The sequence below is a fragment of the Melozone crissalis genome, unplaced genomic scaffold, assembly GCF_028551555.1.
Source record: "Melozone crissalis strain CALT ecotype California unplaced genomic scaffold, PUWL_Pcris_2 ptg000120l_1, whole genome shotgun sequence".
In the NCBI taxonomy this organism is placed as follows: Eukaryota; Metazoa; Chordata; class Aves; order Passeriformes; family Passerellidae; genus Melozone; species Melozone crissalis.
The window spans coordinates 2,081,538-2,152,657 of NW_026535896.1; the positions used below are offsets into that span (position 1 = coordinate 2,081,538).

Sequence of the window (71,120 nt, forward strand, 5' to 3'; positions counted from 1 at the left end):
TTGGTTTAGAGTAGAAGCTCACTGTCTAACATAGGTGATAGGTATTGGGAAATTATTGTAAATAATGTACAGGTAGTTTTTAGTATAAAAAGATAACACCAGTGTGCCTCAGACTGACCTGCTAAACCGACCTCAGCAGGCCAGGGAAAGAATTTTATAAATAACAGAAAATAAACAACTTTGAAAACCAGAACAGAGAAATCCTGATTCCTTCTTCACTTGCTGGGCTGGGAAAAGAGATTCTCTGCCACATCTTGGGGTCAGCCAGGACCACAGAGACCCCTGAGAACTCATATTAATAAAGGACAACCCAGTCACTGAGGAAATTAATCAACACAGCTCCTCCTCTGGTTTTTCTCCTCCCTGGCTCTGGGAATCACTGGAAAACCTCTGCAGGTATCCAGGGCTGACAAAATGTTGTTAATAAGGGAGAAGAAGCTGAGGGTTGAGGTAGGCTGGTTTTTCAATCAAGTCAGTTCATCTTGCACACACACCATTAGAGACTGAAAGCAAACAAATTTCATAGTGCTTTTATAAAAGCTGTCAATAAAAGGACTGAAGCACTTCTCTTCCTACCTATATCACTTTTACCAGGTTTTAACATGGCAAAAAGGAGAGAAACTTTTATAAATATGGTGCTCTGGAACCTGGCACTGTCTCAGAAAAATTATTTGGTTTATTTTCCAGTAGATCCTCAGATCCCCAGCTTTATGTGCAACATGTAGGAAAGGTTTCATGAATAAAACTCACCAGTTGGATGCTATTAGTGTCTATTCTTAGCTTCCTGCACACAGGAATGACTAGTTAATTACTGAATTAATTCTTTCAAAAGAAAGCCAAGGCAGTTCTTTATTTTAGAATTTTATGGCTTATTTCCAGGTCACATGGAGCAGGTTTAAAGACTGTTGGTTTTGACAGTGAGGACACAGACCATGCTTAATTTTACCTTTACTTAATTTTAATTTTGCTTAATTTTACTTAATTTTACTTCAATTTTACTTAATTTTACTTAATTTTAATTAACAAATTTGTGCAGTTTAGACCCATTTCCCCTCCTGTGCAAAGCCCATCACCTGCTCAGAGCAAGTTTCAAGCTGGATATGGGCACGTGTGACAACCCACAGCACTGAGAGTCTCTGCTGGGCTCACCTGACTCTTTATTTATGAAATTGTTACAAATCAGCATTTTAAGGCAATTTTAAAGTTGCAACAACACATCTAGGGAAGTCAGCAAGAAAAGGCACATCAGATTCTGCATCTGCAGGAACCAGCACTGGCTCTCAGTTGACTAAAACCACTCATTCTACAATTTCACCATCAAAAAGCCCCTGATGGAGAACTTTCAGAGCTTTTTGAAGCTAAGGCATGGCAGCCTGAGGTTTTTTCCATAATCCTCTGTGATTCAGGAGTTACCATGGGTAGCCAGCAGCAGATTTCCTTGAAAGTTATGCCTCATTAAAGTGCAAACAGCACCTGCAGACATGTAATGAGCTGAAATTGGTGCAATTTTACTCCTGCTTTACACAGGGGTGGATTGCAAGGGGAGGCTGCATGTGTCAGGTTGCAAGAAAGATCCCTGGGAACACAAAATCAGTGTAAGGGGAAGTGAAATGAGAATTAAGCAGAGTCCAACTCTGCTCTGGTTCTCCCCCCAGTTGTGTAAGGAAGAATCTAATAGGATCTGAAAGGATCCCTGATTTTTCACAACAGCACAAAAGGAGTTTGGCCCCTTTTCTTTTTGCTGATGGAGCAGCGTGGCTTTTCCAGGGACAGGTTTTAAAGTTTTTTACTGCTGATTATCACTTTTGGACTGTGGCCTTCAATCTGTTTCCTGCTTCAATTTACTGAGAGCTCATCACCAAAAACAAACCCAAAGCAACAAAAAACCATGCCATAAAACAATCCACAGAGGAAAGGGTTGTGTCCATCCTGTTTTAAAGCTGGGTTTACTCGAATTAGTGCAGATTCGGACCAAATTATGGGTGGATTAATTAGAGACTCATTAAAGGTGATTGGCTGCAAAGTGGTGGGTGGTTTGTGAGGCTTTGGGAGCTGGGTACCTCATGTTTGGGGAGGGCAGAATGCCCTGACATTCCATAGATGGAGGATGCAGGAGCAGAGCATCCCAGTGCCCCAGTGTTGGGGAAGATGGAACAGGAAAGCCTTATCAATATGATTGTCTGGCAAAAGATTTTGAGAATATGGAAACTATAAGCGAGATTGAAATGAAAGCAAGCTTTGAGATACCTCAGTCACTGAACAACTGGAAAACAATGGTGTGGCTGGACTGAAGGTAATCCCCTTTTGATGGAACAACACCCTCTGCTTGCAGACAGCTCCAAGGGTCAGAGCAGACCCTACAGCTTGGCAGAAGGGGCCCAAAGAGGAGTTTTTAGGGTTTAAAATGTAACACAGTGTGGTAATCTAATGATTCTTATAGGCTGTATGGAAATGCTATAGGATTTGTATCTTGTACTAGATTGGTTAGTGAGAATCAGAATATTCAACACAGAAGAAGATTTATGGTATTGTGACGGGAACTCTGCTCTCTCACCCTTTTGCTCTCTCACCCTTTCACTCTCTCATCCTCTCTCCCCCTCTCTTCTCTCAGTCCTGCTCTGAGCTGTGTTTGGCAGCTCCCAGCAGGTCCCTGCACCCAGGCCCTTTGCAATAAACCCCAAATTCCAGCCCTGGCTGCAGAGATCTCTCGTGTCTGTTCTACCCCCCTGATGCTCCTCACCCCGGGGGATTCACAGCCGGATCATCCCGGTGCCCCGGGACAGCCCGTGCTGGGGGATGGTGTGAAAACCACGTTAATTTAACTCTCTTGTGAAAGTCTAATAAGTTTAATAAAGGATATCAGCAGACAAGGACTATAGTGTAAAGGTTATTACAGCCGAGTGCATCTTGGCACTCAGCTAACACTGCACTATCACTTTCGGGGATATTCTTTTAATATTTTTTTCTCTATAACAATCTGTTGCATATTTATAGACTCTTATGAATAGTAAACTTTTTTCTCAAACTAGTTTACATATTCTAAGAACTGTTTAGCATGGCTCCTCCTTGGGTTTGCCTTTTTAGAGCATGTGCATTCCTTGGCTGTGGTTTTAGTCCTTTTTTTATTACATCTAGTTTTTGGGTCTTGGTCCACACCGTCTTCAGATGGGGAGTGCTGATAGTTGGCAGATCTGTAGTAGTGTCTTTATCTGATGTTCAGTGGGTGTGATCCCATCCCAGCAGGCATTTTAACACAAGCAGCTGTTGCACTACCATGTCTAAGCTTAATTAACAACAGAAATAAAAACTATCTTTATAGTTACTTTAACATTATACATATAGAATCCGTTTTAATATTTGTGAAAAGCCAATATTATAACAATCTATAACAGTGGGATGGATGTGCAACCAGGGGCATACAATCCCCAGTCCCAGCCTCTGCCTGTCCTGGTGCCCCTCATTCCCTGGTGTCCTTCATTCCCCTGGTGCCCCACTCCTGATGGCACAAGGGGGGTCACTGGAGCCCCGTTCTCTGCCCGGTTCCTGGCACACCAACATTCCATCCCCTCTCTGCTGGGTGCTCCAGGCCCTGCTCAGCCTCTGCACTCACACCTTGTTACCCCATCGGGGGGCACTGGGGCCCCGTTCTTCCTGTGCTGGGGGACACCAGAACCCGAATGGGGCACAGCAGGGCCCCATTTGGCCCTCCTGGGATTCAGCAGGACCCCAATGGGCTTCACTAGAACCCTGTTTCTCCCTGTTGTGGTACAGCAGAACCCAATTTCCCCTGCTGGGATACAGCAGGATCCCATTTGTCCCCGTTGGGGTTCACTAGAACCCCATTTCCCCACACTGGATGCAGCAGGACCCCGCTGGGACACAGCAGGATCCCAATGGGGTTCACCAGGACCCCATTTCTCCCCACTGGGGTTCACTGGAACCCTGTTTGTCACTGTTGGGGTTCACTAGAACCCCATTTCCCCATGCTGGGTGCAACAGGACCCTGTTTTCCCCCACTTGGGGTTCACTAGGATCCTGTTTCTCCCCGTTGCAGTGCAGCAGGACCCTGTTTCCCCCCACTGGCATACAGCAGGACCACAATGGGGTTCACCAGGACCCCATTTCTTCTCGCTGGGATACAGCAGGACTCCATTTGTCCCTACAGAGAACCCCATTTCCTCAAGCTGGGTGCACCAGCACCCCGTTTCCCCCTGTTGGGATGGCACAAGACCCACTGGCATTCACTAACATCTGTTTCCCCTCATTGGGACGCAGCAGGACCCTGCGGGGGTTCACCACGGCCCCATTTCCCCACGTTGGGGTTCACTAGGACTCTGTTTCTCCCCACTGCAGTGCAGCAGAACCCCATTTCCTCCCGCTGGGTGCAGCAGGACCCCGCTGGGGCTCACCAGGACCCCGTTTCTCCACGTTGCCGTGCAGCAAAAACCCCGCTTCTCCTCGCGTTGGGGTCGCCCAGAGCCCCGTTTCCCGGGGCTGGGGTTCCCCGTTTCCCCTTTTCCCGGTGCTCTCTCTCCTCACTGGAGTTCCCCGTTCCCTGTTCCCCATTACCCGTTTCCCGTCCCTCTCTCTCTCCCCGCTGTTTCCCCGCTTCCCATTCCCCGTTCCCTGTTCCCGTTCTCTCTCTCCCTGCTGCGTTTCCCCGTTGCCGTTTCTCTCTCTCTCCATTTCCCCGTTCCCCCGCTGTTTCCCCGCTCCCGTTTCTCCCTCTCTCCCCGTTCCCCGTTCTCTCTCTCTCCGGGCGGGGTGCCGGGTTCCCCGTTCCCGTTTCTCTCTCTCCCCGTTCCCTGTTGTTTCCCCGTTCCCCGTTTCTCTCCCTCTCTCTCCCCGCGGGGTGCCGGGCTCCCGTATTCCCGCAGTTTCCCGTTTCCCCGTTATTTCCCCGTTATTTCCCCGTTCCCCTCTCTCTCCCCGCGGGGTGCCGGGCTCCCGTATTCCCGCAGTTTCCCGTTTCCCCGTTATTTCCCCGTTATTTCCCCGTTCCCCTCTCTCTCCCCGCGGGGTGCCGGGCTCCCGTATTCCCGCAGTTTCCCGTTTCCCCGTTATTTCCCCGTTGTTTCCCCGTTCCCCTCTCTCTCTCCCCGCGGGGTGCCGGCTCCGCCGTTGCCGCCGCCGGGCTCTGTGTGCGCATGCGCGGTGCCCCGCCCCCGCCGCCGCTCGCGGTGCATTGTGGGACACAAACAAAGTGCCCGGGCGGCGCGCGCGGGAGCTCGGACGGAGGCGCGCGCGCTGCCCCCTCCCCCCCGCGCCCCCCCTTCCCCCGCGTGCACGCGCAGCGCGCGCGCCCCTCACGCCCCCTCGCGCGGGGGGGTCGCGCGCCCCCCGCTCTTCCCCCCCCCCCCCCCCGCCCCCCCCCTCCCCCGGGTTTCCCGCGCGCCGCCTGAGGGGGAGGCGGCGGCCTCCGCCCCCCCCTCCCCGACACCATCCCGGTCATCCCGCTCGTCCCGCCGCCTCCCGGCCCCGCCGTCATGGCCCCCAGATAGCGGCCCGGCCTCACCGACCGCCCGCAGGTAACCGGGGAGCGCGGCCGGGCCTGGAGCGGGAGGGGGCCGGTCGGTGGCGCGGCGGCCGCTGGTGCCCCTGGGGGGCGGGGGGCGGGAGGGATCCGGCTCCGGCCCCTCTCCCTCCCTTTCAGACCCGTCCCGGCCCTTCCCGGCCCGTCCCTTTCCCCGTGTTTGCCGTGCGTGCCCCGGGGCTGCGCTCGCCCCCCCGGGGGATCCCATTGCGCGGTGCACCGCCGCGGTGTCCCCCTCCCGCGGGGCCGTGTCAGCCCCGCGCCTCGCCGAGCGTTCCCGGCCGGGGGTGTCTCCTGAGGGTGTCACCGTTCTCCGGGGGGGGTCCCTGTCCCTTGTGCCGGTGCTTGGGGGTGCCACCTCCCCCTGGGATGCCCCGCGTCCCAGTATTCGGGGTGTCCCGTGCCTCGTGTCCCGGTGTTCGGGGTTCTCTCCCCTCCAGGGGTGTCCCCGGCCCCGGAGCTGCGGGTGCGCACGGGAGCCTGCACTTCCGAGGGCTGTGGGGGGAACTTGTGTTGTTTCCTGCATCCCAACGGGATACCTGCTGCCTCCAGTGCCGGCTCGTGGGAGGAAATAGAGGGATTCCCACTAGCCGTGAGGCAGAGCCGCTGTCCCTTTGTTGTTGTTTGTTTTTTCCCTACCACAGCCCCTTCTGCACATTCCTCAGGGTCCATCTGCCAGGGTCTGCCTTGCTGCCTCTGTGTCCCCACACAGTGCTCATCTGCCAGTAACTGCTTCGTGTTTGTCTGCTCTCCTTCCATCTCTCCAGAGTCATTTTCCTATATAAACACAATCAGCAGATTCTGGGAGGGTATCATGTGTTTCTTGCTTGCCAAAAGCCTGTTGTCTCCTGTAACACACCCAGGGTGCCTCCCAAACTCTGCTGTACCTGTTTCCATGGGGTCAAGCACAGCCTGGTAAATGCCACACCTCAGGGGGCTGTAAAAGCTGCTGAAGTTTTCCCCACCCACAAAGACACATCCTCCTCCAGAGCCTGAGGGATGAGTCCTGCAGCCCATCTCGTGCTGTGCCCACTGCTGAGGGCTGTGTGTCCCCTCCTCCACACTCACCACTCATTTCCTGCCAAGGGCCTGCATCCTGTCCTGGCTGTGTGTGCACCCCCAGGGCAGGTGCAGGGTTTGCTGCAGGGCAGGTGCAGCCTTGCTGCAGGCAGGCATTCCTCGTCATGCTTCTGGAGGTTTCCACCCTGAGTCCTTTCACACCTTGGGTGTTCCCACAGATTCCTGTGCTTGCTCCCATCACCTCCTGCACATGGCATAGAGGTCAGCCCTTTCCCATCTCTGCTCTCGTCTTCTGTTTCATCTTCCATGGCTGAAACTTCTCCCTTTTCCTTCCTGGGCCCAGCTGATCCTGCAGTGGGACACTCTCAGCTTAACCCTTGGTTTTTGCTTTGACTTTGGGGTTTCCTTTGCTGAGTAAAATCAAGTAGTGTGTGTCCCTCCGAGGTATCAGCACATCCCATGAGTCTAAAATACCATCACTTTCTCTTTTTCTGGTCACATAAATAATTTTATATATTCCAGTGCCTGAAGAGTTTCCAGGCAAGCAGGAAAGTGACTTTTGACAAGGCCATGGAGTGACAAGATGAGGGGGAATGGCTTCAAATGACAGAGGGCAGGGATGGATGGGAGATTGGGAGGGAATTGTTCCCTGTGAAGGAGGTGAGGCCGTGGCACAGGGTGCCCAGAGCAGCTGTGGCTGCCCCATCCCTGGGACCATTCTGGGCCAGGTTGCACAGGGCTTGGAGCACTGTGCAAGGTGTCCCCTGGGCTAGTGGAAGGTGTCCCTGCCCATGGCAGGGGAGTTGGATGTGCTCTTTAAGGTCCTTTCCAACCCAAACCATTTTGTGATGTTTCTAGAATCATTGTTGTCCTCTGGGTTTGCCATACCCCCATGGGGAGTTTCTCAGTCACACCTTTGCCCTGCTTTATTTCTGTGCTTCTGCCTCATAGGAAGCTTTTCCTTTCCCTTTTTAAATTTTTTTTTTTATTTATTCTTGGGGTATATCCACCAGGTGTCCTCATGACAGCTCTTCCTGAGGTAGAGGTCACTCAGTTGAGCTGGTCCCTGGCTCTGAGCTGGACGTTTCCACAGATGAGGTGGTGGTTGTTTGTCACGTGTGGCACTGCTCTGTGGGCCCTGCAGGGGGATGTGAGTGGGAATGAGTCCTGTCACAGCGACTTGATGAGGTCTCAGGGTGAGAGAAGTGGACGAGAATCTTGTTTGATGATCAGAAGGCTGGATTTATTGATATATGATATATAATACATTATGACTATACTAAAAAGTATAAGGAGAGAAGTTGCAGAGGCTGCTAAGCTAAGAATAGAATAGAAAAGAATCTAAAAACAAGAGAGTTCTCTGTCACTGTGTTCTAGAGAGCTTGCCCTGTGATTGGCCCTTAATTGTACACATGGAACATGAACTAATCACAGGTGCATCTTACTGCATTTTACAGCAGCTGATAATCCTTGTTTACATTCTCTTTCTGGGGCTTCAGCTTCCCAGAAGACGAACAAGTCCCAAAGAAAGAATTTCTATGAAAAAATGTCTGCGACAAGTCCCGTCACAGAGCAGCACCCAGGAGTCTCGGGGATCGGGATCTCAATGTGTTTTCTCCTGCTGCAGCCTGATGTGTGCACGTGGTGCAGATCCCAGGTGTGATCAGCCTGGAGGCCTTGCCTGGCTTTCAGTGCAGCTGTTTGAGGAGGTGGGGCTGAGCCTGGGAGCTCCCACAGCTCTCCAGTGTAAATGCCTGCATTGATGTCCAGCTGTTTACTCCAGGAACCAGTTACAATGCTCTAAGTGCCTCTCCCTTGGGACTGCTCCTATTGAAACAGCTGGTTTTAATCCAGAGCTGGAATTGGTGCTGACACTCCAGGCAGTCTCTTTGCATGGGAAGGGAATTTCCAGCCCCACTTCAGTCTCCCAGGTGGATGGTGCATGGATGCTGAGGGAGGGAAACCTCATGCTTGGGAGGTTTTGTCCTGGTTTTGTTTACAGGGTGAGGGAATTCCTGTCCCTCTGACTGTGAGGTTTGAGGGGAGACACTGTCCTTACATATTCCTTCTGCAGTGTGTAAGAGCAGTCAGAGGGTGAAACTGAACCCTTGCCATGCTTTTTGCAACAGGAGGTTAACCATAAACTCTGGCCCTTTCCAAAGGGGTGCTTTCGTTGTGAGGTATTGGTGGAGAGTTGTGCTGCTCACAGGATCTACAGCAAAACAGCTTCTCCTGTCTGAGGCTGAGCAACCCTCCAGATGTTGGGTTTGGTTGGGTTTGGTTGTACCCCACGACCTGCTGGAAGGAGATTTTGTGTCTTTAAGGCCTTTCTGTGCATGGATGTGTGGTGTTTGTGTGGCCAGCAGCAAGCCTTGGCTCCTTCACACCCGTGTGGGGTATTTCACATCGGTGTTTCACTGGCCTCACCCATTCCATCTGCTAAACTTGGGCTTTGAGAACATCTGAGTGCGTTCCTAGGAGAACATCTGGTGATATCTGTAGCTTCACTCCTTTTAGGGGTTGTTTAAAGAAAAAGAAAAGAAAATCAACCTGTGAGAAAGCAAATGAAGCTGTGAGAAAGCAGTGGTGCTTTTGCTGGCATGTGACGAGGAAGGAGATGTCCCCTGACGTAGAAGGGATTGTCTGTTGACATTCTTCCCCCTCTCCCAGTTAGAAGTAGGTTATCCCTGCTCAAATTATGCAACTGTGCAGACAGCCAGACTTCAGGAATTCCAAATACTTCAATGTGTCAAGTGCTGACTTGGAAATGAAATGCCACGGTTGCAGAGCGTGTTCGCAGTCTGGCGCTTGCAATCCGACATCGAGCTTGGAACCGCGGGTGGCTGAGAAGGGGCAGCAACTTAATTGCTTGTTTCTTCCAAAAGTGTCGTGGGAGCCAAACTGGGTGGGAGAGCTGCCTCTACCTGTGACACTGTTTCCATATGGAAGCAGAAAAAAAACCTCCTGAAAACATTGATTTATGTAACAAATTGAAATGCTTCGTTCTGTGGCCGTGGTGTTGCAGTTTTCGGCATCTAGATCTAATTAAAGAGTCGTGTGCTTATTGCTAAGTAAACATAGGAGTCCTTCACTCTCCTTGCCTTGCAGAGCAAATTGATTTATCTAATGGTTTCACTGGATGAAAGCAGGTGTCTGGGACTGCTTTGTGCAAGGTGCTGAAATGAAATGGTGGTGGTAGGAAATGAGCTGCAAGCCTGATGAAATGGGGTGACAGGAAATGGAAACGCTCAGCATTTCATTCAATTCTTACATTCCATTTAATCAAGTGAAGGAAGTGACTTAAACTGGGCTTTATTTGTAAATAACGCGTTCTTAATGCCTTCCACTTCAGAGCTGGGGAAATCATCGTTTCACAGGAGCACATGGAGCAGAGGATGTGAACAATGGGATAATAAGTGCTGCAGAAAGTGTGTTGGGCTCAGCATGTGCTCTGTGACAGTGGCCAGCAGGAAATCATTAGGGGAGAGTGAAGCAGCAGCCCCAGGCAGCTCAGGCATCAGCCCCAGCTCGGGTTTGAGGTGGTCTGAGCCTGCTGGACCTGTCCTTGAGGGCACTGCTGAAACATTTCCAACAGTTTGTACCTGCAGCTTCCACAGAACACCCTGTGATCAATCCCTCAACCTGTGCAAAAATAATACCTGGCTTCTGGGGAGTTTTCTTGCTTCTTTTTAATCTGTAATCTCATTGAATCCCTCATACTTTTTGTATTTTGTTTTGCATCAGCACCTCATTTGTAATTTTACAAGTCTCAGTTTTCTCTCTTTGGGTTCTTTTCGTGTCCCAAGCTGCATTGTCCCATTCTGTTTAGTACACAGGCAGCTCTTCATCACTTGGGTTTTGTTTTCCTTTAAGCTCTGCTGTTGTTTTGAGGTGATTTGGCCACAATTTGTTTGCTTGCTTTACCCAAGAAGCCTGAATAAAGAGAGATGTGCTGTCTAATAAAGGGATACTTTGTAGCTCCTCTGTGATAATTTTATAAACATTTACTATGTGTAGTGTTTGACATTCCAAGTGCAAATGAACACAGTAATCAGAGTGAGAGATATTGTAGTGGAAATACAGATACTGAGGAAGATCTGAGTTTATAAATACAGTACAGATGGCCCTTGATAAGGCATTTTGTATTTGGATATTACCAAGAGAGCAGTATGGAAAAAACTGCAGTTGTGGTGGATTCTTGCCAGAGTTAAGTTGGAAGGCATGAAGATGCCATGTCCTGTGGAGACCTCAGAATCCCAGAAATGACTTTGGGATATCTGGTGGGTTAAGGGACACATTAGGGACAGATTGGCTCCTTTATTAGGGACACATATTGACAGTGTTGAAGCTCTGTGGTTCCTGCAGTTTTCTTTCAATATCTTGGGGTTTTTTTTTTAAAAAAACCCCTCTGTTTTGAAATACCTACTGTGAGAAGTTTCTGTAAAATATTAGTAAAGATGCTGGAGGTTTAAAAACAACCCACAAAACTCCTATGCCCAGCACAAACCGTGGATATGGCCATACAAGGGCAGACAGCTCCAGCCTGTGGAGTTGCTGCTCACCTGATAAGGTGCTTTGTGGATAAATACCAGCACTTGTAGCTTTTGGAGCCAAGAAGAACTCCTTTGAGGCATTTATCTGCATAAATGAGTCATTAGGAAAATAAAGGTACACGTAGTGCTGAAAGGGTGATGACACCACCACATTCCTGCCTTGCTTGAACTTGTTGGGGATTCTTTTGTAGCTGCTTCCGTTGGAAGGTGCTGCTGCTGTTGATGTGTCTGGGACACCCTGGCTGCTGGCACTGTCCCTGCTGGCTGGGTCAGCAGTGCCTGTTCCCTCCTTGGATCTCACAGCATCTGAGATTTTGCCTTGATCTCTCCCCTCTGCTCTTTGCTGAGCTTTTTCCTCAGTGCTGCTTCCAGCACTGGGGGTGTTTATGGGGCTGCTGTGCTTCAGGGAGAGTTCAGCTATGCATTGCCTTTCAGAAAAAAATATCATTTGTTAGAGTTAATGTGGATTTCATGAGGGTGTAATGCTTCCTGCAATAAAAGTGAGAGAGAAACGCTGTCATTTTGTGTAATAAACCTGAATATTTCAAACAACCAGTCAGCTGACAGGTAAGCTTTGTGCTCAACTAGTAAGAACCAGCACTTAGCCAAATTTGGTTGTGACAAAGCTTCTGTTTGTGCTGTGCCCTCCAGTCTCTTATTTCTGTCAAATAAGAAATAAGAAAGAGAAATAAGGGAGTGATTTCCAGGGATAGGGGGGAGCACATGGTTTGGGGGATAGTTGAAAGCAGGCACTCTGCACTTTGGCTGCTTTTCTGATTTTGCCTTGGAGGAAAAGAAAAAAAAATAATGTGTGGGGACCAACAGATGGGAGAGTTTTGTTATTTTTGTTATTTTTGTCTTTTTGACTCTTTCAGGGATCCAGAGGAGTAGTGCTACCAAAACAATCTTGAGCCATGCTGCTTTGCTGTGCCATTTTTTTCTTGAGATTTCTTCCACATGCCATCACCAGAAAGGGCTTGGAAATTCTTGGTTTTGTGACTAATTTGAGAGGCTGGCTTGAGTAGTTTTCTTCATGGATGTTTTTCCTGACTTCTTGTTGATGCATTTGCAGAGCTTCTGAAAGTGAAGGCTCAAATGCTGTGGGTAGCCATGGTAAAAGAAGAAAAAATAGATTTCTGGAATTAGTTTTAAATTAGCAGGTTGCTGCAGTTGCTGCCACGTGCAAATGAAAGTAATATATGGACATTTTTTGGCAATTTGCAGTGCTTAGAAAATTTAATATTCAGTTGGGGGTTTTTGTACTGTTGTTAAAGAGCAAGGACTGTAAAACTGCAGCCTTGCTTTTTATTGCACAGAGTGGGAAATGATCATCTAACAGCTTCTCTACACTAAGAAATTTGGGAAAAACTTCACCTGAATTTGCATGGAGCAAAAGGATAAAAAAGTTCCTGAGATCCCATAAAAATTATGCATGAGCAGTGCCGTGGAAAGCGTGGTTAAATGTGAATGTGTGCCTTAGGGCTGTAACACATCAGCCCATTCACTGTGAGCTGATCTCATTCTGAGGCACTTCCCTGCAGAAGGACATGATGAGGATTCAGTTCACTTGTTGCTTTTATTCTACCAAAAAAACCCCAAAAAACAAAAAAAAATGGAGATTTGTTTCGTATGTTGATAGCACATTTAGTAGTTTGATCATGTGTTTTTTGGGGAATTGGTGAAAACCAAAAGTATGGGGTAGTGAATCTGCTGTGAGATATCCCAAAACACTCTGCGTAGTGAAGTTCACACATTAATTTTTATTATGAGGTAATTCAGTGTGGAACAAGACTTTTCACAGCTCCTGCTCATATTGTTAAACAAGCCTCAGTTTTAAGGGCTGTCAGAAAATTGCTTTTATTTTCCACATACAGAAAAGCACTGTAAGGAATGCTAACGTGAGATTCCTTCAGTGCAGAGGCTGGGGAAGGTGGCATTTATCTGGTTTGCTTATTCAACCATGTGAAAGCTATATTAGGCACATCAACTTTCTGCATTACACTGCTTCAAAAAAGCAACAAGTTAAATCTGGGCCCTTTGAAGTAGTGAATAGTAACATTCTGTTCTCCAGAAGTGATGACTTCAAATGATCGCACCAAAACTCCGAAAGCTGTCAGGGCTGAGGAAAACAAGACAATTCTCCCCAGATAAATCTTATTTCAGTGTATCACTGTTGCATCAGACGTGGGTTTTGTTGGAGCCAGCAAACTTCAGTTATGCAGAAAGGCAGAGAGGCTTAAAAAAGGACGTAGATCTTCTTTCTCTATCTGGAAATGATCTCAGGAAACATCTTACTGTTGCAGAAAAATGTGTCTGTGGCGTCAGATCAGTTCCAGCAGCAGGCACTACTGTCCTGCCCTGATTATTGTAATCTGTGCTTTTAATTAGATGCTGGGATTAGGAGCTGTTGTGCTGCTCAGTGCCCTCAATGTTCCCTGTCAGTTCTGCCCCAGTGTCCTGGTGGAGGAAGACGCTCTGAGAAGATCTAAGCACAGTTTACTTTGCAGACACGTTAAGGGACAGCTGCACAAAGAAAAATACACCAAAACCCCCTTCTTGAGACTCTTTCAGGAGGCTAAAATAGATATTGGCAAATAGCTGGCAAGAAATCAGGCACTGCAGCAGTTCTGTGTGCCTTTTACTGAGCTGTTCATTTCATAGAACAGGATGGAGATCTTACTCCAAAGTTATTTTTAACTCATTAGCTTCCAGTTCACAGCTCCCTAATATATCATATCAAATGTTAAATTCATACTCTTGGATTTCCCATGAACTTCATTCTGTTCCTGGGATTCCAGTTCTCAATCTTTTGTTTTTGTGTGTTGTGCTGATGGTACACCTTAACCTTTTGATCAGCATCTCCTGAGCCAGTGTCTTGGAGATCTGTGCTGAAATGAGTTCTTGTGGCACTCCATAGGTGAATTCTTCAGTCTGTTCTCCAAGTACATGAATTATACATACACAGGGGTTGATTAGGGACAAGAAGAAATCTAGAAATGTCACTTTCATGAGGAAATGACAAGCCAGAGCTGCATGAGAATCTGCTGCAAGTATGTGGCTCTTTACCTTCAGTTTGTCTGTTCATCTGTGTGTTTGCACTAACAGCTCTATTTGTCATGTTAGTCAAACATTTAATGGAGTTCTCATCATAGCTGGTGTTTCCTCTCTCTCTGAAAAATACATTTTCAATTCAGCTTGAGACACTTTAATTTCAGTAAACACAGGTGGTATCCCAATTTCTGTTTGTTTTCTTGTTCTTCATTCTTTTTTTCTTCGGTCTGTTTTCATTTGGCTGGATTTGTTCACTTGTATACAAACACCTGCAATCGTGTATCTTTGAGAGATGAAAACATCTCTATATTTTTTTAATAATCAGCCCTTGTACACTAAATATTTGAGAGATGAAATTACCATAGTGCTAACGTTGCCAAGCTTATTTGCAGGTGTGCACCACAACATGAGACATTTTTTGAACAGTCCTGCCTCTTCTCCTGCTGCACTGACACCTTTTCCCTGGGAATTAAAGTGTCACTATTTAATCCCAGCACTGATGGAAACACTTTTAGACTGGCTTCTAATGAAAGGAGCGGTAGCATGTTTTACACACCTACAACATGACATTTAATCTGCAGGTTTTATCTGTGCCAGCAGTTGTAGCTATGCTTTAATCTTGCAGCATTAATCCAGCACCCTCAGTGCCTGATTCCAGAGCCCCAGGTCGGCTCTCAGGGATTCCCAAGCGTCTGCATGACAAACTCTTGCCAGCTCCCAGCTTTTCCCATCACTCAGGGGGCTCTGTGCTCAGCCATGGCCATTTTCAGAGCTGGGCAGATAAATTTCCATTGCCCTGAAGCCAACAGGAGCATTTAGCAGTTGAGACTTCGCTGTGGACAACTTAACTTGCAGCCCTGTGACATTTCTGTGACAGTTCCCAATGTCCCCATTTATCTGTGTATTGGTTTGCACTCAGGACTCGTGGCAGCTGTGAGTCCATCAGCTGCAGAGAGCACAACTCTCATTTGCTGAGCCATAACTGATGTGCAATTCCTGCCATAAAAATTAAAAAGAGAGAATTGAAGTAGAATTGAGCTCTCCTGCCAGAGAGACAGCAGAAAGTCTTGCAGGCCCCTTGCTGTAGGCCATACATAAGGGTTGATTAGGGACAAGAATCAATCCAGAAGTGTCACTTTCATGAGGAAATGACAAGCCAGAGCTGCATGAGAGTCTGCTGCAAGTATGTGGCTGCTGGTGGAGTTAATGAATGTGGCCTTGGAATCTGTAATTATTACAGTCAGGCAGATGAGTGCTTAATTCTGCCAGATGGGAGAGCTCCACTCTGAGTTGCAGGACAAGCCTGGGGGTTTCAGACAGATTCACTCTGCAGAAACACTCTGGGAGCTGCATCAGCCCAGATTGGTAAGTTCTGTTCTTGTTCTGTTCCATCACTGGGAAGTTTCTGGAGGTTTGTGGATCCCTTTGAGCAGCAGGTTTGGCTTGGTTTGGATTCTCACATCCCCATCCTGAGCTGTGTGCTGGGCTCTGCTCTGCAGGCTGCAGTTCTGCTCCTATCAGCCCACACAGGCTCTCTGTAATATCTCCCACAACTGCTGAATTTTTACATCCAACTTCTTCATTCCCATGGTCAGGAAAACAAACAAAAATCCCTGAGACACCTTGTGCTTCACCTTCAATGTGGAAACAGCAACTCCTGAAAAATAGTGATGCTTTAGCTAATGGTTTTCAGCTTTTTCTTTGCTGTGACCTCACAGTACAGGAACAGCTCTGTGATATGTTTGTGTTGGTTTTAATATTCTAAAATAAAAGTAGCAGACACATATCTCTTTTCATCACAGTAGATATTTTTGGGGTTTTTTTCATATGCTCAGGCAGTCTGGTGACACGAGGAAGACTTTGGTCATCTCACTTTGGAAACTGTAAACCTTTTTAGTTTTATAGTTTTGAGTGAGGACAGCTGAGATATTTGGAATTAAGCAAATATTTCTGATGTGCTTCTTGGTCCATATTGCTTTAACAGCAGCCATTGTGCTTAATATCCATGATGTAAAAATAAAAAAATTTGCAAAATCATAGAGGAACAGGAAGTGCAGACAGAGGAACAGGAAGTGCACCTTACACAAGGTGTTGGTTGTCCATCTTTTGGCAAGGGAAGTTAAAATCAAGTGCCAGGAGGGTGTAGAAGTGGATTGCAAGGATGGTGCAGTGTCTGACCATCCCTCACCCCTTGCTGCTGGTAAGAATTAAAACAGAATGCCAAAGTAGCATATAGGAATATGCATTGAGAAGTTAATTAGATCAACTTTTTTCAAGAAGCTAGCAGTGATTAAGGCATTGTTGCCAAAAGCAGAGGCTGGTTCTGAGTGATAAATTGCAGGGGTGAGAAGTGGCTGGAGCCTTGGCACCTCCAACAGGAGGGGTGTCAGCTCCTGGATCCAACACTCAGCTGAATTTCCACTCATACAAACCAGCCTAAGATAATCTGTGCTCTTCTGCTTGGGGAGAGTCTGTTGGTGCTGTTCCCTTAAAATGTGTATGTAAATGTTTTCTAATTTTATCCTTTCAGAAGTGTGCTGTTTGCAGCTGACATCCCATCTCCACTTTACAATAAAACCATTTTGTAGAGCAAATTGATGGGTTTGGCACCCCACTACTTGTCTCAATGCCTTCACCGGCCCTGAGAATTAAAATGCACCTACTACATTTGCATCATGCAAATGCATTTTTCCATGATCTGAGTCAGTTTTTTCCTATCCCCATGAAAGATTAATGTTTTTGATAGCAGTGACAGTGTGAGTCAGAGCTGGAGCTGTGAGCTGGGGCTCTGCCATGGCTGCACACATCTGCTTTCTCCTTGTGCCATGGTACAGTCAAAGCTTTTCTTTTCTGTTATTGCAGGGTTTAATTTGGGGGAAACTGCAGAGATCTGTTAGGAATACGAAAAACGTGTATTTTATGGACACCCTGCCTTTTTCCTGAGTAATTATTTTGGAAGAGGAGCTGCTGGATGCTTTTCACCTTGTCCTTTGCAGATAAACATTGTTCCTGGTCTCTTTGAGGACTTAGAATAAAGAAATATTCTGTGCTTTTGCCTTTATCTCTTTCCTGCCCTGAGGAGGTTTACCTTGCTTGCTACCAAAAATGATGGTGGTCCCTGTCACAGCTCAGCATTTCCAGATGTGCAAATCTTCTCAGCAATTCTTTGTGAAGAGTTGCAACCTTGCTGTGTTGACTTTGTAAACCTCAGCTCTTGGAGCACTCAGGAGAAACTTACCTAAATGTTTACAAATCCATTTAAAATTGGGGATTGAGAGTAGTTTATTGTCAGTTTCTGGGAGAGATAAACATTCAGAGCCTCTGATAATTGTTATTTATAGGTTATTTATATTGACCAGGATCAGTTTGAACCATGGCTGCCTCCTCACAATGTTTTACTCTCCTTCCATGGAGCTGGTTCTGGAGTTCTGCCTGCCCCTCTTCAGCAGCAGCTTCTGCTGGGCTGTACCTAAAATTTAGGAAGATTTAAATTCTAGAATTTGGAAAGTCTCATTGCAAGTGTTCCAGAGGAAGAAGTGACTGCTTATGAACCGATTTACCACCCTTGGAAATAAAAAAAAAAAAAGAAAAATTAAGTGTCAAACAAAGGAAGAGGCTGGGGGTGAGTACAGAGCACCCAACAAATTCTCTCTGTGAGCGTTTGGTCATGAAGTCAGTGGCCTCAACAGCTCTGGCACATGAACTTGGCAATAGTGGCTTGCCAAAAACCCCAATCTTTACAGAATGTGTGGTCTTGTGAAGTGCAGTGTTTTTGGAGTACATTGGGAAAGCACAACACACTCTTGAGATGCCTTCTGCTGTGAAGGGCAGTATTAGCTGCTCACAGTAAATAAGGGGTTGTAGTATTTCAGCTTTTAGGTGAAATTGCTCTTCCATTCCAGCCCCCAAGTGGAGCTCTCTGAGTTCCTTACCTGTCATCAGCCACTCTTGGTGGGCACACAGATCCTCCCAGGGAGGCGAGTGTTCAATGTGCAGCTGGAGCCCTGGCCAAGAACAAAACAGCTCCAAACTCCTTAAAACAGAAAGTGCCTGAGCATTGTGAGGAGAGGGACACGGGGGCAGTGTCCTGGGATATTTCAGTGACATAGGGATATTTCAGTGACTGAGAGGGCAAGGACTGAGCCAGGCCCAGCCCTGAGTGCTCCCTGAGTTGTTTGCAGGCTGTGCCATCACCTCACCCAGCACAGGCTGGAGCTTGGCATCTCTCAGGTTGAGCACAACGGGGTTTGTGCAGCAGCTCCTGAGCACTGGCTCCTTTGTGCACTCCCAGTTTGCGATGTGCTGTCCTGGAGGAAATTGAACTTCTCAAGCCCAGCATACTTCCCAGAATGGGTCATTTCCCTGGTCCACTCACCCACTGCAGCCAAAGGTTACAGGTTTGCATTCCAGGGATTCCAGAGCTCCAGAGTGAATGCTCCACACTGATGTCATTGAGCACAGAAACCTCTGTTTGCCTCTTTTACATGAATTCTGTCAGGTTTGGCAGTGCTGGCTTGAAGTCAAACTAGGTTCACTAACCTGAGTAAAAATATAATTTAAAATAAAGTTTAAAAAGTGCTGTTGATTGATTTGAAACTAGGATGGTGTGGGAGCTCTGGCCTGCAGTTTTGTGAAGTGAACCAGGACAAGATTTATAATGGAGATAGCACCTTTTATTAGGCCAGCTGCTGTTGGGGAAACAGATGTGGGTTTGGATAGAGATAGAAATAGAAATAGCAGCCTTGTAGTTCATTCTGATTGAAGCAGTTGTTCTGACTCAATTATGAACTTAATTATACTTAATTATACTAACCAGTTAATTTGAGGGAGTGAGGGGTGCTGGTACCTGTGTACCTCAGTGAGATGACAGAGATAAAATGCTCCAGGTCTCATGTTTATCCCCGTGGAAGATCTGTCTGTGTCTGGACTGCTGCTCTAACCAGTGCCCAAGGAGTGATCAGCATTCAAAATAAATAATAATATAAAAAAAACAACCAAAGATCTGATTTACACCATGGGCTCACATCACAGTTTGATGAATGTACCTGAGGGCTTGGTGAGCACCAGTGTGGGAATTTCCTATTTGTTTTGAGGACTTACTTGGCTATAAAGTGGTATAAAGTCTGTTGGTTTCAGCGTTCAGAAAAAGCTGCTGTTTTCATGCTGTGAGTTGCCACGGATCAGGATAGGGAGGTTAAAGGTAGGGTGGTGGTTTTGTGGTGCTAAAAATGACTTCTGTTTTGAAATTATATGACTAAGTGAGAAACTGAATGCAGACAGCTCCCTGAGTTTGATTCACTGACTCTTCTAAAATATTGTTGTAGATACCATGTTTGAAACCCAATCACATCAGGCAGCAGGTGAATAAGGAGCTAAATTTTGTGTACATGGAAGTAAATAGGTCACATAAACAATATTTTTGAATTCCAATACAGTTTCTTTTCCATTCACAGTTTCATTACATTATAACATTACACTAACAGTGTACAGTTTCATCTTTGCTGTTTCTAAGCTCGGAAACTTCACACCTGTTGAATCCCAGACCAGTGCATGTGCTGTGGTAGCTGTTGCTAAAACTTGCATTTCAGTAGCCTGAAAAGTGAGAATGAGCTGAGTTACTCCAAACTACTTAAAGGTCAGGTCTTCATTTGTGTCCCTAGGTGTTAAAAAAAAAAACCAACTAATTTTCAAATGAATTGTACAAATCCTTTGGTACAGTAGCACTTCCCTTCAGACTGCTTTTGGCTAATAATGGACAAAATTGTCCTTGCTCTGGAAGCCCTGAAGTGCTCACTTTTGAATTCTCACCTTGTTCAGGGATGAATGCTGTGATGGTGATTCCTCACATGTTTCCAGGGCAGGAATGCATGCTGGAAAAACCATTCTCTCCAACTGTAAATGTCTGTGTCAAAGTTAAATATGGACTGAAGTGTCCCACTGTGAATATTTTTAAAACCTGTGAAAGTGCCTTGAATTTCTCTGTGTTTCTCTGGAGGCTGGAAATGTGTTGTGGGCCAGGGTGTGAGTGTGTGCCTGGGGAGTGGGAGGAGGAGCCCCACTCTCTGTGATACCATCCCTGCTCCCTGCCTGCAGAATGGTTTGTGGCTCCAAAATTAACAGCTTTTCCAGCTCCAGCCCACTGAGCACTTAGCTGAGGTGTGCACCTTGCTGTCCCCACCCCAGCACTCCCAAGGGCGTGGGTATATTTAGTTCTTGGATGTGGCACCCAAGAGCTGCTGTCAGGGACTCAGGATGGCAAATCAGACCTGCCAAAGTGCTATTTTCAAATGGTGATAATACACAGATGATGGACTTGGGCTGAAGCTGTGATGTTGCAGCCCTTTACCCTCTCAGGGCAGTGGGAATTGAGTGCAGCTGTAAAAGTGCCTTGTGCCACTGAAAGACTGGAAAACCTGGATAAAAAACATTGGATAACCTGGCTGTGCTTTAGCACGCTCATCTTTTCATGTGGAAAATGCTTTCATACTGTTTAAATTACCTTCTAAAAATATTTGATGTTTTTACTACATCATTAACTGTAAGGAACTGAGATTTTTTTCCCCCCTCCTCAGCCTGGCCCTTTGGATTTTTCTGAAAATAGCATTTGTGCATGCTCCTTGTTCACACTGAGGCCTGGGTGGGAGCCACTTGTTTGAGTGGAGGTGTCAGTGCAGTGAGGGTGAAAGTCATTTTCCAGAAGTGATTTAACAGAGCAATATCCCACAGTCGTGGCAGGCACACTGCTCCTGTAATAAATTTAAATCAATTTATTGCACATCACTGACTTCCGCTGTTTTATTTTCAATTCTGTAACCAGATCAAGGTCAAGGAAGCAAAAAGATGAAAGGAGAAGGGGAAAGGAAGCCAGAAGAGGGGAGAGGCAGCAGGACAGGAATGGTTTAGAGCAGGGCAGCAGAATTGAGCTCTCACTTTGGGGCTGGGGGGCTGAGCATTCCCTGTTCAGAAGAACAAAGAGGAAAATGGCTTTGTCTTTTGGGCCTGTAGGAACTGGGAGGGTTGCTCTGAGATCTTTCTCCTTTTTCATAACAATATATTGGTACTATTTCTAAATACCAAATTATTCCATGGCTAGGCCTTGTGAATGTGTTGTTCTTGTATTCTGAACAGAAGTCCTTGTGAACTTCTGATGTGCCAAGGAACAGCTGCAGCAAGCAGCATTTCAGAAGGAAGGGGATCCAAAGGCCATTTCTAAATATGCTGTTACAAGATTTTGCTGTAGTGTGTTGGTCTGAGATCAATGAAATATGTTTTTCATTTGATTCATGCTGGAGAACAAAGAGTCTGGATATTCAGATGCCTCTTGAGGTCGATCTGTTTTCTTTCAGTGAAGGGAATGTTTTGCTTGTGCTTAACTTCTTCCTCTGCACCAGTGTGAGATTTCATTTTAAACCCAAATGGCCCTTAGAGTTTCCACCAGACTTTATATATATTATCAGGTGTTAGTTAATCTGTTCTCTTGAACAGTTAGGGTTCCTCTGTCTGCAAGGGTTTGAGTACCAAAAGTGAAAACCCAGGAACAAGAAGCAGCCAAATGTCAATGTCTGTAGAACCAGGTGGGCTGTGCCAGCTGCTGTTTCCATGTGTCACATTTGGGGTAAGTTGTTCCACACTTGCAGTTGCTCTGTGAAGCTCCACGTGAGCCATTTGCAAGCATGGAATGTTTTTTTTGTGTGGAAGGGAAAGAAGGATGATGTGCAGAAGCTGGCTGACTCCAGGAATGAATCAAGCACAATAATGCTGTTGATGTTTAACCAGTGAGATAATTCTGTCTCGTGTTAATTGTATGAGGCACGTGCAACACAGAGAGCTTCCATGGAGGCTTGGAAGGGGCTTAAGCAGGTGAAACACTGTGGTTTATGTTCCCTTCACAGTGAAATGTTCCTGAAATTTTTGGGGAAATCCAGGGGTCAAACGTTCTCATCCAGACATTGCACTAAACACATGCATTTGCTCCCACATGGAGAGAACTGGTCCCAAGAAGGCAGTTTGTGTTTTTCAGAAGGAAGTTGCCCTCCTTGTTTTATTTATCACATACATAAAATCAGTTTATGTCTATTTGATTTAAGCTTAAACTTTCCTTTGAGGTTTATATTGCATTGTGTTTATGAAGGAATTCTCAATAACCTCTGAGCCTAGTTTAAAGCTATTAAAAGCAGCTTTAGGTAATCAATACCTGCACTACAGCAGGAAATCAGAGCTATTGGCAACTGGTTTTTTATGTTTATTTGTTTGAACTCTGGCCTCTGAAAATTCATGCTGTAGTTTCTCTGAAGCTTTTCTGGTATTAAATACCTTCCCTGGGAGATTTGCTTACTCCTGCACCCTTGTTGTTGGCTCAGCCTGACTTTTCTGTTTAAAAGAAACCTTCAATAGTCTGTCAGTAACAACTATGAACAGTGGTTTTCTGGGCCCAGAAAATAAAAATACAGGTTTCTACACCGTTTTTAAAATGCTTTGGTTTTGGTATTACAAACATTTTTTTGAACTATGTTGGGAATTTGGGTTTGAGTGGGCATAGAAGGAGTGTGGAGAGGAGAGGGAGAGATACCCCTATAGGCATAGGGAGATATAGATACATAGATGTATGGAAGGTGGTAGGGACAGATTGTAAATCATTTAATCTGTGATTATGAAAATTACAAGTAATTGCATTTCTGTGGATATGTCCCTTGCAGAGTCTGGATCCTAGAGGAACCTAAGATCCAGAGGATCTAAGAGGAATCCTTAGAGGATTCAGATGAATTTTCTTCATACAAAGTCTTACAATCACGAATGCACTTGGCTTTTGCTTTCAGAGATGGAAATGACAGTTTTCCTCTTTATTTCAGGATACCTTTGATCTGTCATATGTGGGAAGAACGCTAAGAGAGCCATCTAAAAATGGGTGTTAAAACATTCACTCATAACTCCCCTGCTCACAGCCAGGAGATGCTGGGGAAGCTCAACATGCTCCGCAACGACGGCCACTTCTGCGACATCACCATCCGCGTGCAGGACAAGATCTTCAGGGCACACAAGGTGGTGCTGGCGGCCTGCAGCGACTTCTTCCGCTCCAAACTCGTTGGCCAAGCGGAGGACGAGGGCAAGAGCGTGTTGGACCTGCACCACGTGACGGTGACGGGCTTCATCCCCCTGCTGGAGTACGCGTACACGGCCACGCTGTCCATCAACACCGAGAACATCATCGACGTGCTGGCCGCCGCCAGCTACATGCAGATGTTCAGCGTGGCCAGCACCTGCTCGGAGTTCATGAAATCCAGCATTTTGTGGAACACGCCCAACAGCCAGCAGGAGAAGGTGCTGGATGCGGGACAGGAGAGCGGTGCAAACTGCAATTTCACCTCCCGGGACGGCAGCCTGTCCCCGGTGTCCTCCGAGTGCAGCGTGGTGGAAAGAACCATCCCCGTGTGCCGGGAGTCGCGGAGGAAGCGCAAAAGCTACATCGTCATGTCTCCTGAGAGCCCCCTCAAGTGCAACACGCAAACCAGCTCCCCCCAAGTGCTCAATCCTTCCACTTCCTACCCAGAGTCCAGAAATCAGCCCGTGGACTCGTCCCTAGCCTTTCCCTGGACTTTTCCTTTTGGAATTGATCGAAGGCTTCAGTCAGAAAAGGTGAAGCAGGCGGAGAACTCTAGGACTTTGGAAATGCCTGGGCCCTCCGAGTCCAGCAGGAGGATGGCAGATTATGTGACTTGTGAGAGCACCAAGGGCAGCTCTCCCCTGGTGATCGAGGAGGACGTGCGAGTCAAGGTGGAAAGGCTCAGTGACGAGGAGGTTCACGAGGAGGTGTCACAGCCTGTGAGCGCATCCCAGAGCTCCCTGAGCGACCAGCAGACGGTCCCAGGGAGTGAGCAAGTGCAGGAGGATCTCCTGATCAGCCCTCAGTCTTCATCTATAGGTATGGCCATTTCTGCAGTTCCATATCCCACCTGAGCACTGGGGATTTCATTGGAGGAAATCCGCCTTGTGGGTTTTCATGCTTTACTTTTGTGAAACTCCCCTTTTTCCCCCTTGATTTTTGAAATATTGCATGTAAACTTGGAGTTCTTTAAATAACTTTGCAGGAGGCAGCCCTCAGTCTTCATCTATAGGTATGGCCATTTCTGCAGTTCCATATCCCACCTGAGCACTGGGGATTTCATTGGTGGAAATCTGCCTTGTGGGTGTTCATGCTACTCCCTTTTTTCCCCCTGATTTTTGAATTATTACACATAAACTTGGAGTTCTTTGCAGCAGGCAGCCCTCAGTCTTCACCTATAGGTATGGCCATTTCTGCAGTTACACATCCCACCTGGCATCTGAGCACTGGGGATTTCTTTGGAGGAGATCTGCCCTGTGGGTGTTCATGCTACTCCCTTTTTTCTCCCTGATTTTTGAAATATTACACATCAACTTGGAGTTCTTTAAATAACTTTGCAGAAGGCAGCCCTCAGTCCTCATCTACAGGTATGGCCATTTCTGCAGTTCCATATCCCACCTGGCACCTGAGCACTGGGGATTTCATTGGAGGAAATCTGCCCTGTGGATGTTCATGCTTTACTTTTGTGAAACTCCTCTTTTTTTCCCCTGATTTTTGAAATGTTACACATAAACTTGGAGCTTTTTAAATAACTTTGCAGCAGGCAGCCCTCAGTCTTCATCTATAGGTATGGCCATTTCTGCAGTTCCATATCCCAACTGGCACCTGAGCACTGGGGATTTCATTGAGGAAATCTCCCTTGTGGGTGTTCATGCTACTCCCTTTTTCCCCCTGATTTTTGAAATATTACACCTAAAGTTGGAGTTCTTTGCAGCAGGCAGCCCTCAGTCTTCATCTATAGGTATGGCCATTTCTGCAGTTCCATATCCCAGCTGAGCACTGGGGATTTCATTGAAGGAAATCTGCCTGATGGGTTTTCATGCTTTACACTTGTGAAAGTCCCTTTTTTTCCCTGATTTTTGAAATGTTACACATAAACCTGGAGTTCTTTAAATAACTTTGCAGAAGGCAGCCCTCAGTCTTCATCTATAGGTATGGCCATTTCTGCAGTTCCATATCCTACCTGAGCATGGGGATTTCATTGAAGGAAATCTGCCTCATGGGTTTTCACGTTTTACTTTTGTGAAACTCCCCTTTTTTTCCCTGATTTTTGAAATACTACACATAAACTTGGAGTTCTTTGCAGCAGGCAGCCCTCAGTCTTCACCTATAGATAGGGCCATTTCTGCAGTTACACGTCCCACCTGAGCACTGGGGATTTCATTGGAAGAAATCTGCCTTGTGGATTTTCATGCTTTGGTGAAACTCCCTTTTTCCCCCTTGATTTTTGAAATATTACACATAAACTTGGAGTTCTTTAACTAACTTTGCAGAAGGCAGCTGAGAATGGTGAGCCTGTGGTAACCCTTTGATTCAGCAGAGGTTGATAACTCCTTTTTACCTCTAGTTGCCTGACTGGGGAAACCTAATTCTGCTTTCCTCAGTGCCAAAAGGCACGATCTCAGCTGAGCTGCAGCATCAGATTTGCAAAGCTTCTGCCTGCAGCCACAAAGGGTTAGAACAGTGCTTTGCATCAGACATCAAATCTCATATAATCGTGACAGAGAGCCTTTGTAAGAGGATTTGCAAAATAAGTGGTGAAACACTGTCATCTTAATGCCCCAGACAAAAATAAAACCACACAGTCATCATATTGAGAATCTTTCCATTTCTGTGGGATTTGATTCTCAAGTTGCTTCTTCAAATGCTGCTTGGTTGCTGAGAGAAATCTTTTTGCCATGAAAGACAATTTGAAACCAGTTTTGGGATCTTATAGCAGGCTGTTCTTTATTAAGAGCTAATACTTAAAGGTTACTGGAACAATCCCTTTTTTCCTCTGCACAGAATGCATTGAATGGCTTTTAGTAAATCAGAAGATAGAGCTTTTGCAATATTTCTAATTTAATTATCAAAATTTTGCCCAAGTCAGCTCTTTTACTCTCAAATGGCTTGAGCTGTGCTCAGCAGAGTTTGTTTACTGAAAGATTTTTAATAACTCCTGTTCTGTTTGAAGGCTAGAAGAATGGCAAATGCACTGCTCTGCTTCATTCAAATAATGTGTATGTGAAAGGCTGCTCCCATTAAGGAATTAAATAAACTACAGCACAGTAAAGATTTGTAGCCTTGTAATCTGCATTATTTGTTTGCTTTGGTCAGTGCAGCACTGTGACATCCCTGGAGAAAGTGAGATCAGGCTGACCCTGCAGAACTGCAACACACACTCAATGCCAAACTATTCATAAAAAGAAATGAAAATATTTCCCATCTATGCCAGCCTGTGCTGTTGGATTGTTCTCCACTTGTTGATATTTTAGATTGTAGTGCTTTTTCCAAATGAAAATGTTTTCTTTATTGGAGACAAGGATGTTTGCCTTTGCTGAGGAACAGACTTCATGTCTTCTAGTTTAACTCTCAATCTTTAAATGTAGTTTGGCAAAATATTGCACAAATTAAAAACTAAAAGAAACTATTTGTTTGCTGGGGAGTCACCAGGAATAGAGGTCCTTGTTCAAAAGCAGGTTTTGTTTGATTCAGTTTTAACTCATTGCAGTCAGAACTGAAAGGCTTTGCCAGGGCCATGTGATAAGAGATGCAAATTATTTCATCAAAGTAATTATATCATCACAGACAAATAGAACAAGAAACAGTGATGATTAGGGAATGTTAAAAATAGCATATCAAGTGATATATATCATAAATATATAAATGAATATCACACCAAGGCAGCTTAAAGAACAAACTGGGTGTAAACTCCAGGCCCCAGATGAGGAGTTTTGTGTGCATGGGGTAGAAAATCTCAGGCTTTAGTGATTATAATTTTTAAACTTAAATCATTGCTGTTAGTACAGCATGTCCTGCCTTAAAACAGCTGCAGAGAGAAGAAAAATGTGCCAGGGCAAAATCTTTAAAGTACAAATCTGCTCTTTGTCTTTGAATGTGTTTGAATTAATATTTAGTGGTTTTGGCATAATAACCATTCTCAGAATGGTTTTTATTCATGTTTTGCTATAAAGGGAAACAGTGTTCTTGCTTTTTAGCCCAGTTATGATACAGCACACTTTGTAGCTAGAAAGCACTTTTTACCTCCCAAAAATGCATTACTTTATGCAGTAATGTAAGAATAGTAAATGGAGGCAGCAAGATATGTTAAAATACAGCTTTTTCTCCCCTGAATGTATTTTCCACATATAATTGCAAATATTTATCTCAGTGTTTTGTAGTGCATTTACAAAAGCATTCTTGCCTCTCTCTGATATTGCAAAAAGCTCTTATTCACTCTTTGGGAAATTTAAGAATTGTTCATTTGCAATTTATTATATTTGGAAGGAGACGTGGAGCAGGGACTTGGGAAATAAATCATTATGGTTACAAAACAGCTGTGTCTGAGAAGATACTCTCATAACTCATTAGCACTTTTGGCATTTGAGAGGTGGAGGCATGAAATTCAACCTAAGAGCAGTTGGGCTTATTTTTAGTGGACTGTCACTTAAGTATTTCATGAGAAAGAAGGATAAATCAAAATGGGATTAACTTTTGTACTTTATAGATTGCTTAGCTGATGAATATCCCAAGTATAGTTTGTCACTTCTTAACAAAATCAAAAAAATTTATTTTACTAATTGGGAAGCTGCCATAGATGCAATGTTCCTCTTGTCACTGGCCCATAACATGGCATCACATTAAGACAAGAATCTCTCACTTCAGGGAAGATCTCTCATTCTTTTTGACAGAATATGCACATTTTCTGCTTCACCTTCCCCATCTTTGTTCCTTCTCTTTGGTTTTCTATTTTCTCTGACACCTGCCAGTGTACCTCTAATTCTATTGATTTTCCTGGTGAGTTTTAGGGTCCCCAAATTCAGGTTGCTCCTCTCTTAGAAAGCAGAATTATTTCACTCCAGCAGCAAGAGCAGCTCTTGGCACTGTCCTGCATTTGTTTGTCCTTGAGGTGGAGGTGTAGGGAGAGAAATCTCCTTCCCTTCCTCATGTCCCATGGATTCAGTGGGGACATCCAGAGGCTGCTTGAACAACTCTGAAGCTGATGAGAGATGAGCAGCAGCCCCATCAGTGAATGAAGGTGTGGATTTGCTTTAGTGCTGCATTTCTCTGACATTTGCCAGTGTACACCTAATTCTATTTGATTTTCCTGGTGACCTTTAGGGTCCCCAAATTCAGGTTACTCCTGTAGCCCTCTCTTAGAGTTATTTCACCCCAGCAACCAGAGCAGCTCATAGCACTGTCCTGCACTTTGCTTGTCCTTGAGATGGAGATGAAGGGGGAGAAATCTCCTTCCTCACCTGTCCTCATGTCCCATGGATTTAGTGGGGACATCCAGGGGCTGCTTGAACAATTCTGTAGCTGATGAGAGATGAGCAGCAGCGCCATCAGTGAATGAAGGTGTGGATTTGCTGCATTTCTCTGACACTTGCCAGTGTACACCTAATTCTGTTGATTTTCCTGGTGAGCTTTAGGGTCCCCAAATTCAGCTTGCTCCTCTCTTAGAAAGCAGAATTATTTCACCCCAGCAGCAAGAGCAGCTCTTGGCACTGTCCTGCACTTTGCTTGTCCTCAGGGTGGAGATGAAGGGATAGAAATCTCCTTCCTCACCTGTCCTCATGTCCTGTGGATTCAGTGGGGACATGTGTAGCTGATGAGAGATGAGCAGCAGCCCCATCAGTGAATGAAGGTGTGGATTTGTTTTAGTGCTGCATTTCTCTGACATTTGCCAGTGTACACCTAATTCTATTTGATTTTCCTGGTGACCTTTAGGGTCCCCAAATTCAGGTTGCTCCTGTAGCCCTCTCTTAGAATTATTTCACCCCAGCAGCCAGAGGAGGTCGTAGCACTGTCCTGCACTTTGCTTGTCCTCAAGGTTTAGGGAGAGAAATCTCCTTCCCCATCTCATGTCCCGTGGATTTAGTGGGGACATCCAGGGGCTGCCTGACCAAACTCTGGAGCTGATGACAGATGAGCCATCACTGAATGAAGGTGTGGGTTTGTTTTAGTGCTGAATTTCCTTGGAGTCTGTTCCCCAGGCCCCTTGAGCCACATTTGCCCCAGAGCTCTGGAGTGGTTTTGTTTGTACATTTCTCTAACAAACAACTGTTTTGTCTTTTTTGTGTTGCATTTCTGATTTCCCAGAGGGCTCTTCCTGTCTCAGCTGCTTATCAATAAATGAAGACATTATCAGTCAATATATTTATGGATGATTTGGACCACAAAAGCCATTTAGTGTGGCAGGTTTGAACTCTTTATTGCTCAGGAAGTCTTGAAGAATTGACAAAATCGTCCCTTTAGGTGAATGTAACATTTCTGCTTTTCAGTGCTAGTGCTGGATGTGTTTTGAAAACTGGCTGTATTTAACATTTCCATTTTCTAGGTGTACCAAATATGTGCCCTTATTGAATTGTCAATTTACTGGGTAATCTGTGCAGAGAGCAGCTGATTTGGAACAAGTTGCTTCTGGGTGTTATAAATGATTTTCCCAAGGCACTTTTATTATCTTATCACCCAGCTATCAGTGTCTATCAGAGATTTGAGAAAGCAACCGTGATGTGCATTTACCTGCCCCCCAACCCTTTTTGAGCAGTTATTTGCATTAAATTGCCCTTTTTTCTTTGCCTAGGCTCCATAGATGAGGGGGTTACAGAGGGACTGCCCACACTCCAGAGCACCTCTGGCACCAGCGCTCACGCAGACGATGATGATCGGTATGTACCAGCCTGGTGTGCAAAGTGTTCTGCACCAAGTGGGTGCTGTAATGAACCTCCCCAGCCTTAATCCCACAATGTTTAGTTGTCCCTACATCGAGTTCTGTGTGTTGATCAAAGTACAATCAGTGCCTGGAGGGGCAGATGCTTTAGGAGAATGTAGGTGATGAAAGTCACAATCTGCTTACTCGTTGCTTTTTGGTTCCTGTTTATTTCCAGGCAGCCCTGGTGAAGAAAGATAGTCCTGTTCTTGCTGTTTCTTCATCATTGCTCTGTGTTAATAAATTTTAATTAAACCTCTATGTGAAACAACTGAAAACAAGGCCTAGCCCTGACTTCAGCAGACCTCACTGCTGCAAGCCACAGGAGAAGCAGAGCAGCCTTAAATCTCTTCCCCCAAACTTTCTGCCTGTAGTTCTTACCAAGATGCTGTGTGGCACTTGCTGTAAATATTTAGCAGGCTTTTGCTGTGCTGAGCTGAGTGATTTATTAAGGGAATCCCTTATAAGGGAAGGTTGGCAGAGAAAACCAAACTAAACTGGGTCTGTTTGGTCAAAGAGACATCATGGTTCTGTTAGAGCCAAGTGAGGTACCCAGCATGGCACACGGGGCTGCTCTCAGCTCCTCTGACTTCCAGTGCTGAGCCCTCCCCTCTCTCAGCACGTTTTTCCAAACTGGGGTTTGTAAGACAAGTAAATCTGAGGAAGAAATGTGAACCTTTGGAAGTTGTTGCAGAAAATGTGTCAAGAGAAGCTCCCTATAGGGATAATAACCAAAAGCTGCATTTTCATAGCTCATAAAATCTTTCCTGTCGTTTCCATCTCAAATCTGTCCCACTTCCCTTAAAAAGGGAAAATAACTGCTTAGATAAGACTTCTTGGATGACATGGAAGATTTTATCTATCTGCTAACAAACCTGAGTGTAAAAATAACACCCAGCACTTAAGGGTTGAATTAATAGTAGGAGCACATGTTGCACTTGAACTAATCCAGGCTTTGAAACCTGTAATTCTGAAGTCAAGTGGCACACATATTTTCAGCAGTGGATTATTTCAGAAATTTCCTATAAAACTGCAGAGCTCCAGCACAAATTGCATAGAAAATTCAAAAGATAACAAAGTCTTTAAACATGCTGAAAATTCCCACTAAAATATCTCCTACATGCAGAGAAGGAAAGAATATTTTCCTTAGTTTATGCTCCAGTTTGAAAATAATTAGTCTCAGAGTGACAGAAGTATCAGGAAAATGAACTTGAATTTGCACCTTGTTTCAATAGCAACAAGTGAACTGAGAGTCATGGGGATTTTAGACTCCAGAACTAAAATTTTCTACCAAGTGATTTATTTTATAAATTCAAATGAAAGTGTCAAGAATGTTCTGATTCCAAGAACCAGTTAAATGTTTACAATGATGCTTCCAAGAGCTGAGCAGTTTCCTTTCAGGGGTTTGTATTTGTCTTGTCAGTGCTTTCAAATACACTGGGACAGCCCTTCAATCATGACTTAAATTCCCATTTCAAGCATGGGATGGACACAGCAGCCAGTAAATATGGATTGTTGTCCACTGTGCAGCAATTTGGGCACACAGTTTTGGGTGCATAAAAATTCTGAATAAAGTAAAACATGTTTCTCTAGCTGAATCAGAAAAAACCCAATCAATACATTGTACAGATGGAGAAAATTTCCTTCCCAAACTGAATGTTTCATGTACCTTTAACTCCATGTTGTATATTTCTTTACCACTAGAAATTCTCAAAATGTCAAAATCAGTTGTGTGTGCCCAGTGCAAACTAATATTGAAAAATGTATGTTGTAATAAGCATTTATTATATTAATAAATGTAATATATTACATTTCTATTTCTAAAACAAAGCAAAAGCCCAGTCCCTCTAAAGGTCTCTTAATATTTCATCCATGTCACTGTGGAAGAATCATAAACATTTCAAAAACTAAGATGTCTTATCTCTTGAGTTTCTGTCTTAAATAATTAACATCATTAATTTGGCCTCCTGCATAATCAGTGTTTCATAAACAGTAGGTCACATGTAATTGTTGTCAGCTTAATAGGCACACAGGAGTCTGTTAAGTATTAAAATTATTGTTCCAGTGAAGTCTCATCTATTCCTTCTCTGGTATTTCACATTTGGATTGTTACACACTTTTCTAATCTTGGTGTCCGTATCAGTTTGTGGCTGCACTTTAAAAGGAATTGCTCATTTATAAAAGTTATAAAAACTCTCTGATCCAATAGAATGAGAACCTCCACTTCTCTAAAATAACAGTTATTTGCAAATAATGAACATTTCCAGGTTCACTGCCATTTTGGCATTCATGTTTGTCAGAGTTTAGTTCTATATAGTTAAATACAGTTCTATATAGTAAATAATCTCAGGGTGAAAAGAGGAAAAAGTGCCAGTAGGATATTTCAGTGACAACATTTGAAACCTCTCTCTCTATGTACAGAAGTTCTTGGAGATGTCAGGCAAATCTCAGCTGTTAAATGCCATATTGATCACAAATTGCAAAAAAATTAAGTAAATGTGGAGGAAAAAGAAGCAGGGGAGAGAGAATCTAATAATGTTTCAAATATAATATTTTCATGGTGCTAAGTTATGTCACTTTTCTAATCTTGCCTGCGGTAACAGTTGGTCTCTGTATCAGTTTGTGGCTATACTTAAAAAGGAATTGCTCATTTATAAAAGTTATAAAAAGTCTCTCTGATCCAATAGAATGAGAACCTGCATTTCTCTAAAATAACAGTTATTTGCAAATAATGAACATTTCCAAAATGCCAGTGAACCTGGAATTCATGTTTGTCAGAGTTTAGCTCTGCGTAGTTAAATATGTAAATAATCTCAGGAGAAAAAGTGTCAGTAGGATATTTCAGTGACAACATTTGAAACCTCTCTCTCTATGTACAGAAGTTCTTGGAGATGTCAGGCAAATCTCAGCTGTTAAATGCCATATTGATCACAAATTGCAAAAAAAATTAAGTAAATGTGGAGGAAAAAGAAGCAGGGGAGAGAGAATCTAATAATGTTTCAAATATAATATTTTCATGGTGCTAAGTTATGTCACTTTTCTAATCTTGCCTGCGGTAACAGTTGGTCTCTGTATCAGTTTGTGGCTATACTTAAAAAGGAATTGCTCATTTATAAAAGTTATAAAAAGTCTCTCTGATCCAATAGAATGAGAACCTGCATTTCTCTAAAATAATAGTTATTTGCAAATAATGAACATTTCCAGGTTCACTGCCATTTTGGCATTCATGTTTGTCAGAGTTTAGTTCTATATAGTTAAATACAGTTCTATATAGTAAATAATCTCAGGGTGAAAAGAGGAAAAAGTGTCAGTAGGATATTTCAGTGACAACATTTGAAACCTCTCTCTCTATGTACAGAAGTTCTTGGAGATGTCAGGCGAATCTCAGCTGTTAAATGCCATATTGATCACAAATTGCAAAAAAATTAAGTAAATGTGGAGGAAAAAGAAGCAGGGGAGAGAGAATCTAATAATGTTTCAAATATAATCTCTTCATGGTGCTAAGTTATGTCACCAAGTAGGTATTTCACCCTGCTGGCAGTGTGAGCATGGGAAAAGACAAGCCAGGCACTGATAGCTGGGGAGCCTCTGATTCCCACTGCATCTGCTTTAATCAGCCCTCCTCACCATGAAAGATGGATGAATTAAAAAAACAGGCTTTAATTTCAATTTCTTCTGTGGAGCTGTGCCCATAACACTTCTCCAGGGGATGAGGTGGCACCAGCACAGGCTTGGAGGGTGAGTGAGCCCAAGAGAGCTGGAAACAAAAGGAGAGCTCTGGCTCCTGAGCTGGAAACAAAAGGAGAGCTCTGCTGCCCTACTTTGGGTGTCTCCTGAGTAAGCTCCAGCAGCACAACGTGCCTGTGCCTCCTCACAGTCCCCTACCACAGCACTGAGGGAGGCAGCACCTAAGGAACTTGTCAGAAGATGAAATTCTTTGTTGTCACAAAACCCAAATGTTATTCTTATTTGAGCACACTACATGTATAAAAAAGGAAGCAGAGTGCCAGCCTTGGTCAGGAATTTGGTTAGAAAAATCAGAACCTGTGTTTAAAATACTCTCATTTATTTCAAAACGCCTCAGTTGATGTTTTTTAGACCCCAGAATGGCAAAGAGCTCCATTCTGCCAGGCCCAGGACAGGAGCTAGTGACTTTGCTCTTGCAAATATTCCCTTTATCACAGATCAACAATCCGTCACATCTCTGTTTTCCACTGCTCTGGGACCCTACTGTGTATAGAAAGTCAAGGACAAGAAAATGTCTTCTTTAGTGCAAATCTTCCGCCAGTGCCATGTGAGGTCAGAAATCCTTAGGGTTTCACAGACTGAGTGATACTAAACTCTACAGGAAACCCTTTAATCCTGTGTGTATCAAGAGATACCTGGTGCTCTCTCTCCAGATAAATTTTACAACTGGAACTTTGGCTGCTGAGAATTGTGTGCTCAGAATTCAGATCCCCCCCTGTCCTCACAGTTGTAGTGCCATCCTTTTCCACATTAAAGACAGTTTAAGTGTTGATTTTAAAGAGATGATCCTGGTTCTTCCCCACCTGTGCTGAGCTGCTCTGTGAATTGTTGTATGATGCCTAGAAAAATGTCTTTGTGCAAAGTGCATGTTTCATTTGTGTGAGTGTTATAAACCCTCACATCCAGCATTACCCTGATCCCAGCCCTCTAGGCCTGAGGGGGAGGCAGAGTAGCAGAAGGATTTCCTCAGTTAGGAAAACTTTCTGACTGTGAGGAGGCACCATTGCATCTTTTCTCAGGACATTTCACTTTAGTAAAGCTCAGGTTGCAATGTGCTGTGAACAACCAGAGTCAGAGCAGTTCCCTGCTGCCACTGATGGCTGATCTTTCAGCAGGCTGGGAGCAGCTGAAATGGCAATTTCACCAAAAATACAGATTTTAATGCTCAGGGAAGGGAAACCCCAGGTAATACAAACCCTGTTTGTACCAGCAGATCTGTTCCTATTTCACTGTGCCCTTTAGCAAGCTCCTTGCCAGAGGACTTGGATTAGAGCACTGTAGTTCCCTTAAACAGTTTGCAGCTGGAGGCTATGGAGGAGCAATTAGTCAGTTTTAAATAAATTACTTTGAAAGTTAAATTGTTCCTCATTGCAGTTCATGTGCTGTTCTTTAAACACAGCACTGGAGCTCTTTGAATCAGACAAGGAGCAAGTATTGCTTCATTAGATTAATATTTTAAACTTAGAAATGTGCAATTGTAGATGCTAGTATTTGTTGATGGAGCTTGGATTGAGATGAAAAATTAATTGGCTTTAATTTCATTTGTAAATATCACTGAAGCTGCAAAATACTCCTTTGCTTTTCATTTGCTCAGCTCTATAAACTCTTCCTCAGGGACTGTTTAGTGATTGCAAGTCATCGATGTGCTGGAGAAAATGCCCACGCCTGGAAAATAACATTCAGTTCAGCTTGCAGTTGTGCTCAGGCCCAAAGAAACAGAATTCTGAGCTTATTCCCTGGGTGTGCTCAGATGTGCAGAGTCAGTGACTGTAAGATTTCAGGTGCAGATCAGACACATTGCTACAGACCCAGAGATTTCCAGAATAAATGAGATTTCAGCAGAAATGTGATGTGCCAATCTCTTCCTTCTCCCACAAAAGCCCTCAAGGTTCCGATTTTTGCAGAGGAGGCTTCTTGGCTGGTTTTGTAAATGAATGCCTTTTTTCTTTGTAGTCTGGAGAACGTTCAGTATCCCTACCAACTCTACATTGCTCCTTCCACCAGCAGCACAGAGAGGCCCAGCCCCAACGGTCCCGACAGACCCTTCCAGTGTCCCACGTGCGGGGTGCGCTTCACCCGCATCCAGAACCTGAAACAACACATGCTCATCCACTCAGGTGAGAAACAGCCCTGCTCCCCCAGTTCCTGACTCACAGCCTTGTAATAATGCAGCTTTTTTACTCACCTGCCAAGTGCTTGAGAGTTGATTTCAGAAAGATTGGGTAGAGGTTTGTCGTTGAATGCTTGTTTTGATCCCTGGAGTCTGACTGATAGTTGTGCTCATGGATAATCAGCATTTGTGTGGACTGAAAAAAACCTGATTGCCTGCAACTCATCAGGATAAATAATTTTCCTGAAAAAGATCTGAGATGAAATAAAATATACTTGGCCCTTGTATTGCACTAAAGAAATAGATTGAAATTCTTCCTCTGCCATGTTGCAATTCTCTGCTGTGTTTCAGAGCAGACTTGCATAAAGTCTCCTTTCTGCATAAGAAAATATTATCTATCTGTGTCCTTGCATTTTAGGAGGTTGCATGCCTTTGGATCTCAGACTTTTTGGAGGGATTGCAGGACAACTGAATTGGTTTGATTATCAATTTAGCTCCTGCAGGTAGCACAGGCAGCCAGAGGTTTATGAGAATGTCTTCTCTGGGCCTGGGTCCCCAAATTCATTTTGATTTCTAACCAAGCATGAACTCCTCAATGTCTTTGCTATTGGTGTTTTCAAGACTTGTCAGCATTATGTGGCAATAACATTGACATTTGAGGGAATAAAGGGAATATTGAAGGGTTTTTGCATTTGGCCACTAAGTCTCATGGCTTAGCATCTCCTGGTTTGAGTCTGACTCTTGCCTGCGCACAGAGGCTGAACCATTCTGGGACAGGGCACCCACAACTGACAAGGTGTAATTTTTTCCCTGTCAACAATTATTTGTCAAATCCTTTCAAGCAAAATAGCCAGATATGTGTTTAATACTTGAAAAAGTAAGTTCTATGGGCATATCAGGTGCAGAATGATCCCAAGCCTGTTGTTAAAATCTGACAGCAAAGCATCTCTGGTCCACCTGACAACCCCTGGGTAAAGCTGGGAGTGCTTTGAATAGCTGGTTTAGAATAATTAACATGCAAAAGAACTCTCAAAGCTTGTAAATGTTGAAAGTGTTTTCACATGAGTAAAATGGCTAAAGAGATTTCCCTCAAACTACCAGAGGAAATAGGTGCCCTTGGACACTAGGAAAGCATGAAAAGTTTGAGCTCCACCAGACCATATTCCAGTTTATTAACTTGTTTTCACATGCTTAACAGGGCATTGCAGTGTAACCTTAACTACAGCTTTCTCTGTCTAAAAGCCCTCAATTAAAAGTTCACCTCCTGCTTTGAAAGTAAGGAAAGCAGAGTGAAAGACTGGGGGAATTAACAGCCAGGGCTGATGCACATTCAGCCTTTTGAGAAAATCTTTTTTATTCCTTGACAGCCCTATTATGAATAGAGCTCCATATTCCAGATTCTTAACCTCATGTTTGGATTTTCCCACTTTCTGCAGTTCACACTTTTTATTAAATCCTAAGGTTTTGGTGACTCAGAATTTTATCTTGTAATAGTTCTGTTTGTGTGATTAAACACTCAGCCACTCCAACGTGTTGCAGAGCTCGCATATTTTAGGGTGAGAAATGAAAAATGAGCTAGGAACTGAATTTCTAGAATTAATACAAGAAAAAAATTCTAAATTAATACAAGAAAAAAATGAGAGGCATGAAGCTCTGCTGTCTTAGAGAGCTGTCTGTCATGCAAAGTTGCCGAAAATCCTTGTGCAGCAAGGTTCCCACGCAATATAAAGGCTCCTACTGCCCCTTTTATCACCATTCCTGCTGCATTACAGGGGCGTCCCTGTGCACAGTCCCCTTGCCAGAACACTTCTCTGAGGCCAAAGGCAGCCAGAAAAAAACATTGCAATTAAGGGTAGGCTGATAATTGCATTGTTGGGAACCAGTCTGGCACAAGAATCTGCCGAGATCAAAGGAGTTCAAAGGCACAGGAGATGGCTGCAACATCAGGGCCTTGTGGCTGTGCCTGGGTGTTGCTGGTTGCGGGCTCTGTACAAATCACAAATGGGACAGGACTGTGGAGGAACGTGCTCTGAGCTGATTTATTTTTTAGTATCAGTTTCATTACAGGGTTATGGCAATGGGAAGATGCTTTCAGCTCTAATCTCAGTTCTGCTGTCTCTGAAGCCTGCCTTTTGCAGCTTTCCCAAAACCCTCTGATTTTATAAATTCCCACACCTGGGGATCTTTAATCCATGGGAGCTTGAGCTCATTTAAACCGTGGGGAAGGAGCCTCAGGACAGGTCACAGCCATGAGTGTTGGGAAGGATAAAAGTTTGACAAGAAAGTCTCACAGATATGTGTGCTTGACAGAAAGATTTTAAAATGAAGGAATAGAGATGGAAGCAAGTTTTGATATAGAAGAAAAGAATTGCTGAGCCAGTCTTGCTGGAAAACCAAGGAGGCAGAGGGTGTGTTGGTTAGAAGGGGTTTTATGGCTTAGAGCAAAGGATAAACCCACCCCAAACAAGAAGATGTTTTCACCAAGCAGAAAGATAGGACAGGCAAACAAGTCAGCAAATGTGGCAAGTAGAAAAAAGGTCTCAGAATTTTCCACTGCAAGAAAACTAAAAAACAACTTCTAACTTAAATGGTAATGTACTAACTTTTAGTGATTGGAGAACAGCAACATGAATATGGTAATTACAGTAGTTATGACAGGCTATAGATAATAGTTAAGGTCTAGATTGGTTCTACTGTATTAAGATGCTCAGCAAAGAAAAGTATAGAATGCATTGTAACCAAAAGAAAAGTATATCATGCATTGTAACCAAAACCAAAGGGCTCCAGGCCTGCCTGCAGCTGGAGCTGACAGCTCTGTCACCCATCACCCTGGACTGCTGTAACATATTGGATGGAATAAACTGGATTTTGGATGCAATAAACTACATTTTGGATACAATAAATTGCATTTTGGATATAATAAACTGCATTTTGAAGAGCTGCCTGGAGTCCCACATCCCTCATTTCGGCTCTTACAGTGGCGCCCAACGTGGGGCACCATTAGTAAGAGCCTGAATGAGGGATGCAGGTTTCCAGGCCTGCCTGCAGCTGGAGCTGACAGCTGTGGGCACAGCTCTGTCACCCACCACCCTGGACTGCTGTAACATTTTGGATGGAATAAACTGGATTTTGGATACAATAAACTGGATTTTGGATACAATAAACTGCATTTTGGAGAGCCCCTGGAGTCCCACATCCCTCATTTTGGGTCTTACACCTGAGATTTCCTGGAGATTGTCCTGAGGGAGTGCAGCTCTTCTCTGATTGTTAACAGAGAATCTCTTCCTCAAGCAGGGCTTTGCTGTGAGCACCCAGAGCTGCTGTCTGTGGGGAGGATTGTGCCCTGTGCTCCCCAGGTGAAGGTGTTTGTGCTCTCTCCCACAGGCATTAAACCCTTTCAGTGTGACCGCTGTGGGAAAAAGTTCACCCGCGCTTACTCGCTCAAGATGCATCGCCTGAAGCACGAAGGTAAACGCTGTTTCCGGTGCCAGATATGTAGTGCCACTTTCACTTCCTTCGGGGAATATAAACACCACATGCGGGTTTCCCGGCACATTATCCGCAAGCCTCGGATTTACGAGTGCAAAACATGCGGCGCCATGTTCACCAACTCTGGAAATTTAATCGTTCACCTGAGGAGCTTGAACCATGAAGCGTCAGAGCTAGCAAACTACTTCCAGAGCAGGTGAGGTGCACAGCAAAAACCTAACAGGGAAACTTGCTTTTTTCTTTTTTTTCTTTTTTTTTTTTTTTTCCTTAGATCATCATTTCCTGCTTTCAGGGCAGCCTGCTGTGCCTCTCATCAGGCTGCCAGCTAATTCCAGTCAGATTGATTCCTGCTCCACTCTCTGTTGTATCTGATCTGTCTTACAGCATGGGAGCTATATAGGAGGCTACTGAAGAATCCAGTGATATGCAGAGGCTGGTTCTGGGTTATTTAATTTCTCTTTTCAGTAGTACCTATGGCCAGGCCAATGGTGTGAAGCCACAGTGTTCTGTCCTACAGTATCTGTGATTTTATATTGATTTGCTTTTCAAAATCTTGTACATAGTCTGTTCACTTTCATAGGGCACAGACTTCCTACTTCATTTAAGTGCTTGCTTTACACTGTGGAAAGATTGCATGACTCCAGACCTTCTCCTTTCTCATTTTCTAGATAACATTACTAAATGGTTAGGCTAATAGGTTTGGAAATAGTAAGGGCCACTTGGACATTTTTTATCAGGGCACCAAAGACTTGGCGTATCTCACAAATGCACTGCTAAAGACTGTTAAAAGAGTTCTGAGGTATCAGACGAGCACTGTGTTCTCTCATTGATATAAAAATAATTGTTGGAATTTAAGATAGAAAATATAAAAGTTGGATGAGAGAAATTGAAGACAGGAAGATCTTCCAGCTCTTAAATCTATAGAGAGAGTGCAGCTTGCTGTGTGTAAGTCATCTGCCTTCAGCAATGCAAAAAATGCAATGTTCTGAATGTTACAGCATCACAATCCCACCCCTCCTGATTTCCAGACATCATTCTTCTTCCCATAAAAACATTTGAGTATTTTGTTCTCTTTGATTAACTCAGAAGTGACGTAGGATGAAAAAGATTGAAAAACAAAGCAGGAAAGCCATGCTGTTCTTTCAGCAAAATATTGTTTAAAAGTACAAGTGCTTCATATCTGAGGGCTTACACAGTTCTTGTTCTTGGCTCTTGTGCCAAAACTGCAGCAAACACTCTGCAGGGTGATGCCCTGGTTGTGGTAAGCACTGCATTGTTGTCAGCAAATTAAAGTCGCATTAAAGGGTGTGATTTTAGTTGCCTGTAGCCCTTCCTTCAGTCTGATTTGACAAACATGAGGTTTAGCAGAGTTTGGGTTGGAGCAGTGAATGCTTCTGTCCTTTAAGGATTTCTTTTAACTGAGGCATTGCCAGGTGAACCCAAGCATACAAATGTGCATATATGTAATACATGTATATACTTGTCTCAAGTACAAACTTCATGTCTGGTGCTGAAAACATGCAAAGAAATTTATTTCCATTATGTCCTCATGCTCTGAAAATACAGCTGGAGTGTTTGGTAGGTTTTCTTTGGATCCACTCAGCCCTCAGCTGTTAAGAGTGCATAGCACAAGAGTTATCCAGGAAGGATTAAAAGGGGAAGGAAATGCAATTCCATACTTTTCTCAGGAGTGTGATACATGTCAGGATCACACCCCCAGTGCAGCTGGCAGCTCCCTCTGCCTTCAGCTGCCTCACCTGTGCCCCTGGCTCCAGCCTGCCCACTCACAGGGAAGTCCTGCTGCTGCTCTGGGTGATGCTGTACCTCAGACATGGAAAGGGCCACATTTTGCCAGTGCTGAACTCATTTTTGTTTCTATTTTTAAAGCCTGAGTGCTCCCTTTTTATCAATGAGGTTTGCAGTGCCAAATGTGTTCCAGACATTAACTTTCATTCTCATCAAGGTGATACAATCTAATCATAAGAAGTTGCTGTGTAGGAAATACAGATGTGAAGTAGATGCCACTGAATAAATTCTGTGTGTGTGGAAATGAGAAGCAGGTGATGGTGCTTAGTGGGGTATGTCAGTGCCATGATCTTGGCCAATGTGAAATGAGTACCTTTGTTCTCTGACAATGCTTGTGTGATGGAGCTGCTACCATGGTGTGAGAAATGACATTTCTCTTCTGTCCTTTACCCCTCCTGCAGTGACTTCCTAGTACCGGACTACTTAAACCAGGAACAAGAGGAGACCCTCGGGCAGTATGAGCTAGGGGAGCATGGCTTTGAGAGCAACTCTTCTGTCCAAATGCCTGTCATTTCACAGGTGTCATCTACTCAGAATTGTGAAAGCACTTTCCCCTTGGGGTCTCTGGGTGGGTTGGCAGAGAAGGAAGAAGATGTGCCAGAGCAGCCAAAGACTAACACCGCTGCTGAGGCAGCCGCGGGTGACCCTCCCAAACCGGAGCTGTCATCTATTACTATCGAATAATTCATGGTTTGGTTTCATTTTTGTTCTTTGGAAAGTGCCTGTGTTTGGTCCTGTACATTTTAATTTAATTTTTTTAAACGAAAAGTGGGGAGATTTTCCCCTTTTTACTTTGTAAGCTATGCTTTAAACTGAAAACTGCGACAGATGTTACGTTATTTTTCATGACTGAATGATCACTTGTGTGAAAATATTTAAGACTGATTGCACAAAAAAAGATCTTGTCAGAACATCATGGAAGCTGTGATATACTTCTAAAGAAGAACAACTGATTCAGATCACTTTAACTATTCCTTCTTCCACAGTTAGAGCAGCTCATTAAGTTTCTCTTGCTTCTGCAGGCCCTCTGGTTAAGGGAAAGAAATCAGAGGAAACCTTTTTCAAATGATAAACAAAAGGATGCATTGGAAACCATGATTGAACAGTTTTGACTAGTTTTGAGTGGATGCTTTAATCCTCTGCATAAAGAAGTGACACTTCCTATATGTGCCTGCTGTTTTTCAAAACCCTTACTGTGCCCTGTGCTTGGAAATGGTGAGTGGTTTTGAAAGGAACAGTCGCACACTTCTTCAAAACACACATCCCTGTCCAGCCCAGATGAATGCCAGGTATTCCTACTTCTTCTGTTCCAGTCCTTTTAGAAACTGCTTGATCAAATAGCCTAAACAGATCAGCCCAGCTGAGGCTGGGCATGGAAAGTCTAAAGGTGCACCAGGAATTGGGAATGATGGAGAAATGTTCAGCCATGCAAGCCTGACAAATATCTCCTGACTGTACCTGTCTGCAGATGGGGAACCACAAAGGAAAATGAAGGTTTTCCCAAACTGAAATTCTTAAACCTTGGCCAGACTATTTGCAGTTCTGATCATTGCCCCCTCACATACACACTGTGTTTTTACTAATCGGAGATTTAGCTAGAGGGAGTTTACAGATTGGAAAAAATAAGCTCTTTTGTGCATTATTGCACTTTTTTTTTTTGTTTATACATATGTATGTATAGTTTCAGAGATTTTTACTAGCCTGTTTTGGATAAAACAAGCAATTTATTCTCTCTAAGGACAACTTTCTAACCAACAGGGGGCTGTTTACAAAAAGCCTATAGAGCAATGATGAATTGTTCCTGTTTCAAAACACTTTAAATCCTTGCCAACTCGGTTTATTAAAGGCCATTACTCCAGCTACACACACAACTCAAGCAAGCAATAATCTGAAATATTTGCAATTTCATTTTTCCATATTTAGAAAAAGCTACAAATGGAGGGTGTGGGATTTTCAGAGCAGTGAGTCTTGTTTGGTCGAGCCTGTTTGGGCTCAAGTACTGCTTTGAAACCTAAATTAGGAAGTACATTAGGAGATTTGTGATCTTTCTTACAGCTTCTGAAGTTAACTCAGTGTTTGATGCCAAATGCCCACGGCCTACAGATGATGTGCTGAGTGAGTAGGTATTCCTTGATCTCAGTATTCCAAAGGCATGATTTACTCCCCTAGTTTTGAGTCTTGTTTGTGTAAATTGATATTTTCTGTTATTTTCCGGATTTGTTTTATGCAAACATGAGGAGGAAATGAAAGCAATAGAGAAAGGTTGCTCCTGAAGAAACAGAAGACACAAAAGTCGTATTATATTGCACATCAATTTGTATTCAGTCAGCCTAGGCAGCTCTGATACTCTCTGAGACTGAGTTCTTTCTATTAATAGCCAGCTTTTGTAAGGAAAAAAGTTTATTGACCTTTGGAAAGTGTTTAAAGGGTTTCAGTGACTTCAGCAATTTTTCTCTTTTTAGGTTAAACCCACATATTTTAGTTAAATAGAGTGAAAACAGTTGGGATTTAAGCACTTTCCAGCTTGCTGGAATGAGGTTTCTCCACCAGATCCAAAGGGTGTTTTAGAAACATGCTGCAAAGAACTTCTGTGCTGCAATTCAGTCTTGATTATATCTACCTTTGTGAGGCTTCTTAAAAGGGCTTGAAGGAGAAATGCTTTTTCTGGGCTGTGAAATAGCCCAGTGCCTGCTGATGAGCTGAATTTAGAGACCATTTCCCTTCCACTTGTGATTTCTCTGAGAAGCCAGTGAGACAAGACAAAGCCTTTTGCTGAGCTTTGTTCTGACCTAGAGGGCTGCAACACTGAGCTCAAATCCAGCGTTTTCTCTTTTTCCTGACATGTTCCACAGGTAAATGAGAGTCCTTTGTGAGTCATGTTCTGAACAGTGCTTCACCCAAACCACATTTCCTGACTGCACAGATGTAATAATCAAAGGTGGTCAGGGATGAGCTGGAAGACATAATCTGATCATTAAAATCTGATCATTTTCATCCCTGAAGTATTTTACTAAAGAGTTCATTGGTGAGAAGGTACAAATACACCACAGACATACGTGCATATTGGATTTTAAGACTTAAAATTTTGAGTCAGAAGGCAAATTGCTTTCAGAATACCAAAGAGAAAGGGGAAAGTTACAAAGACTTTACAACTCTGATCTGTTCTTCCTTGAAAAGAAATAAGCATCATTAACACTGAGGAACAAGGCAAGGCCTGGGGTTCATTGTTCATTGCACTGTGTGTTACACATTATCTTTTCAGCTTCCTAATCTCTGGTAACATCTTAATTTAGTTCTCACTTTTCCATCTGGTTCAACTGGAGGAATAATAGAGTTCTTGGAGGATTTTGTTTGGTTGGTTTAGGGTTGAGTTTACTTGTTAATTTTCTTGTCTGTAATTGTTTCTTGTTAATATCTCTTTTCTCCATAGAAATGAATACGGTTTAAATGCAAACACCTTTTTATTCCTCCTCTCTAAAACTTGTTGGAAGTGCTCAGTTCTTTGAAATGCTGGTGTTCTTCACAAGAGAGATGTAAAAACACAGGACATCTTCAAACAATTTATGTTGCTCATGTGCTTGGATTCCAAACAGAGCAAGAGAGATAACTAAAATAGAAAAAAATTGCCTTAAACTACACTTGGGATTAAACCTAAACCATCCATTTCTTTCAGCACATTATCAGAGGGTTTTGAATTCTGGGATGCATTTTCTTATTTCTTCTTCACTTTTTTCCCCTCCCTCCCAAAAAATCCATTATTTAGTATGCATTTCTGTGTCTGCTAGACAAGGGTCAGGGCTGATGTGGTTCAGCCCTCCTGCTGCAAGCAGAGTGAGCCCAAGTGGTGTCCCCACAGCTGGAGTTCAGTTGTCAGGCTCGCAGAGACCACGGCCAAGTCTCTCATACTGAGAGATCAGTAGACTCGGGTATTGGAAATGGTTCTGGCTTCACATGGATTCTGAGTCGAAAAGATGTGAATTTAAACTTTTTAAAAAAGTAATAGCTGCCAATGCAGTCAGATATATTTTATAAGACTATGATCCCTATATGTCCCCTGTGGGATGGAGTTTTATTGTTTTTAAGCTATGGTTTAAGGTTTTATATGAGGGCTTCAGGCACTTCTTGGTCGCTGGTTCCACCCTGCAGCCCTGGGTTGGGAGGGCTGAGGTGAGTGCTGGTCTCTCTCAGAGACAAACCAGGAAGCATTTTATATGCAAACCCAGCAGGAGCTTTGTGCACCCTGCAGGGATGAGAGAATTCAGATGGAGGAGCACCTGCTGCTCCCACATCCATTGCAACTTCCACACCATCAGAAAATGGAAAATAGCTGATTTTCATTCAGGCCGCTCACGTTCCAGTTTTGCTCACAAGGGGAAATCCTGTTTTGGAGGGTTCTCATCTCCAACTGTAGACATAATAAATCCCATAGCATCGTGATGATGGCAGGTAAGAGGGTTCAAGACAGTACCTCACCACACCAGAGGTACCTGGTAAATAGAGTGGGTTCCAAGTATTTGAGGAAATGTACCATGAAAGAAACAAATGTGAATTTTTTTAGTGCAACAGTACTTACTGCTCTGGATTTTTGTTCACTCCGTGTGCTAGCACAGTAACTCCGTGTCCCACAGCTCTCAGCTACAAATCTGGTTGCACTAAAAAAAAAAAAATGGAATCTGGTGCTGCCAGCCTGTGTGGCAACTGTACCTACAGTCTTCCTGAGGGTTGCTGAAGTCCCCAGAAGAGTGATTTTGTTTCACCATTCATTTAGCTGTGCATGCTTTTGATATTCTGACCTGTAACCCTGGCTACACCGAGTCCTTGGACGGCTTCCTTGCTCTGTTCTGCAGTGCCTTCACTCGAGGTGCTGCCCATGGTGAAACCCCAAAGAGGGAAAAGTGGAAGCTGGAGGGGAAAAAAAATGTGAATTAAATTATTGTTGGGCTTCTTTGTGCATTTTAGTAACAGTGAAACCCCCTTAACTGTGCCAGTCTCCAGTCACCAGCCGTATATCAGTCATCATCTCATCCTCAGTACAGCTTCTCTTGTTGATGCTGGCCACAGCTAGATTACTTGGCATGTTTATTGACCTAACAGAATTGGTTTTGGGTTTTGGTTTTGTTTTTTAATGTATACGATGTTTAAATACACTTCACATTTTATATAATACTATCTGGCTATTAGTATTTTTCAGGAACCATAGTTCTTGGTGGCTATATATATTTTTGTGACTTTTTTTGTAAACTAAGTGCCGTTTCAACGTTACAATCATTTTTAGAGTTATTGTAATCAATGTGAATATCATGTTTTTTCAAATCTGTTCTGAGCCTGTAGTGTTTGCTTTGTGATCATATGTGTAATGTATATATTCTGTATAGTTACATTGTATTGAAATACTAGCTTGTTTGATATAAGAAAAGTATGTATTGGGTACCTTTTTGCTAGCCTGGTTGTTTAATCTTTAAAAAAAAACTTCCAAAATACAAAAAAAAAAAATCTCCAAACTGGTCCCATTATAGGTCAAAATTAAGGGGGGAGAAAAACTAGTTTTGAGTGTCTTTGGATAGAAATATGAAGCTAAGATTTTTCATTAAAATATTAATGTTTTATGGAGTATATCTTTGCTTTGTGTGGTTATTTAACTCTGGCAGTGTTTGCCTTGCAGTGCAGCAGAGTAACCTGGACCTTCAGTGAGAGAACCCTGTCCCTTGAGCCACATTCTCTCAAAGCTTTGCTTTTAACCAGTCCCAAAATAGCTGATATGAGGAGAACTCACTGGTGCTGAAGCTGTCACTGGGAGAAAGGTAGTTTAAAACAAAATTAACACTAATAGATGGATGGAGAAGTTACATGAGTAAAGAGTATTAAGAATAAAGCACACATTTCTGTTTCATCTTCCTTTGTATATTAAATTGCCTTCTGTTCATGTTCTCTTTAGACCTCATTCTGCAAAAGTGCTGGGGCCAACTTTCCTTGGGGTGATGTTGATGGAAAGCCAAGGGGGAGCCTCATCAAATCAGCCAAAGCAGAAGGGGTTTAAAGTACAGTAGGCACTCACTGCAGTGGCAGCTGTGAGCTTCAGAGGAGTCCTGAAACAGCCCAGAGTGTGGGACTCAAAATCCATCTCTGCTGTTTCTGCAACCCTGGCAATTAAAATCACTTTCCTCCTACAGCCCCACCTGTGAGTGAGCTGCAATCCTGGATCCACACATAACTTGGAAAATGGCAGGCTGGGAAGTGCTTGGCTGAGGAGCTAACTCTGCCCTACACCAGCTCAATACAAGCAGGCTGGGGTGATTTATACACCAGCTGCCAACTGTGCTCAGTGTCTGACACAGGAGTGAGGCACAAAATGGAAAAGCTCTCTCTGGTGCAGAGCAGCTGGAGCCACGATGAGCATGGGTAGGGCTGGATAGTTTTAAATCCCAAGTTCTCCTTTGAGGAACATGAATAGGGACAGGTGTCTGAACCTGAGCATAATTGGAAGAGGGAGTTAATCTGGTGAGGGCCCTGGAGAGATGCAGTGTGACAGAGGCTTGGGTCTCCCATGAAAGCAGAAATTTTGGTTAATTGAAGCCAGGTCACATTTGGAGTCTGCAGTAAATTCTGGCTGGTTGTAAATTCACACAGAGCACCCAGAGCTGGGCAGGACCCAGGACATCCCTCTGGCTGTCCTAAGCAGCCAAGACCCCTGCCAGGGGGCTCAGAGACCCTGGCACAGAGCCCAAAATGCCCCTGTGGTTTTGATTATGACCCATGGAGCAAGTTACCAACCTTAGATGAAGATCTGCAAGCCACAAACAAATTAAGTAGAATGACAGTGAAATTATCATGAGGTGAAAAAGTAGATTTGGGAGTTTTTTAGAATGGAGGTTCAGGGGGCAAGATGGAGGAATCTGGGCATGTCCAGCCTTTCTCCTTCTTCTTCTTCTTGGCCTCCATCTTCTGCTGTGATGGTGACACTTTTAGATTGGTTTAGAGTAGAAGCTCACTGTCTAACATAGGTGATAGGTATTGGAAAGCAATTGTAAACATTGTACACGCAGTTTTTAGTATAAAAAGATAACACTGCCCCAGGGGCAAGCAGAATGCGGTGGGCTGTCCTGCTGAGCAGACCTTGGCTGGACAGGAGAAAGAATTTTACAGACATGAGTGGATGGTGGAGCTGTGAATTCACAGCACCCAGAGCTGGACAGGCACCCCTGGTGGATGGCAAGGCCTGGGCTGGTGACTGGAGCAGGATTTTCCAAAGCACAACCATATATTTTGTGTGAAACATCTTTTAGGCACCCTTAACAAAGCAAGTGCACACTATTGAAGCTTTTTGTGTGGCTTCCTTGGAGCATTCAGCATTTTATTCCTGACAGTAATAAAGGATTATTCCTTTTGCTTAGAGGAGAGTGTCTGAGCAAAGACCAAACTCAGCTACTGAGAATGTGGCAGAGCAGGGATGAGAGTTCTCCCAGGGCTGATTGCACCATTCCTACCCAGTGATATCCCCAGGAAAATGAAGCTGCTGAGAGAAACCTGGCTGGGGTTGTGCATGAATACAGTTTCAATGCAAACACCTTTTTATTTCTCCTCTCTAACTTGTTGGAAGTGTTCAGTTCTTTGAAATGCTGGTGTTCTTCACAAGAGAGATGTAAAAACACAGAACATCTTAAAACAATTTCTGTTGCTCATTTGCTTGGATTCCAAACAGAGCAAGAGAGATAACTAAAATAGAAAAAAATTGCCTTAAACTACACTTGGGATTAAACCTAAACCATCCATTTCTTTCAGTACATTATCAGAGGGTTTTGAATTCTGGGATGCATTTTCTTATTTCTTCTTCGCTTTCCTCAAGCTGCATCTCCAGAGGAGTGAGGTAACATCACAACATCACCCCTGTGAGAGCTGAGGTTGCTGTGAGACCCTGAGCATGCAGAGCAGGGAGGTGTGCCCATGGCAGAGCCTTTCTTACAGCCCGAGGTTGGGGTGCAGTCCTGGTGGAGTTTGGGGTCTGTTGGCAGCTTTTCAGGGCACACAAACATGCTTGAACAGCAGAGTCACTGCCAGGAGCCCTGATTTCCTCAGCTGCCTTTCACAAATCCTTGAGAAATAGGCCACAAACACCCCGAGTGAGATCTGTGTGTTTGAAAACCACTCTTGAGTTAATTGCCTTTGAGCGTGAGCTGCCTTCGTCTCAGTCACAAGGTCTCAGGTGAAGATAAGAGAGCAACTCACAGGGCATCTATTTGTGTATCTCCCCTGAACCTTTACCTCCCTGTTGAAGTTTGATCTCTTCTATCCAAATTATGAAATTAATGAATTAAATGTGACTGAGTGTTGAGTGGCTGTGCCCTGGCTTTGACACACACCCCTCTCATTTCAAACACCACTGGATTCCTGTGGGAGTGTCTGTAGGAATGCATGCACTGCAGCTGGCTAAACTGCATTCCCCGGCTCCCCATGCCTCCCTAGGTGCTCCAAATCTGTGGTTTGCAAAGCTTCCAGCACTCAGAATGTGACAGTTTTTCCTCACAGAGTGCTGCCTGCTCCCCTGAAGGTGCACACACAATCCAGAAGGAATTTTGAACAATGACCATGTGAAAACAGCAGCTGACCAACTCCTTCCTTGCTGCTTCCCTCAGGAGCAGCTGGTACTGCTGTGTCCTGGGAAATGATGAAATAAATGGGTTAAAACCCCAGATCTCTACCAAGAACCTTGCTTTGCTCTGGTTTAGCTTCTTTGCTCTGGTTTAGCCCTTACAAGCTTCTCTTGATTTTGGACTGGGAATGAGAGATGTGGTTTCCTGCCATCCCAAGCCCTTCTCTAAACAAGCTTCTCCTTCCCAGGGAGGCAGGACTTACAGACAAGACACTGTAAGAAGCAGATATATTTTATAATTTTATATATTCTGGTCTTGAAGGGTTTTCTTTTTTTTGAGGAAGGAGTGAACATTGATACTTCATTATATTGGTACTTCAGTATATTTTTCTTTTTTTCTCTTTGTAGAATCTGACATTGTCTAGACTATTTTAAAGAAAAAAACAATGTCAGCTACAAACAGATTGCTTTTAAGTATGAAGGAACATAAGTGGAGTAAGTACTGGGTACAATTCACTGATGTCAAAATAAAGTCCTTCATTATTTGTTGGCTTGAAGCATTTCTGTCTGCAGTGCTGAATGCCTTTCAGACTACCTTGGGCCCAGGAGATCTGTGAGCATGGCCCTGGCATTTGTGCCTCCAGCAGGACAGAAAATGAGAGGTAAAATGGATCATTTAAATTCTCTGGGGGCAGGAGAAGCCTCCCTGCCAGGTGAGCACAGCCCTGGTCAAAGGGGATGATCAGGAGTGCTCAGGAGGAGCAAGGAGACCATGAGGAGTTTGGAGGAGCTGACTCTGAATTCCAGGAGCAATTCTGTGTGTTTGGGTGAAGAGACACAAGGAGAAAGGATCCCATGGGGTCTGATACTCCATCATTGCATGGAAACAGCCCACTGGTTCTGGAAGAACAAGGTAAATTACAATTCCAGCCACTGGAGCATTTAAATAGTCTGCCTTGCCAGAAATTGAAATTGCTCCTTAAGAGCAAACCCATTTTGTGAACTTTGCTTTTGCCAGTAGCTTCTCTGACTCAGCAGAGTTTATTTTATAGCCTGTGTATGAGTGGGGTGCCCAGAACTTTTTGGAGAGTTTCTGTGCATAAACAGACCCTGTGTAAAACAAAACTGGAGAGAAAAGACACAAGACTAATAGACAACAGAGCTTAGAAAACCAAAACATCTCTCCAGGGTAGGACTTCATCTTCCCACAATTTAAAGGAGAAAAATAACAAAAATCCTAACAAAACCTTTTATATAACTTCAGTGTTGCAGTGATCAGTTGCAGGGTTGACGTGACAGCAATTACAAACAAGAGTTATGCAACTGCCTCGTTGATGGAATTGAAATTAATACAGAGCCAGACAAAAAGAAATGGCTTTGGGTTGGATTGTTGTGCTTGAAAGAAATAAAAAAATGTTCAGGTCAGCCTCTTTTGAAAAAGTGAGCATAAGCCCAGGCTGAAAAAGCTCCTTGAAGAACACACAGAGTGAATTGCTCTTGAAAATTCTCTTTGTGTGTGTTAGAGGCAAAATTGTGTTTCTCTTCTAAGGTTTACAGCTCATGGTTTTTTAATCTGACTTGTTCAGTATTTTAATTTTGCTCACGTTCCTTTAAGTGTCCTTTTCTAAAAGCATTGAGCAGAGCATCCCTGGCTGTTGTGATTGTGGCTGATTCACTGGAGGAGAAGCCCACGCTCACGTGTGCACCCACATCATCCCCTCCACTCTCCATCTGCATCTTGGAGTGGAGCTGGAGGCAGCATCTGGCATCCCAGGCAGGAATGAATCCTGTGGGTGAACACTCTTTGAGAGGGCTTGGATTCATGGAAAGAAAATCTGGGAAAATCCTGAGTCTAACTGGAAAATCCTGAGTCAGAGCCCGGCCTGCATTGACAGGAGCTGTTCCTGGCTCCTTCCCTGAGATGTCTCTGCTGAGGCAGGGTGCACTTACTGCTCATACAGCAATGGTTTGTGCAGATGTCTTTGTTTCAAAAGCCAGGTGTCTGCTGAGGAAGGCAGGAGCCTCCCCTGAAATGGAGAATGTAAAATGTAAACCCTCCCCCCCCTGCCCCTTTTCCGAATTGCTATAAATATGGGAGCAGGAAATAACAGTTCTTTAATAGGGAAGAAAATAAAAGGATAAAATAAACAATGCAGTAACTAAAACAACACTGGCAGAGTCAGAACCCAACCTGACACCCTGTGGGTCAGGGTGTTGGCAGCAGTGCCATTGGAATTGTGGCTCAGCCCTCCTGCAGTGTCAGGGCTGGTTCTGCTGGAGCAGGGGTCCTGGAGAAAGGTGCAGTCTCTGCCTCTGAAGATCCAGTGGAAGAAGAGGCAGCTGCTGTTCCTCTGGGGAATCCAGTGCAGAAGCCGTGCTGGTGTTCCAGAATCTCCAGATTATATCCAGGTAGGAATGCTTGGCTCCTCCCTCTGGGCTCACATCTCCCAGTGGGATGCTGTAATTCTTATCAACCATGCAGGGACCTTCAATAGCTGTTATCAGCAGATGTCTGCCCAGCTGTGGAAGAGATAAGGAGAACTGCCCACTGAACAGAAGAGAACTGCCATACAGATGGCAAATAGAACACAATTTGCTTGGCAACCCAGGACAGCGGACATGAGCCAAAGCCCTGGAATTCATTTCCATTCACAGGCAGGTGTATCAAATCAGGGTGGGTCTCTTACTGAAGAAACACTGAGGATTTTCTGTTTCTCCAGAACTGGTCCAGGGCAAGGTTCCCTGCCCAGGGCAGGGTGTTGGAACCAGAGGATCTCAAAAGTCTCTTCCAACCCAAACACTCTGTGATTCTATGAATTTCTTCTGTTGATTCAGGGAATAAAGCACCAAAGGAGACACAGGGAATAGGAATTAAACCTGTTGTTTCTTTGCTCCTCCTCACCTTTTTTACACTGAGTAGAGGAAGCAGAAGAGTCCTGAGCTTTTTGCTTCCAGAGGGAGAGGAGAAGCAGATTTTGGAGGAGCCTAAAGGGGATGGGTTTGCTGCACATCCACTGCCATGTGCTGGTTAGTGTGAGTCACCCTGGGAATTCACAGGGTTCAGTCAGGATGAAAACACTGCAGGATGGAAAACACTGGCCATCCATCCATCCATCCATCCATCCATCCATCCATGCCAGGAGCTTTTGTGCTGATTCCCCATCAGCCTTGCCACAGACAGGTGTTGGACGTGTGGCTTCATCCCCAGCAGCCTCATTGCTCAGGAGAAAACCTGATCTCCAGGAAAGCCTTGGCTGCTGAGTTCCCAAAGGCCACTTGTTCCCACCTGTGTTTGTGTGGGCCAGGAACTGAGCACTGATGTGGCCTTGGCTGATCAGTGACATCAAAAGTCCACTTTCTGTTGTTTTCCTGTTGGAACCCCTGAGAATTTTAAACTTTCTGTGCCTAAAGGCACAGACCCACATGAGAACACTGCATTTGACCTGAGGCTGTGGAGAAGGCTTCCAAAATTGATTGATAGCACTGGGATTACGGGTGTGGAGTTGGTTAGAAGTGTGCAATATCACAGAGTGGAAAACTTAGAGTTTGGGATTTTAGAATATAGAAATAAAGATGAAGAAAATGGAGGTTTTAGGGTGGAGGCAGGTTGTTCTTCTTTACCTTCTTCTTCCTTCCTCTTCACCTTCTTCCTTCTTCTTCATGGGTTTGGGTGGCATTTTGTAATTGGGCAGAAAAGTCTGCATTGGGGGCTCTTTAGGATCATTTATTGGGTTAAAAGCGAAAATAATCCAGGTGTCAGCTCTTAATTGAATAGTTTAGTCTTAAAAGACCTTGTAACAAGAGATTGTTGGCCATTTTGTGCCTTGCTGCAGATCTCAGGGTTGTAAGACTGTTTTACTGATAAGAAATAATAAACACCTGAGTCTGAACATGAATTACTGTCTCAAGTGCCTTCAATCCAGACCCAGAGAAACCAATATTCTCCCTTTCCTGCTTTTCTCCTCCTGTCTGTTGCTGTGGGTTCTAAGGGAACAAGGAAAAAGTGAAAGCTTGCATGGCCTTTGACATCCTCCAGCCAGAAATAAAGGCCTGGAGGTTAAATCTGATGGTTTTGCTGCCCTTCCCCTCTGGGACATGGCAAGGTTAGAGCAGCTTGATCTATGGTGTGGCTGGGCAGCTGTGATGGGTGCTTTGTCACAGTCCAGAGCAATCAGGCTAACACAAACCAGAGCCTTCCCTGGAGCTTTATGGAACCCTTTAAAAAGTGATGGATGCTCTGCAGCAGGAGAGGGAGGGGAATCAGCAGGTTAGGTCAAACTGCAGAGCACGATAACCAGGGCAATTAATACCACTTAATGGGAAACTGCAAGCTCTTGGCTCCTCAGATATTTGAGTTTATAATCCAGGCCAGATTGCCTTTGAAGGATGGCTCTCATCAAGGGAGGCTGGGGAGCCTTGCTGCAATAAAACCATTCCATGGAGATGATCTTTGTCCCTCTCTGCCATGTCTTAAGGAGCTTTTGGCCACTGATTTTGGCCCTCTCTGTCTCAGCACTGAGGGAGCTCTGGGGTAGGGAATGGGATCCCTTTCCCTGCAGAGCTCAGCTCAGGTGCCAATGGGGCCTTTCCCCATCAGTGCTGTTTGTGCAAATTCCCTGGAGCAGCTGCAGAGTGCAACTGGGCACGAAGGGGTTTTGTCTTTGCTGCTGAGATGGTGCCAGACCCCCTGAATTCCCATCCCGGAGTGGCTTTGCAGGACCCTGCTCTGAGCAAGTCTCTCTCTGTGTGCTGTGTTGGGAGGGACAAAGGCTGCAGCAGCACTGACCAGGGCACATTCTCCTCTCCTGCAGCACCCTGGATGTTTTGATCCCTTAATTTACCTGAGCCATTCCATTGTCCAGGAACTGCTGGTAGCTCAGGCAGTTGCTTTCCTTCTTGCCTAAAGCCAGAGAGGGAGGAACCAAACCTCTGCAGGAAGAATCAAACCACAGCAGGAGAAACCCAAGGGAAAGAGAAATTCCTGCTGAACGAGTGTCACTGGGATACAAACCCAGCCCCATCCTGTCCCTGCCCTCTAGATCTGTGCAGGGTTTAAATCTGGGTTTCCTCCTCTTCCTGCCTTGTGCTGTTCTGGTTTTCCCTGACAGAGTGCAGCCACATCATTCCAGGGTTTCCTGTGTTCTGAAACTGGCACACAGGAGGAGGAACTGAGGTCCTCGTGCCCCTGATATTCTTTATACAACTGCAGAAAATTCATTACTGTGTTGGTTTTGGTTTCTTTTATCAGGGGTGTCAAGCACAATCACTTTGCTCATTAAAACGAACTTTAAATTCCTGAAGGGAGAAAGAAGGAAGGGAGAAGTGGAGTTTTAGTTTTCTGAAAGTGTCTTGGAAAGGAAATTACTGGATTATTTAATTATCCCCAAAGCAAGAATATGAAACCTGCAAAATTGGAAACTAATTTTCACTGCAACTTCTTTAATTTAGAAAGTGACTTTCATTCAGGTTCATTCTGAAAAGATGGAGGTGGTGGTTTTGTACAAAATTGATTTTGAGCAGGAAAATGTCTCTTTTATTTTTTAACATGCTATACCTTGCTCTGAAAGGCACAACCTCTGAAAGGTTTTCTTCTTGAGTTGAAAAGTAATTTCAGATCATTAAAATCTCTCACAAAGAGGACTCTGGCTTGGCCTTTGGGCAGGCTCAGGAAGGCAACTCTGCCCTTCTTGCATTCAAGTCATGTTTGGTAGCTTGGCTTTGGGACAGAGGTGCTTTTGTCACGGTTTTGAGGGCTGAAAAACAAACCCTTAATTACCCTTGAGAAAACCAAAAGGACTGTACTGAGAGTCACCAAAAGGTTCATGGAAAAGGGCAGGTACTGGCAGCCCCCTTTCAGCTCAGCCATGTGGAGTTCCCAGCAATAACCATGGAGCAAAATGCCTATTTATAGAAAACAAATAGAATAGCACAGGGCAGGAGAGAGGCTGGACTCAGAAAATTGCATTAGCACATTGGCAGAGTGTGGGTCCCTGGCCTGGAAGAGTGTCCACAACACAACACGCTGCTTAATCAGCCCAAGGTCCAGCAGCCCTGAGTGACAAAAAGCAGATTTTGCAAAGCAAACCCAGCCCTGCTCTTACGTCCCCATGCTCAAACAAAGCAGTTCCATCTCTGCATAACCTTGTGGTGAATGAACCCCAAGTCTCTGCAGCCGAGTCTGAATTTAGCTGGTGTTTTTTTATCTCCAGAGGTGTTTCATTAGCTCAATTACAAGTGACATGTTCCACTATGTGCTGCTGACTGAAAAAACTCAGCCAACCTAAATCCCTCTCCAAATAGAATCCAATTAACCTCTTACTCCCCCTTCCTTTAATCCCCTGTGCCTCATGACTCATTCACAGCCACACCTTTTAAAGAAGACCAAATGAACTCCCTGGGATCACTCTGAAGGGCTGAGCTGTTTATTGGGTTTGTTTGTGTATTGCAATGCTCTGATGGCCCTGACAAGGGGAGAGAATGATGAGGAGAACTCCACTGATCTCAGAAGGCTAATTAATTACTTTATTATACTATATTACTCTGTGCATCTAAAACTGAATCTGCCAAGCACTCAACTCTGCACACACTGCACTCATCTCGTGACTGTCACCCAACAGTCCTGACATACACACACACACACACACACACACCTACCTGGCCCTGACAGGCCAAGGAAACAAAACCCCATCACTGTGGGTAAACAATCTCCACATTGCATTCTACTCTGGCACAACACAGCAGCAGCAAATGACATAAGAATTGTATTTTCTTTCTCTGAGGTTCAGAGAATGTGAACCTCAGTGCTGGTGTTGCTGTGAGCACATCCAGGTGCTGGGTGTTAATGTGAGCACATTGAAGTGCTGGGTGCTGCTGTGAACAGTTTGAGGTCCTGGGTGCTGCTCCAGCTGCCAGCTCAGGGCTGGGGCTGCCCCAGATCCTGGCAGTAGAGCTGCCCCACAGCTCTCAGGACATTTGGATGCTGAAGTCATCAGCGAGGTTCAGAACCCAGAATGGAGGGTTTGGGTCAGTGCCCTGCTCCTCCAGACGAGCCTTGTACAAACCTGACTGTTCTAGATGGATAATGAGATGATTGGCTCTCACAATTAAAAGATAACTATTGTGTGAATATTAAGAAAAGCTTTAGTGATGTACAGTTATGTTATTGTGGTTTAGATGTTCTCTGTTCTCCCCATAGTTCCATTTCCCCCCCTGTATTGTTTTCTAGGACAGGTACAAAGAACCTGCACAGGTGTCCCTTACCTGGGGCAGGTGGGAATGGAAAAGCCTGGGGGTGCTTAGGGGGTGGGAACAGCAACACCTGAGCTCTAATCCAGTTACAAGAAAGCAGTCTGCACTGATAAATGGCACAGAAGAGCTGACTGACAGACTCTGGGAAGGGCCAGGGCTGGCTGATGCAGTCCCAGAGGTATAAAAGACTGAGCACCCATCTTGAAGATGAACTGACCATGTGGTGTGCACGAGGGGCAGTTCCCAGAACTGCAGCTTCTTCCTTGTGTAGTCCTTTGTTGTGTTTTCGTTAAGGTTTAATAAACCTCTGTTGCAGACGTCTTTTTATGAAAAATCCTTTCCTTAGGATTTTTCCTCCTGAGAAGCTGGGAGGCCTCAGGAACAAAATGTAAACAATGATTATCTGCTGCTGTGGAATGCAACAGGTGCATCTGGGATTGGTCTCATGTGGTTGTTTCTATTTAATGGCAAATCACAGCCCAGCTGGCTTGGACAGAGAGTCTGAGATGCTGCCTTTGTTATCAATCCTTTCTATTCTATTCTTAGCCAGCCTTCTGAGGTGAACCTTTTCTTCTATTCTTTTAGTATAGTTTTAATATAATATATATCATAAAATCATAAATCAAGCCTTCTGAAACATGGAGTCAGATCCTCATCTCTTCCCTCAACCAATAACCCCTGTGAACACGGTCACAAACCTCTTTAAATTTTCAAAGTGAGCAGTTGTTTCTCACCCTGACCTTTGCACAGGACCCACCCTGAGCCATGGCAGAGCATCCCCTGCTCTGGTCTGTGCTGGAGCCCTGAGGCAGCCACTGTCAGCTGGGGCCAGAGCTGGGATTTGGAAACCCTGAGTGCTCAATTTGGCCACAGCCTCGCTTTGCAAATACACACAAACATCTCATTTTCTCCCCTTTTTTTTTTTTGTTTTTTGCCATCATATCCATGGTCTGTGTCCTGATGAACTTGTACTCCCTGTGAATTAGTGGTAGGATTATTACTGGAATTTTGTCTGCTTGCAGGCTTAAAGAAGCTCTTGATTTGAGATTGAGGCTGTTGCAGTTGTTGTGTTTGGTTTTGTTAGCAGACAGTTATTTTTTGAAATAGTTTTTGTCTTACATTTTCCTCCAAATATAACTACAACAAATAAGCAGCAAAACTCAGAGTGGCAGAAATGTGCTGTTGAGGAGGAACAGGCCATTGGGAGTGCTCAGAACACGTTACAGAAGAGCTGTGGAGTTACAAACAGAGAAATACAGGAGAAGACACACAGAAAAACTCCGTCTCTTCCAATACTGATGTTCTGTGTGTCTTGTGTGCCCTGGATCAGCACAATCCTGCTCTGTGTTTTCCAGCCAAAGCTACTTTTGGAATATTGCTGCAAATAGCCCCATAAAATTTCATATCTGTGTTGGGTTTCACTTTTAATTCTGGTAAGTTTGAATGTCCTGACAAGGATGTTTAAAAAAAAAAATAAAAATAATGAAATTCTGTTGTGTGAGCTGAGCCCAGGAATGCTGCAGTGTGTCCAAAATGAGTCAGTGTGCTCTGGCGTAGCAGAGCCTGGCTGGGGAAGGCTGATGGTTGGGAACTCTGTGTGTGACACAGAGAATCCCAGAATGGTTTGGGTTGAAGGGAACTTAAAGCTCACCCAGTGCCACCCCTGCCATGGCAGGGACAGCTTCCACTGTCCCAGGGTGCTCCAAACCCCATCCAGCCTGGCCTTGGGCACTGCCAGGGATCCAGGGGCAGCCACAGCTGCTCTGGGCACCCCTGCTCCTCACAGGGAACAATTCCATCCCTGCACGGCCCTGTGGGTGTTTGTGGGCAGGATCCCCCGATGTGAGCCCGGGAGGGTCCGGGACAGACCCGGGCCAGACAGGGCCGGTTCCTGGGGCTGTCCCGGGTTAGGCGGGGCCGGTTCCTGGGGCTGTCCCGGGCCAGGGCAGGGCCGGTTCCTGGGGCTGTCCCGGGTTAGGCGGGGCCGGTTCCTGGGGCTGTCCCGGGCCAGGGCAGGGCCGGTTCCTGGGGCTGTCCCGGGTTAGGCGGGGCCGGTTCCCTGGGGCTGTCCCGGGCCAGGGCAGGGCCGGTTCCCTGGGGCTGTCCCGGGCCAGGGCAGGGCCGGTTCCTGGGGCTGTCCCGGGCCAGAAGAACAGACAGAACCGATCTGCTCAGCCTCTCCTCAGACAATTATCCATTGATTCTCTTCCGATGACATCCCTCTAAAGCCTTTGCTGGATTTTCTGCTTTTAATTCTCCTATTCCTCCCCGAAGCAGAACATCCATCCATCTTTCCTGTCTTCTGCTGGCTGCAGCCCATCCTCGTCATCCTCCTGCTCCTGCTCCTGCCCAGCCCCGGGCAGCTCAGGACTCTGTTGCCAGCCAGTTTCGGAGGTTTCTGTGCTCTGAGCCCGGCTCACCCCGCTGGGTTTAACCCCGGGCTGATCTCAGCCTGCCCAGAGCTGCTTTCCCCATTCCCCCACCAGGCTGGGATGTCCTCAGGTGCCACATCCCGAGGGGCTCGGGGCTCTCTGGAAGAGCTTATTTACTGCTTATTTACTCTCTTTACGGCTTATTTGTTGTAGTGATGTTTGGAGGAAAATGTAAGACTTGCTGTGGCTTTGGCCTTGTGATAGATGAGGAATGCCGTGGCTGACTCTCACAATTAAAAGACAAATATGTGTATATGCTAAGAGAAACTTTATAGATTTATAGTCATGTTTTATAGGTTTTTTTTACCCCCCTTGTGTTGTTATCAGGGTTTGGGACATTTGGGAGGGTGGGATTTGTACCATGACAGCTCCTGACCTCCAATCAAGGTGTCAGGCAGTGATCTCCATCCCTGGGCAGAGAAGAAGATGGACAGAACTTCGGAAGGAGCTAAAGGGTTAAAAGCAAAACCTCCATTAGCTGAGCGAGCACATGGTGGGAAAAAAAAAATCCTCTGCTCCCAGCACTGTACTATTTTCTCTGTTCAGTCTTCTGCTGTATTTTTGATAAAGTTTTAATAAACCTTTTAAATTTGTAAAGCGAGCAGCATTTCTCACAGCCTTTCTTTGTCTGATGCTCTCTGTTCTTGGAGATGTTTTGTTTGTGCCCTTCCCCTTAAGGGGTCAAGTGCTTCCACGGGAGGTTGGCCTGTAGTTTTCCATGGATCCACACAGCTCCAGGCAGGAGGGGATTTGTTCTGTGATAATACAGCCGAGCAGGCAAAACCACAAGTAAATCAGCCTGGGGTTTTTTCCCCTTTTTAATAACAGTTTACTATTCTGTAAGTGCATGTAAAGCACATGCCCTGTTCTCCCAGCCAAGGAGCTTGACAGCTTGTCAGCAAGAACTACCACAGGTCTGGAGTGACTGATTTACACAAGTAAAAGCACGTGCCAAGACCTGGCAACAGCCTCCTCCTTTTTCTTTTTTTTTTATTGCAATGACTTGGCAACCCTCTGTCTTCTCCTTCATCCAAACTTTTGCCTTTTATAGTCTTTGAATAACACCTTTTTTTCAAATATGTGTAGCAGCTTCCCTCCCTTCTCTTTCAGCCATTTGCTCTCCTTATCTGAATTGGCCGTGGGACAGCAGATCTTGGCTTCACAGCAAGCAGCTCCTGACTGAGCTTTGGGCACAATCCCAAACCAGACTGCACGTGGACCTGTGTTTTTGTGGACTGGGATGGGCGTGTTAAGGGTTTTCTTACACTTTTTTACCTGTGTAGAAAGTGTAAACAAATCCTTACACTGACATTTCCAGGCTCGTGAGTTGTACCTCTCTGTGCAAAAACTCACCTCCCTTCATAGAGAGGTGCGCATATCTGAAGTCACACTGGTGTTTGGACTGGGAAGGGTGTGTTAGGGATGTGTTACACGTTTTTGTGGACTGGGATGGATGTCTTAAGGATTTTTTTCACTTTTTTACCTGTGTTCTGACATCTCCAGGCTCATGTGTTGGACTTGTTTGTGCTAAAACTCGCCTCCCTTCATAGAAATGTGCACATATCTGAGCCCACACTGGTGCTTGGACTGGGATAGTGATTTGTTACACGATTTTGTGGACTGGGATAGGTGTTTTAAAGATTTTTTACACTTTTTTACCTGTGTCCTGACATTTCCAGGCTCATGTGTTCTGTCTGTTTCTGCTAAAACTCACCTCCCTTCATAGAAATGTGCACATATCTGCGCCCACACTGGTGCTTGGGCTGGGATGGGTGTGTTAAGGAGTTTTTACACCTTTTTACCTGTTTTCTGACCTCTTCAGGCTCTTGTGTTGTACCCGTCTGTGCTAAAACTCTCCTCCCTTCATAGAAAAGTGCACGTATTTGAGCTCACACTGGTGCAATCAAGTGTTTATCAGCATTATTCTGATGTCTTCAGTGTAATCAAGTGTTTATTAGCATTATTCTGATGCCTTCATTGTGGGATGGTGAGGAACTCATCTAAGGATCACACGAATTCCTTTCTATGCACGCAGGAATTCTTACACTCATTCACACACACACACATAGAAGCCACCTTGTGTAATCAGCTGGCCTCCAGGAGAGCTCCAGACTGGATTATGCCAGGGTTCCTGCCTTGCTGTCTCTGCCCAGGCTGTGTTCAGGTGCAGCTCACCCACAGCTGTGCAGACACCAGCATTCCCAGGCACAGACAGTCTCTCACACATAAGCTTATAGATTTATGATTTGTTGTGAGAGTGGAAAACAGCTGCTGCAGGCTAATCAAATACAGCAGAAGATTTAATGCAAAATATTGAAAAACACTGTCTGGTAGGAGGGTGAAACTCTGAAAAACATGCTGGTCTCATGGCTCTGGGCCAGCGCAAGAAGATTTGCACCTGGCCATGACAAACGTCAGCTCGGGGCTGGAGGAGGCTGCCTCACCCTCCCAGGCTGCCAGACTCGGGCTGGAATCGTGTTGGGTTTGGCCTGGAGCAGCTCCACAGGCTGGGCTGTGGTTTCCAGGGCCGTGCTCAGTGTGAGCAGCAGGAAGGAAGAGCAGCCCAAGCCTTGCAGGTCCCTGGCAGAGCAGGCTGAGGCTGCTGCTGCTGGCTCCCTTTGTGAGGAACGAAACCCTGGAGATGAGAGCTCTTTTTCAGAGCAGTAATTGGTAGCTGATGTTAACGAAGTTGATAGGGTTTGAAATTTAAGTATTGGTCTGCTGTTAAACATTGAATGTTAGAGTTCTAGGACTTGCCTTTAGTTGCTGCTGTTAAGTGTTACTGTTTTACCCCGTGTTTGTATCTCTCCTCATCGTACTCTGTATTTGTGCCCCTTTCCGTCTCAGCCCGGATTTGTATCCCTTCCCCTCAGGAACCACTTCCCTGCTCCCCTGCTCCCAGGTAGGCCTTGCAACCGGACTGAATTCAAATAAGAGGCTGTGGGAACTCCATGAACCCTCTCAGAACAACAAACCAGCACATAAACTTTGACTTTAACCCACCAGAACCACACTAAGTCATGGATTTTCCATCCTGTCACCATAACTTTAATAGTGCTCAGCTTGGAGGATCCCCCTAAACTCTGAGCCAACATTGCATTTCTAGGGACTCTGGTGAGGATGGAAGCCCCAGCTCTGCTGAGAGACAAAGCTGCACTCCTCCTCCTCCTCCTTCTCCTCCTCTTTCTCCTTCTCCTCAATGTGGTCCTGTGCATGACCCCTCCGGTTCCTGACTCAGAGCTGTCTTTAATAAAGTCCTTTTTAAAGGAGCTGCTCTCCTGGCCCTGTTTATCACACCTTCTGCCCATCCCTCCCTTCTTCAGGGCTGTCAGCTCAGCACCTTTCACCAGTTCTGCTCAGGCTGCAAAGGCTTGGGAATAATTAACTGCAAATGAAAGGATTTCATCTCAGGTTTCTGCTGCCTGACGACACAGGCAATTTATGATGCCACGAGAAGCTCAGGCTGGGATTATTTCTGTGTAGCACCCAAGGCTGGTGCTTGGCAGCTCATTGGTTGTTGGAAGGGACAGAACTGGATTAATGCCTTGTGGATTTTATCTATAAGCTTTTATGGGTTTGGAGTTGGAGAGCTCAGCTTAGCTGAGCACAGACTAAAGCTGTGGCACTTTGCAACATCCTCATCTCCCTTTCCTGGTGCTGTAGGTGGGACCTGTCAGCACAGCGCTTCCCTTTCTCACCTGGCAGGTATGATCTCACCCCTCCATCTCCAGGAGTCAGACCATGAAAGGCTGGGCTGTGAAAATAGCACAGGATCTGTCTTCAAAGTGTCCTTCCCACAGAGCTTGGCTTGGCAGCCTCCGAGTGCCAGAACAAAGGCACCTGCTCCTGCTTCCCTGGGTGCTCAGCAGAGAAACAGATCCTGATCCAGGCATGCCCAGACTGAGGCTGAAGCACAGGTGTCTTCTGTTCCTGTCCATCCCTGTCTGCTACAGGACACAAGAGGCTTCTGCTCCAGCAGTGACTGCTAAAAGGGGTTGATGGTTGTGGGGTCAGTCTCTGTTATCCACCTGCAAAAGGTGTCAGGTTTTCTGGCTGGAAATACCTCAGGCCGAGCCAGCAGGTCAGTTCTGCTGCACACCCTGCTGTGGGCTGGACAAGGTTTTCTGAGAGGAGCCCTGGGGCACTTGGGCTGAGCTCTCTGATTGTGCAGTGCCTGAGTGCCCCGTCCTCACCTGTGCCTTCACCCTCCTCCAGTGCCAGTGATAACAGGATGGAGGCTTCCAGATCCCGGCTCTCCAGCAAGGAGAAGAGTTGGCAGCAGTCAGTGCACAGTGAATATATAACCCCTTGCTGGGGGAAGGTGTTGTCTGTGCCCAGCAAACTCCTTCCCACAGCAAGGGCAGGGCTGGAGGATCCTTGATTTGTGGCTCATCATCTCCTGAGCTGAGGAGGACTGGGCTGGAACCCCCTGTACCAAACTCAGCTCTGAGCCCAGACTAACACTGCATCTCTCACCTCCAGGACTTTGCTGTGCTGCTCATCTCCACTCCTCTGCTCATCTCCACTCCTCTGAGTGCCCAGTCCTCGCCAGTGCCTTCACCCTCCTCCAATGATAACAGGATGGAGCCTTCCAGATCCCAGCTCTCAGCAAGAAGAAGGGTTAGCAGAGTAAATACATAACCCAGCCCTGCCTGTGCCCAGCAAACACCTTCCCACAGCAAGGGCAGGGCTGCAGGACCTTGGTGTGTGGATCAGCATCTCCTGAGCTGAGGAGAACTGGGCTGGAACCCCCTGTGCCAAACTCAGCACTGAGCCCAGACTGCATCTCTCACCTCCAGGACTCTGCTGCTCATCTCCCCCATGCCCTACTCCCAGTAATTCCTGCTCTCTCCTACCCGCACGTGCTGTGAGCACCTCCCTGTTTGGCTGTGTGCTCTGGGACCCTCAGCTGCGTGGGGCTCTCAGTGTGTTCTGTGCAGTGAGGCACCAGCTGCAGCAGCAGCTCTGACTCACAGCTCTGCTGTGCCACAAGCCCAGATTCCCCTCTCCGGGGGCAGACAGCCCTGGGTGCCATCGAGTCCACGCTGAATTGCACCATGCAGGGATATGAGAAGCATCTGTTCCCTGCAGATGTTCAGCCATCTCATTGTTTGTTGGGTTTCAGGACAGGAGCCCTCCTCAGCTCTGTGAGACACTCACTGTTCTCAGATGTCTGGGAGAGGCTGTGGGCTGGGGGGAAATGTCTCTGTGTGACGCCAGCAAGGAGCACAGACAGAGCTTTCGTGCTCTGTGGAAAATACTTGAAAGGCCTTTGAGCTCTGGCTAATCTCCATTATCCTGTGTTTTCCAGCAGCAGACTGAGGCAGGAGAGCAGGGCTGAGAAGTACAACTGGACATCATTCCCGGGCTCAGGAGAGCTTGGCAGAGCCATTGAGGCAAATGGAGCTGGATGCAGCAGAATCCAGGCTTAAGCTTGGCTCAGATCTCGGGCCCAGCAGAGCCTCCTCTGATCTGCAGGAGCTGTGTCAGTAGCTGAAGGCATTTCAGCCTCACTGAAGCAGACACAAGTGCAGCTGTTGGATTCCCTGGGCACGGGGCAGAGGGGAGGTTGCCCACTTTTGAGGCCTTTTTGCCCACAGGCATTTTATGTCTGTGGTTTTTCTACTGATTTATTTTCTTCTTTCTCTGTAGGTGAGCTTTTAGAATGCCTGATGCACTGCAGGCTGTGACACCTGAGGCACAGAGCTGCACAGCAGCAGCAGCAGCAATGCCAGGGAGGGTTTAGCAGAGCTGTGCTGTGCCTGAATCCCAGATTAAACCTTGGATCCCCTCCTCTCCCTGCTCAGTGGCTGCTACAAGGGGTCGTTCTTGTCAGCTGATGGTGGTGGGGTCAGTCCCTGTTATCCACCTGCAAAAGGTGTCAGCTTTTCTGGCTGGAAACTCCCCAGGCTGAACCAGCAGGTCAGTTCTGCTGCACACCCTGCTGTGGGCTAGGATAAGGTTTTCTGAGAGGATTTCTGCCGGGTGCCTTTTGGTCTGTGCCCAAGCTGACAGCTGGGTTTGAGCTACAGGATCCCCCCCTGGTTCCATTTCTGATGGAGACATTTCTAAACCAGACAGGATTTGAGGAACAGAGGAACAGTGGTCTCAGTTTTCCTGGGTTCAACCGGGTACAGACGGAGCAAGGCCAGAGTAGAAATCTGACCCTGATGGAAGGAGTGCCAGGAAGAAATGTCCCTTCAGTGTATCCCTCCCACCTCTCACAGAAGGAAAACTCCATGCAGCCCCCCAAACTTTCCTAGTCAACACTTGTTCCCTTTCCTGTGCACCAGCAGAAAAGCTTTGTTAAAAAGAATCATTTCAGGATTTTGAATGTTTTGTTCCTGCCAGTGAGTCAATGGTTTTTCCAGTCCCTCCCCCACAATAAGTGAGTGCAGGCTGAGTGTGGTCCAGAGGAAAATGTGAGTTCCACGTGTCCTGGCCACATGCTGCTCTGGTACCAATGATAACCAGATGGAGCCTTCCAGATCCAGCCTCCAGCAAGGAGAAGGGTTAGCAGAGCAAATACATAACCCAGCCTGGTCTGTGCTCAGCTAACACCTTCCCACAGCAAGGGCAGGGCTGGAGGATCCTTGGCGTGTGGATCAGCATCTCCTGAGCTGAGGAGGACTGGGCTGGAATCTCCTGTGCCAAACTCAGCACTGAGCCCATGTGATGGTGTTCACAGGGATCTGAGGATGAGGGAAGAGATGAGGATCTGACTCCATGTTTCAGAAGGCTTGATTTATTATTTTATGATATATATTATATTAAAACTATACTAAAAGAATAGAAGAAAGGATTTCACCAGAAGGCTGGCTAAGAATAGAAAAAGAAGGAATGATAACAAAGGTCTGTGGCTCTGACAGAGTCCGAGCCAGCTGACTGTGATTGGCCATTAATTAGAAACAATCATAGATGCACCTGTTGCATTCCACAGCAGCAGATAACCAGATAAATTGTTTACATTTTGTTCCTGAGGCCTCTCAGCTTCTCAGGAGGAAAAATCCTAAGGAAAGGATTTTCCATAAAAGATGTCTGTGACAAGCCCAGACTCCCACTGCACCTCTCACCTCCAGGACTTTGCTGTGCTGCTCGTCTCCCCTCCTTTGCTCATCTCCACTCCTCTTTGTGCCCAGTCCTCACCTGTGCCTTCACCCTTCTCCAGTACCAGTGATAACAGGATGGAGGCTTCCAGATCCCGGCTCTCCTGCAGGGAGAATGGTTGGCAGGAGTCAGTGCAGAGTAGATATATAACCCAGCCTTCTCTGTGCCCAGCAAACACCTTCACACCTTCTCCACTCCTCTCTCCTTTTCTCTTCTGGGAGAGGAAATTAGAGGGGCTGGACAACACCAGAAACAGGCCTTGGGATGATTCTGAGGTTTCAACTGCAGCTGGTACCTCATCCTTTTGGCATCTTACCCATGTAGGATGCAAATACTGCCAACCATCTGTAGCTGGAACAGCCCATCCATTGCTTGGCAGATCCGAGGACTGTCACAGAAGGAACTCTGTCCCAAAAGCAGTGCAGGAGCCACAGTGTGCAGCAGGCCCTGGTGCATGTCAGACCTCTTTGCCCTTGCATGGTGCTGTTTGCACACAAAAAATGCCTGCAGAGCTCTCAGCCCCCCCAAAGTTATCACCATCACCATCATCATCATCATTTCCTGCAGAGTGATAGCAAAGCCAAAGCCCAGGTATGAAGATGATATTCCTGTAACAGCCTCAATACCTGGGAAGATTGGGATGTGGAAGAAAGCCCTCTCACTCTGAGGTTGGTGTCACAGTTTCCCTTTCTCTGCTTGCCCTGGTCTTTGCTCCCACAGCAAAGACCAGGGGAAATCTCACCCATCCCTCTGTGGAAACAGCGAGTTCCTACTTCACCTCCCTCTATTCTACTTCCTATTCTGAGCCTCTAAGGGAGGCAACAGGAAGAAATCCATTGATGGTTTTTAGGGTAAAATCTCAGGTAGGTTACCTTTAATAAAGATAAGCTAAGTACACAGAAAACATAAGCTTTACTCAGGCAGCAGTGCACAGGAACTTGGCAGAGGCCTGCCTGCATTTCAGAATCCTTCTCCTTTTTCTAGATGAAAGCCCTGCAGAAGGATTTGTTTTTCAGACAGAAGGCAAGCCAAGTTGGTGATTTCATCCTAAGGCAGGCTGTGTCAAGCTGGTCCTATTCAAACATGCAGGAAATCAACCCTGGAGCTCGTTCAGAAATGAGGATGGAGAGTGGGGGGAGAGAGAGGGGCCCTGAGGAGGACACGAGCCTGGATTCTGAAATCAGGCTCAGGACAAGCTGAGGAGGTGCCTGCTGTCAGAACCCATCCCTCACCTTGGGGGATTCACTGGCACAGCTTCAAGGAACATTTCTTAATTTCCAGCTCTCCTAAGCAGCTCTCACATCTCTGCCCTCACACATGGCTGAGAGGGACACCCAGGGCACTGCTCTGGGAAGGGCCAGGTGGGACCAGAGGGCAAGAATGTCCCCAGAGCTCCTCATGGCAGCCTGCTTTTGTGTGGTTAAAATAATGAGAGGAGAGGAGAGGAGAGGAGAGGAGAGAAGAGAAGAGAAGAGAAGAGAAGAGAAGAGAAGAGAAGAGAAGAGAAGAGAAGAGAAGAGAAGAGAAGAGAAGAGAAGAGAAGAGAAGAGGTTGCTCTGGAGCAGGGAAAAGGGAGAGGGAAATAGAAAAGAGCCTGTGAAGATGTTCTTTACAAACTGTCACAATGCTCTCTATTTAAACATTTGTAGAGCAGCTATGGAACACCAGTGATAGAGGGGAGGCAACAGATGGCAGAATTCAGAGCATTTGTTCTTGGGTCTGCTTCAAAATCTCTGAGCTCTTTGGACAGTCCATTCCCAAGCAGCAAGGGAAGGACTGTGGAGGGAAAATTGGCCTAATTTTCTTTTCTGCATTTTTGCGGCTGCCAGCTTGCCTGTTGTTTAGTGAAGACATCACTCCAAGAAGCTCCATGGCCCTGCAGCAGGCTGGGACAGCACATCACAAGGGAAAGCCATGAGAAAAACCTGCCTGGGATCTGTGTGTGAGTGTGTATAATCCTTCATCCTAAAAAACATCTGCAGGGGCTTCTGAGCAAGGCAGGCAGGGTTTGCTGTCACTGCTGGACAAAGCTCAGGCCTGCCCCTTTGCACTCCCTCTGTCTGCAGAAAATCTGCAAGGGCTCCACTCCTTCCTTTCTAGCAACTGCTTTCATGAGTCCAGATTTTAGTGGTTTGGGTTTGATTTAAATCAAGCACTTTCTGATGTGAATAATACCAGCAAAACTTTTGTAACTTGGCCTGGAAGATGGGAAAAATGCAGGCACCAAAAGCCAAGGCAGGCTCTTAAATGTCAATGTTCATTAGGCACTTTTTAACATTAGTGCCTGGTGCTGGAATCTGCCCATGCAGGCTGCAGGATGAGGAAATATTATTTGAACACATCTGCTCCAAGAGATACTGTCAGACTTGGGGAGCATCTTGTGGTAATTAGGGGAATTCATTTCATTATTTACTTCACCAGCATTTTGGGTCTTTTTCCTGATTTTTTTTCCCCCTTTGTTTTTTTGTTCATTTGTTCGTTGTTTTGGTTTTCTTTTTTTTTTTTTTTTTCCTTTTTTTTTGCATTTTTTAACAACTGAAAAGCTCCCTGGCAATATTAAGACCCTGTGTTCTCACAGCACCTCCCCCCCTGCTGCTGAGCACCTGGGTAAGAAGCATTTTGGAAGGCAAGGAAGAGAACCTTGCAACCAAACACTGTATTTTGAATTTTTTGGCTTGAAATAGAAAGCAGCTGTAGACCAAATTTGCTTTTCCCCTTTCCTCTGCCATATCTTCTCCCTCTTCATTTCCCAATGCACACATGTGCATCCCTCTCCAGACAGAGCCCCCACGAGCCCCCTGTGCTGAGGTTAAAGCAAAGCTTTGGCTCTCCTGTCCAAAACGCTGCCCTGAGCCCTCCCAGTCACTGGTTTGGAGTGGGAAAGAAAGGGGTTGGATCATCCAGATTATGTCCCAGCCAAAATCACCTTTTCCCATTCTTTGTAGCTGCTCTTGCCAAAGGCAGGGTGGTACCTGTGCTCCCCAAATCAAAACCTCCCTCAGCAACTTCCATCTCCTGAGCAGAACCACTTCACAAAACCTATTAAAGAACATAACAGCTTTAAGCCCTTCCTTTCCCCCCCCCCCCCCTCTGGAAAAGAGGCCTCTAGTATTGTTTAATTAAAAGCTCATTCTGCAAGGCTCATTTGATGTCAGCTTTGAAATCCTGTGCTTTTTGTTTCCATTCTCCTTCCTTTTTGTGTGTTGAATTCAGTACATTTCCAACCAGGGTTTCTGTGCGCTCCCTCCTTGAACCTCAGTGCTTTGTGTGGCACTGAGCAGTGACAGAGTTGTGTCAACCTCTCTGCTTCACTGGGCACATTTGTTCTCTCAAAATCAACACAGCAGCTGGAGACAGTGACATCTGAAACACTCCTGGCTCCCTTTGCTGCACAGAGCTCCTCTCTGGGCTGGGTGCAGTGCACACAGTGCCTTGCACTGAACTCATGCCAGAAAAGCAGGTGCTCAAGGATAATGAAACCTAAATGAATGATAATGAAGCCAAAAAATTAAAATAAAATCCTTGGCTAGGAAAATGCAGGTCCATGGGCTGGCTTTGTGGCTCCCAGTTTGGCTCCATGGATTGTTTTATTGGCATGGAGCAGCTCTGTGGGGTGGGTGTTGATTGGGGTGGATTTGCTTAAGGTCAGGCTTGGGATGGGGCCAGCTCAACCCAAATCTTCCAGTTAAGATAAACATTAAAAACCACAAAAACCCACAAAAAAACCCACAAAAAACACAAGGAAGTGTCTGGGATTTAATTCTGCCCCTGGGGGAGGAGAGCTGGCTAACCCTGCTCTCTGCTCCAGGAGCTTCTCCAGCCATTCCTGGCAAAGTGAAAGGTTGGAGGAAAGGCAAGGATCTTATAAAGAGATCACACTCTGATCAAGCAAAGATCTTATACTGGAAAATGTGAAGGAAAAGGCAAAGATTTTATACTGGGGAATTTGATGTAAAAGGCAAAGATCTTATACTGGGGAATGCAAAGGAAAAGAAAAGGATCTTATACTGGGGAATGTGATGGAAAAGGCAAAGATCTTATACTGGGGAGTTTGATGGAAAAGGCAAAGATCTTATACTGGAAAAGTGATGGAAAAGGCAAAGATGTTATACTGGAAAATGTGAAGGAAAAGGCAAAGATCTTATGCTGGAAAAGAGATGGAAAAGGTAAGGATCTTATACTGGGGAATGCAAAGGAAAAGGCAAAGATTTCATACTGGGGAATTTGATGGAAAAGGCAAGGATCCTATACTGGAAAATGTGAAGGAAAAGACAAGGATCCTATACTGGGGAATTTGATGGAAAAGGTAAAGATGTTATCCTGGGGTACGTGATGGACAAGGCAAAGATCTTATACTGGAAAATGCAAAGGAAAAGGCAAGGATCTTATACTGGAGAATGTGATGGAAAAGGAAAGGATCTTATACTGGGGAATGCAAAGGAAAAGGAAAGGATCTTATACTGGAAAATGTGGTTTTGCAAGAGATGGATGCTGGAGAGCCTGACCAAAAATCCTTCTCAGGAGATTCAGGAGATGAGCTGGGCAGCTGTGAGGATGCAGCATGCTGGAAAAGCAAGGTGGGATGTTAGAGGTGCAACATAATGCTTGAGCAGAAATGCTATGTGAGTTGGGGATAGAACTGCAGG

General features: G+C 45.2%; 1 protein-coding gene across 5 annotated transcripts; it reads left to right on the forward strand.

The window, feature by feature from the left end:
* The first annotated feature begins 5,439 nt into the window (after window positions 1-5,439).
* Window positions 5,440-46,713, forward strand: ZBTB44 (zinc finger and BTB domain containing 44). 5 transcript variants are annotated; one of them, XM_054292879.1, is made up of 6 exons: window positions 5,440-5,528; window positions 23,007-24,076; window positions 29,823-29,907; window positions 35,649-35,812; window positions 39,190-39,490; window positions 41,502-46,713. In XM_054292879.1, exons 2-6 carry the CDS (start codon window positions 23,059-23,061, stop codon window positions 41,782-41,784), a joined length of 1,851 nt encoding a protein of 616 aa, XP_054148854.1. In that variant the 5' UTR covers window positions 5,440-5,528; window positions 23,007-23,058; the 3' UTR covers window positions 41,785-46,713. The 5 variants fall into 5 exon arrangements, with proteins under 5 accessions (XP_054148854.1, XP_054148856.1, XP_054148857.1 ...); XM_054292881.1 differs by having other exon boundaries at window positions 35,700-35,812; XM_054292882.1 differs by having other exon boundaries at window positions 35,703-35,812.
* The last annotated feature ends 24,407 nt before the right edge of the window (window positions 46,714-71,120 follow it).

Bases quoted from the DNA above. Each gene is read 5' to 3' on its own strand.
- ZBTB44 (XM_054292879.1), top strand. From the start codon at position 23,059: ATGGGTGTTAAAACATTCACTCATAACTCCCCTGCTCACAGCCAGGAG. The intron at 29,908-35,648 runs GTATGTACCAGC...TTTTCTTTGTAG, and splicing joins CACGCAGACGATGATGATCG to TCTGGAGAACGTTCAGTATC. The intron at 35,813-39,189 runs GTGAGAAACAGC...TCTCTCCCACAG, and splicing joins ACACATGCTCATCCACTCAG to GCATTAAACCCTTTCAGTGT.